The following is a 72,089-nucleotide window of genomic DNA, read 5'->3' on the forward strand; positions in this document are numbered from 1 at the left end:
AGTTAATGGAACAAAGAAATCCATCAAACATAGCAAAACAGGCAATATGAAATAAAAGGCAGAATCTGTCAAAACAGAACAGTCCGTAAAGACGAATTTTTCTAGGGCACTAAACTGGCTCAGATGAAAATGCTCAAATTGAATGAAAGTTTCGTACATATCTGAGGATCACTCACGTAAATTGGCAGATTTTTCTGAGTTACCTACAGAGAATACTACTCAAATTCGTGACAGCAAGAAATCTGTTTCTGCGCAGTAATCCAAATCTAGTATGAACCTTACTATCAAAGACTTTACTTGGCACAACAATGCAATAAAATAAAGATAAGGAGAGGTTGCTACAGTAGTAACAACTTCCAAGACTCAAATATAAAACAAAAGCAAAATAAACACATGGGTTATCTCCCAAGAAGTGCTTTCTTTATAGCCATTAAGATGGGCTTAGTAATTTTAATGATGCTCTCGCAAGAAATAAGAGTTGAAGCAAAAGAGAGCATCAAAAGCAAATAAGAAGCACTTTTAAGTCTAACCCACTTGCTATGAAAAGGAATCTTGTAAATAAACAAGTCATGTAAGCATAATGCAATAAGCATAGTAAAACTAGACAAGCGCAACTTCAAGATTTTCAGCAAAAAGAGAGGTGTTTTAGTAACATGGAAATCCCTACAACCATATTGTCCTCTCTCATAAAGATTTTCAGTAGCATCATGAACAAACTCAACAATATAGCTATCACATAAAACATTCTTATCATGAGCTACATGCATAAAATTATTACTCTCCACATAAGCATAGTCATTACTATTAATTGTACTGGGAGCAAATTCAATAAAATAGCTATCATTATTATTCTCATCACCATAATCATCATATATAGGAGGTAAAGTATCATCAAAATAAATTTTCTCCTCCATGCTTGGGGGACTAGAAATATCATGCTCATCAAAAGCAGCTTCCCCAAGCTTAAAATTTTCCATAGCATTAGCAACAATGGTGTTCAAAGCATTCATACTAATAACATTGCCATTAGCACGCATATAAAGTTCCATAGGTTTTTTAATTTTCTCTTCAAACACCTCATGTCCTAACTCAAGATAAATACTATAAAGATCTCTAATATTTTTGTTGTTTTCCATTAATCCTAACTAGTGAAGTAAAAACATGCATGGAATTAAGTAAAGTAAAACAAGTAACTAATTTTTTTGTGTTTTTGATATAAAGAAAAATCAAAGTAGTAAATAAAATAAAGCAAGACAAAAACAAAGTAAAGAGATTGGAAGTGGAGACTCCCCTTGCAGCGTGTCTTGATCTCCCCGGCAACGGCGCCAGAAAAAGAGCTTGATACGCGTACAACACGCGTCCGTTGGGAACCCCAAGAGGAAGGTGTGATGCGTACAGCAGCAAGTTTTCCCTCAGTAAGAAACCAAGGTTATCGAACCAGTAGGAGTCAAGGAAGCACGTGAAGGTTGATGGTGGCGGAGTGTAGTGCGGCGCAACACCAGGGATTCCGGCGCCAACGTGGAACCTGCACAACACAATCAAGATACTTTGCCCCAACGTAACAGTGAGGTTGTCAATCTCACCGGCTTGTTGTAACAAAGGATTAGATGTATAGTGTGGATGATGATGTTTGCGAAGAACAGTAAGAACAAGTATTGCAGTAGATTGTATTCGACATAAAAGAATTGACCGGGGTCCACAGTTCACTAGTGGTGTCTCTCCAATAAGAAATAGCATGTTGGGTGAACAAATTACAGTTGGGCAATTGACAAATAAAGAGGGCATGACAATGCACGTACATATTATGATGAGTAGTGTGAAATTCAATTGGGCATTACGACAAATTACATAGACCGCTATCCAGCATGCATCTATGCCTAAAAAGTCCACCTTCGGGTTAGCATCCGCACCCCTTCCAGTATTAAGTTGCAAACAACAGACAATTGCATTAAGTATGGTGCGTAATGTAATCAACACAAATATCCTTAGACATAGCATTGATGTTTTATCCCTAGTGGCAACAGCACATCCACAACCTTAGAACTTTCTGTCACTGTCCCAGATTAAATGGAGGCATGAACCCACTATCGAGCATAAATACTCCCTCTTGGAGTTACAAGTATCAACTTGGCCAGAGCCTCTACTAGCAACGGAGAGCATGAAAGATCATAAACAACACATAGATGATAGATTGATAATCAACATAACATAGTATTCCATATTCATCGGATCCCAACAAACGCAACATGTAGCATTACAAATAGATGATCTTGATCATGATAGGCAGCTCACTGATACGTCTCCAACGTATCCATAATTTCTGATGTTCCATGCTTGTTTTATGACAATAGTTACATGTTTTGCTCGCACTTTATAATGTTTTTATGGGTTTTCCGGAACTAACCTATTAACAAGATGCCACAGTGCCAGTTCCTGTTTTCTGCTATTTTTGGTTCCAGAAAGGCTGTTCGGGCAATATTCTCGGAATTCGACGAAACGAAGACCAAACATCATAATTCACCGAGACGGACCAGGACACCGAAGGGGAGTCAGAGGGGAGGCATGGGGCCCCCACACCATAGGGCCGCGTGGGCCAGCCCCTGGCCGCGCCGGCCTATGGGGAGGGCACCCTGTTGCCCCTCCTGCGCCGCCTCTTCGCCTATATAAGCCCTTTCGACCTAAAAACTCGATACGAATTGATGAAACTCCAGAAAGACTCCAGGGGCGCCGCCGCCATCGCGAAACTCCAATTCAGGGGGGAATCTCTGTTCCGGCACCCTGTCGGGACGGGGAAGTGCCCCCGGAAGCCATCTCCATCGACGCCACCGCCTCCATCATGCTCCGTGAGTAGTTCCCCCATGGACTACGGGTTCTAGCAGTAGCTAGTTGGTACTCTCTATCCCATGTACTTCAATACAATGATCTCATGAGCTGCCTTACATGATTGAGATCCATCTGATGTAATCCGTGTTGTGTTTGTTGGGATCCGATGGATGATACATTATGATTAGTCTATCTATAAAGTTTGTGAAGTTATTGTTGCTGCAATCTTGCTATGCTTAATGCTTGTCACTAGGGCCCGAGTGGCATGATCTTAGATTTAAGCTCTATATTATTGCTTAGATTGTATCTACAAGTTGTATGCACATGTCTATGTCTGGAACCAAAGGCCTCAAAGTGACAGAAATTGGGACAACTGGAGGGGAAGGCTTAGATACGAGGATCACATGTTTTCACCAAGTGTTAATGCTTTGCTCCGGTGCTCTATTAAAAGGAGTACCTTAATATCCAGTAGATTCCCTTGAGGCCTGGCTGCCACCGGCTGGTAGGACAAAAGATGTTGTACAAGTTTCTCATTGCGAGCACGTATGACTATATATGGAAAACATGCCTACATGATTAATGAATTGATGTTCTTTCTTAATGCTTTATCAATCCTATCAATTGCCCAACTGTAATTTGTTCACCCAACACTTGTCACTTGTTATTGGAGAGTTACCACTAGTGTAGATCGCTGGGAACCCCGGTCCATCTCTCATCATCATATACTCGTTCTACATGTCATTGGAAGTAGTATCAACTATTTTCTGGTGCCATTGCTCTCATATTGCTATTATTGCTGCTGTGTTACTGTTACTACTACTCTCATATTACTGCTACTTTCACATCACCCCTGTTACTAGTGCTTTTCCAGGTGCAGCTGAATTGACAACTCAGTTGTTAAGGCTTATAAGTATTCTTTACCTTCCCTTGTGTCGAGTCAATAAATTTGGGTTTTACTTCCCTCGAAGACTGCTGCGATCCCCTATACTTGTGGGTTATCAAGACCGTTTTCTGGCGCCGTTGCCGGGGAGGCATAGGTCTACTCATAAGTTCACCTGGGGAGTACACTCTACCTCTCTCTCTGTTTTTATTTTATTTTATTTTGTTTTGCTTAGTTTACTTTTGTTTAGTTTATTTGTGCTTAGTTTATTTCTGTCTAGTATTACTTTGCTTAGTTTCTTTTTGTCTTGTTTTACTTTTCTTATATACCCAAAAATCCATAAAAATTTGAAAAACCGAAAAATTAAAAACTGTTGTTATGGAAGAACGCATAACCATGTTGGAGCTTATAGAATTATATAATAATTATAGAGAATCAAGAACAGGTAAAGTCATGAGTGCTGTGATAGAAAAATTGAATTCAATTGCTAAAATTTTGCTTAAATGCCATGATATAAATTGTTGGTCTAAAGAGGATACTAAACATCTGAAATTTCAATGTGGCTTTAGTGAAGAAGTTTTAATTAAGAACTATAATTGGAATAACTATATTCATATTGGGTTCGAAGAGGTAGAACAATTTGTCATATTTATGGGAGCCTCTTAGATCGAATCCTTCATGGTTAAAAATTATGAAACTTGTGTTGTTTGTAAGGACCTTAAAGATTATGTCTCTTCTATCCTTAATTTTTGCAATGAAAGTTACAGTGATAATCCTTATATCATTGATTATAAAGAGAGACTCATTAATGCACAAGAATGCACTCACAATTTGCAGGAACATGTGGAAGAAGAAATTGATGAACCTGAAAGCTCATTGGATGAAAAAGATGAGGAAATTGATGAACCTGAAAGCTCATTGGATGAAAAAGAAGAGGAGAGTGATGAACAAAAGGAGGAAGAATGGATTAGCTACCCATGCCAACCTTCTAATGAGAGTAACTCTTTATCTCTTACACTATTTGATTGTCCTCCATGCTTACCGAAGGAGGTTGAATGTTATGTTCCTGTGGATTCTCTTGAAATATTACCTATGAGTAAAACTTGTGAGAATAATTATGCTACTGTTATCTATGATAATCCATGCTACTTTGATAAATCTTATGATAATGCTTTGTTTGTGCCTGATATCGAAATGCATGGTACTAAAGATTTTTGCGTCGCAAATGTTTATGATAAAGCTCTAGATGGTCCTATGTTACTTGATAATATTAATTGTACTACTAATGAAAATGGGATTGGAGAAGTCTTGACTTTATCTAGGAGTCCCATATCTCTTGAGATTGATCAATCACCTTGTTATATTATTGATAAAAGTGGATTTGAAGGTTTTAATCCCACTATTTTTGAGCTTGATAAAAATTATATGTTTATGGATCATGAGAAACATACTTTATGTGATAGTTATATTGTTGAGTTTGTTCATGAAGCTACTGAAAATTATTATGAGAGAGGAAAATATGGTTGTAGAAATTTGCATGGTACTAAAACACCTCTCTATACGCTTAAAATTTTGAAGTTACTCTTATTTGATCTTCTTATGCTTGCCACTTTGTTCTTCATGAATTTATTTGTGTACAAGATTCCTATGCATAGGAAGTGGGTTAGACTTAAATGCATTTTGAATTTTCTTTTTGATGCTCTCTTTTGCTTCAACTCTTATTTCTTCCGAGTGCATCATTAAAACTGCTGAGCCCATCTTAATGGCTATAAAGAAAGCACTTCTTGGGAGATAACCCATGTGTTTATTTTGCTACTGTTTTGTTGTGTTTTGGAAGTTGTTACTACTGTAGCAACCTCTCCTTATCTTTATTTTATTGCATTGTTGTGCCAAGTGAAGTCTCTAATAGAAGGTTGATACTAGATTTGGATTTCTGCGTAGAAACAGATTTCTATCTGTCACGAATTTGGGCAGGGTTCTCTGTAGGTAACTCAGAAAAATCTGCCAATTTACGTGCGTGTTCCCCAGATATGTACGCAACTTTCATTAGTTTTGAGTTTTCTGATTTGAGCAACGGAAGTACCTCTTTAAAATTCGTCTTTACTGGCTGTTCTGTTTTGGCAGATTCTGTCTCTATTTTTTTTTTGCATTGTCTCTTGTGGACTTTAAGCAAGGCTTTCTAGACGTGGAGAGCTGTAGCTAATGTTTTATTGAGTTCTTGCAATATGTCACTACAGGACTAAAAGTGGATTCAAGTTTTTTGAGTACTAACCCCTCTAATGAAGTTTATGAGAAGTTTGGTGTGAAGGAAGTTTTCAAGGGTCAAGAGAGGAGGATGATATATGATCAAGAAGAGTGAAAAGTCTAAGCTTGGGGATGCCCCCGTGGTTCATCCCTGCATATTTCAAGAAGACTCAAGCGTCTAAGCTTGGGGATGCCCAAGGCATCCCCTTCTTCATCAACTTATCAGGTCACTTCTATTGAAACTATATTTTTATTCGGTCACATCATATGTGCTTTACTTGGAGCGTCTGTGTGCTTTTATTTTTGTTTTTATTTGAATAAAGATCGGATCCTAGCAATCTTTGTGTGGGAGAGAGACACGCTCCACTTTTTCATATGAACACTTGTTCTTCGTTTTACTTTTAATGTTCAATGATAAAAGTTGGAAGCTACAATACTTATTGTTATTTGGTGGGAAACAGAAAATGCCTCATAATGTCTTGGATAATTTGACACTTGGCAATTGTTTTGAGCTCTCAAGTAGATCATGATTAAGCTCTTGCATCATGTAGTTTAAACCTATTAGTGGAGAACTACTGTAGAGCTTGTTAAAATTGGTTTGCATGATTGGTCTCTCTTAAGGTCTAGATATTTTCTGGTAAAAGTGTTTGAGCAACAAGGAAGACAGTGTAGAGTATTATAATGCTTGCAATATGTTCTTATGTAAGTTTTGTTGTACCGGTTCATACTTGTGTTTGCTTCAAATAACCTTGCTAGCCAAAGCCCTGTACTGAGAGGAAATGCTTCTCGTGCATCCAAAACCTTGAGCCAAAACCTATGCCATGTGTGTCCACCATACCTACCTACTATGTGGTATTTCTCCGCCATTCCAAAGTAAATTGCTTGAGTGCTACCTTTAAACAATTCAAAATTTATCACCTCTGATTTGTGTCAATGTTTTATAGCTCATGAGGAAGTATGTGGTGTTTATCTTTCAATCTTGTTGGGTGATACGTCTCCGACGTATCGATAATTTCTTATGTTCCATGCCACATTATTGATGATATCTACATGTTTTATGCATAATTTATGTCATATTTATGCATTTTCCGGAACTAACCTATTGACGAGATGCCGAAGGGCCAGTTCCTGTTTTCTGCTGTTTTTGGTTTCAGAAATCCTAGTAAGGAAATATTCTCGGAATTGGACGAAATCAATGCCCAGCATCTTAGAATCCCCGGAAGCATCCAGAACACCCGAGAGCCGCCAGAGGGGGGCCACAGGGGCCCCAGATGACAGGGTGGCGCGGCCAGGGCCTGGGCCGCGCCCCCCTATTGTGTCATCGCCTCGTCGCCCTTCCGACTCCGCCTCTTCGCCTATATAAAGGTCCCTGACCTAAAACATCGATACGAAAAAAGCCACGGTACGAGAAACCTTCCAGAGCCGCCGCCATCGCGAAGCCAAGATCTGGGGGACAGGACTCTCTGTTCCGGCACGCCGCCGGGACGGGGAAGTGCCCCCGGAAGGCTTCTCCATTGACACCACCGCCATCTTCATCAACGCTGCTGTCTCCCATGAGGAGGGAGTAGTTCTCCATCGAGGCTCAGGGCTGTACCGGTAGCTATGTGGTTAATCTCTCTCCTATGTACTTCAATACAATAATCTCATGAGCTGCCTTACATGATTGAGATTCATATGATGATGCTTGTAATCTAGATGTCAGTATGCTAGTCAAGTGGGTTTTACTTATGTGATCTCCGGAGACTCCTTGTCCCACGTGTGTAAAGGTGACTGTGTGTGCACCGTGTGGGTCTCTTAGGCTATATTTCACAGAATACTTATTCACTGTTATGAATGGCATAGTGAAGTGCTTATTTATATCTCTTTATGATTGCAATGTGTTTTGTATCACAATTTATCTGTGTGCTACTCTAGTGATGTTATTAAAGTAGTTTATTCCTCCTGCACGGTGTAATGGTGACAGTGTGTGCATCGTGTAGTACTTGGCGTAGGCTATGATTGTGATCTCTTGTAGATTATGAAGTTAACTATTGCTATGATAGTATTGATGTGATCTATTCCTCCTTTCGTAGCGTGAAGGTGACAGTGTGCATGCTATGTTAGTACTTGGTTTGGTTATGTTGATCTGTCATGCACTCTAAGGTTATTTAAACATGAATATCGAATATTGTGGAGCTTGTTAACTTCGGCATTGAGGGTTCGTGTAATCCTACACAATTAGTGGTGTTCATCATCCAACAAGAGGGTGTAGAGTCTAGCATCTATCTATTTATTCTGTTATGTGATCAATGTTGAGAGTGTCCACTAGTGAAAGTATGATCCCTAGGCCTTGTTCCTAAATACTGCTATCGCTGCTTGTTTACTGTTCTACTGTATTTGTACTGTCTGCAATATTACCACCACACGCCAGTCCTGGCCAGCAAAGCACTTTTCTGGTGTCGTTGCTACTGCTCATACTTATTCATACCACCTGTATTTCACTATCTCTTCGCCGAACTAGTGCACCTATTAGGTGTGTTGGGGACACAAGATACTTCTTGCTTTGTGGTTGCAGGGTTGCATGAGAGGGATATCTTTGACCTCTTCCTCCCTGAGATCGATAAACCTTGGGTGATCCACTTAAGGGAAACTTGCTGCTGTTCTACAAACCTCTGCTCTTGGAGGCCCAACACTGTCTACAAGAATAGAAGCCCCCGTAGACATCAAGCACTTTTCTGGCGCCGTTGCCGGGGAGGAAAGGTAAAAGGCACTCATACTCTGGTTCCAGGTAACAGTACTTTTCTGGCGCCATTGTGTGTGTGCTCGAAGCTATTTCCTTTAGATCCTGCAATTGCATCTTTTTGTTTCTTGTTTACACTAGTAAGACATAATGGACAACAATGAGCTTCTTACTCTATTTCCTGATTTAAGACATGGATGGTTTGATCCGAAAATTAAAAAATCCATGGAACATATTAGTATGAACACTTTGAACACCGTTGTTGCTAATAATATGGAAAATTCTAAGCTTGGGGAAGCTGGTTTTGATGAGCATGATCTTTTTAGTCCACCAAGCATTGAGGAGAAAATTTACTTTGATGATACTTTGTCTCCTATTTATGATGATTATAATGATAGTAGTCTTTTGGTTCCACCTGTTATGGAGGATAAATTTGATTATGATTACAATATGCCTCCTATATTTGATGATAGCTACTTTGTTGAATTTGCTCCCACTACAACTAATAAAATTGATTATGCTTATGTGGAGAGTAATAATTTTATGCATGAGACTCATGATAAGAATGCTTTATGTGATAGTTATATTGTTGAGTTTGCTCATGATGCTAAGTTATTATGAGAGAGGAAAATATGGTTGTAGAAATTTTCATGTTATTAAAATGCCTCTCTATGTGCTGAAATTTTTGAAGCTACACTTGTTTTATCTTCCTATGCTTGTCATTTTGCTCTTCATGAACTTGTTTATTTACAAGATTCCTTTTCATAGGAAGCATGTTAGACTTAAATGTGTTTTGAATTTGCTTCTTGATGCTCTCTTTTGCTTCAAATACTATTTCTTGCGAGTGCATCATTGAAACTGCTGAGCCCATCTTAATGGCTATAAAGAAAGAACTTCTTGGAAGATAACCCATGTGTTTATTTTGCTACAGTAATTTTGTTTTATATTTGAGTCTTGGAAGTTGTTACTACTGTAGCAACCTCTTCTTATCTTAGTTTTGTGCATTGTTGTGCCAAGTAAAGTCGTTGATAGTAAGGTTCATACTAGATTTGGATTACTGCGCAGAAACAGATTTCTTTGCTGTCACGAATCTGGTCAAAATTCTCTGTAGGTAACTCAGAAAATTATGCCAATTTACGTGAGTGATCCACAGATATGTACGCAACTTTCATTCAATTTGAGCATTTTCATTTGACCAAGTCTGGTACCTCAATAAAATTCGTCTTTACGGACTGTTCTGTTTTGACAGATTCTGCCTTTTATTTCGCATTGCCTCTTTTGCTATGTGGGATGGATTTCTTTGTTCCATTAACTTCCAGTAGCTTTGGGCAATGTCCAGAAGTGTTAAGAATGATTGTGTCACCTCTGAACATGTGATTTTTTGATTATGCACTAACCCTCTAATGAGTTTGTTTTGAGTTTGGTGTGGAGGAAGTTTTCAAGGGTCAAGAGAGGAGGATGATACAATGTGATCAAGAAGAGTGAAAGCTCTAAGCTTGGGGATGCCCCGGTGGTTCATCCCTGCATATTTCAAGAAGACTCAAGCATCTAAGCTTGGGGATGCCCAAGGCATCCCCTTCTTCATCGACAACATTATCAGGTTCCTCCCCTGAAACTATATTTTTATTCCGTCACATCTTATGTGCTTTGCTTGGAGCGTCGGTGTGCTTTTGTTTTTGTTTTGTTTGAATAAAATGGATCCTAGCATTCTTTGTGTGGGAGAGAGACACGCTCCGCTGTTGCATATGGACAAATATGTCCTTAGACTTTACTCATAATATTCATGGCGAAGTTTCTTCTTCGTTAAATTGTTGTATGGTTGGAAACGGGAAATGTTGCATGTGGTAGTGTATAATAAAATACTTGTAGAACATTGAGCTTTGATAACTTGATTCTTTGAAAATGTTTTGAGGTATTTAGATGGTAAGGCTTGCTGGATAAATAAATTAAAATTAGTAGTGGATTGTTGTCTTTAAGCTTGTGCCGTACTACAAACTCTATTTAACTAGTTGAAGGCGTGGTTGGACTTGATAGCTTTCCATGTCTGAGAGTTCATCGTAATAACTAAGTTGTGCTGAAGGTCGAGGGAGCTAGCGGGGTACTTGTGCCACCGTGAACGGCCCTCCTTGGAGTAAATTTTAATCATGCTCTTAATGATGAACCTGCTAGTTGTTTGCAATAAGCTTGTGAGTTCTTTTTGACTAATGTTAAGCTACGGTTTTTGGCACTTCCACCATCCAAATTTGCTAGCCTCTTCGGTACTGTGCATTGCCTTTTGCTCACATTGAGAATTGTGCATACTTTGCCGGTACATCTAAACCCGTGGGGGAACTTTCTCTTGTTCTCCTACACATAAGCCCATACATCTCCTCAAAACAGCCACCATACCTACCTACCACAGCATTTCCATAGCTGTTCCGAGATATATTACCATGCAACATCCATTTTACATTACATGCCATGTTGTCATTTATTATTTATATATTGCTTTGCATGATCATATACAGCTGATGTGTGGTTTACCCATGTTACGCTAGATCATTGCACATCCTGCTACACTGGCAGAGGCATACAGTTTCATACATCATGTTTCATTCATTATGAGTTATTTGTACCAAAAAGTGTGTTGTCATAATTAGGATGTTGCCCCTAAAAATGAAAAGAGCCGTGGAGGCCATCAAAAAGAAAAAAAAGAAGAAAGAAAAAAAAATGAAAAAAAAGAAAAAAAGAAAAAAAAGAAAAAAGAAAAAAAAAGAATAAAGAAAAAGGGGGCAGCATTACTATCTTTTATCCACACTTTTGCTCATGTTTTAGCACCCGCATTATTCATAGTCATCATTTGTGCTCATGTTTAGCACCTACATTCATATGAGAGAGTTTTCATGTTTTACTAGTATAACTATGTGGGGAATTTACACTATAGAACTTGGGTTGTATATTCCAATGATGAGCCTCCTCAAAAGTGCTCTAGGTCTTCGTGAGCAACCAAGTTGGATGCACCCCCACTAGTTCCATTGGAGAGCTTTCATACACATATAGCTCTATGTGCATTCGTTGCATGGCAATCACTACTCCTTGCATAGCTTCGATCATAAGGCTTCCTCTTGTCTAATGGTCATTTACAGCTTTGCAAGCCTTTCTTCCATTTGGCCTTCCAAACCCCCATTAACGTTCTTTATACCGTAACATCCTGGTGCTAATACCAAATGCTTGCGCTCAACGGTTGAGTAGACTTCGAAACAGTTGATTCATGACGTTCATGTTTATGTTTACTTGACTGAATCCTTCTTATGTTGTGAAAATTTACTTGATGCTTGGAATGAAGGATAGAACTTCTATGCTGAATACTTAATACATCTTTAATGAACTTTGTACGGTTGCATGTCTTTAAAGCAATAGTTCATGAAAACTTCTAGCTTGTCTAACTCTTGCATTATCATCTCTTATATCAATATAGATACTTGCTTTGAATGATTTGATCTCAGCTCATATGCTTTACAATAGTATGATCAAGGTTATGATGGCATGTCACTCCAGAAATTATCTTTTTTATCGTTTACCTGCTCGGGACGAGCAGAAACTAAGCTTGGGGATGCTGATACGTCTCCAACGTATCGATAATTTCTTATGTTCCATGCCACATTATTGATGATATCTACATGTTTTATGCATACTTTATGTCATATTTATGCGTTTTTTGGAACTAACCTATTGACGAGATGCCGAAGGGCCAATTCCTGTTTTCTGCTGTTTTTGGTTTCAGAAATCCTAGTAAGGAAATATTCTTGGAATTGGATGAAATCAACGCCCAGCATCTTAGAATCCCCGGAAGCATCCATAACACCCGAGAGCCGCCAGAGGGGGGCCACAGGGGCCCCAGATGACAGGGTGGCGCGGCCAGGGCCTGGGCCGCGCCCCCCTATTGTGTCATCGCCTCGTCGCTCTTCCGACTCCGCCTCTTCGCCTATATAAAGGTCCCTGACCTAAAACATCGATACGAAAAAAGCCACGGTACGAGAAACCTTCCAGAGCCGCCGCCATCGCGAAGCCAAGATCTGGGGGACAGGACTCTCTGTTCCGGCACGCCGCCGGGACGGGGAAGTGCCCCCGGAAGGCTTCTCCATCGACACCACCGCCATCTTCATCAACGCTGCTGTCTCCCATGAGGAGGGAGTAGTTCTCCATCGAGGCTCAGGGCTGTACCGGTAGCTATGTGGTTAATCTCTCTCCTATGTACTTCAATACAATAATCTCATGAGCTGCCTTACATGATTGAGATTCATATGATGATGCTTGTAATCTAGATGTCATTATGCTAGTCAAGTGGGTTTTACTTATGTGATCTCCGGAGACTCCTTGTCCCACATGTGTAAAGGTGACAGTGTGTGCACCGTGTGGGTCTCTTAGGCTATATTTCACAGAATACTTATTCACTGTTATGAATGGCATAGTGAAGTGCTTATTTATATCTATTTATGATTGCAATGTGTTTTGTATCACAATTTATCTGTGTGCTACTCTAGTGATGTTATTAAAGTAGTTTATTCCTCCTGCACGGTGTAATGGTGACAGTGTGTGCATCGTGTAGTACTTGGCGTAGGCTATGATTGTGATCTCTTGTAGATTATGAAGTTAACTATTGCTATGATAGTATTGATGTGATCTATTCCTCCTTTCGTAGCGTGAAGGTGACAGTGTGCATGCTATGTTAGTACTTGGTTTGGTTATGTTGATCTGTCATGCACTCTAAGGTTATTTAAACATGAATATCGAATATTGTGGAGCTTGTTAACTCCGGCATTGAGGGTTCGTGTAATCCTACACAATTAGTGGTGTTCATCATCCAACAAGAGGGTGTAGAGTCTAGCATCTATCTATTTATTCTGTTATGTGATCAATGTTGAGAGTGTCCACTAGTGAAAGTATGATCCCTAGGCCTTGTTCCTAAATACTGCTATCGCTGCTTGTTTACTGTTCTACTGTATTTGTACTGTCTGCAATATTACCACCACACGCCAGTCCTGGCCAGCAAAGCACTTTTCTGGTGTCGTTGCTACTGCTCATACTTATTCATACCACCTGTATTTCACTATCTCTTCGCCGAACTAGTGCACCTATTAGGTGTGTTGGGGACACAAGAGACTTCTTGCTTTGTGGTTGCAGGGTTGCATGAGAGGGATATCTTTGACCTCTTCCTCCCTGAGATCGATAAACCTTGGGTGATCCACTTAAGGGAAACTTGCTGCTGTTCTACAAACCTCTGCTCTTGGAGGCCCAACACTGTCTACAAGAATAGAAGCTCCCATAGACATCATTGGGCAACTTTTACCAATGGACTAGTGGCTTCATCCGCTTATCCAATAATTTTGCAAAAAGAGCTGGCAATGGGATTCCCAGTCCCAAATTAATTAACCTAAATAGACACTCCTCCATGGTATGTGATTGTTGGACGGCACCCGAGGATTCGGTTAGCCATGGCTTGAGAAAGCAAAGGTGGGGAGGAGTGTCATCATAATAAAACTAAAATAAAAAAGGCATTCCTTCATGGTATGAGATTGTTGGCAGGCACCCGAGGATTCGGTTAGCCATGGTTTGTGAAAGAAAGGTTGGAAGGAGTGCCACCCAAAAATAAAAATAATTCATGGGAGCCGCTCTTTGAAGGTTTTTCTGGCGAGGGGGTTAGAGTGCCCACTACCATTCGTTGACAACAACAAGCACCTCTCAAAATTTTACTTTTTATGCTCTCTTTATGTTTTCAAAACCAAAGCTCTAGCACAAATATAGCAATCAATGCTTCCCTCTGCGAAGGGTCATTCTTTTACTTTATGTTGAGTCAGTTTACCTACTTCCTTCCATCTTAGAAGCAAACACTTGTGTCAACTGTGCATTGATTCTTACATACTTGCATATTTGCATTCATCATATTACTTTGTGTTGACCATTATCCATGAGATATGCATGTTGAAAGTTGAAAGCAACTTCTGAAACTTATATCTTCCTTTGTGTTGCTTCGATGCCTTTACTTTGAATCTATTGCTTTATGAGTTAACTCTTATGCAAGACTTTTGATGCTTGTCTTGAAAGTACCCTTCATGAAAAGTTTTGCTATATGTTATCTATTTGTTAGCAACTATAGATCATTGCCTTGAGTCACTTCATTCATTTCATATGCTTTGTAATAGTATGATCAAGGTTATGTAAGTAGCATGTCACTACAGAAATTATTCTTTTTTATCGTTTACCTACTCGAGGACGAGTAGGAACTAAGCTTGGGGATGCTGATACGTCTCCAACGTATCCATAATTTCTGATGTTCCATGCTTGTTTTATGACAATACATACATGTTTTGCTCGCACTTTATAATGTTTTTATGCGTTTTCCGGAACTAACCTATTAACAAGATGCCACAGTGCCAGTTCCTGTTTTTCTGCTGTTTTTGGTTCCAGAAAGGCTGTTCGGGCAATATTATCGGAATTCGACGAAACGAAGACCAAACATCATAATTCACCGAGACGGACCAGGACACCGAAGGGGAGTCAGAGGGGAGGCCTGGGGCCCCCACACCATAGGGCCGTGCGGGCCAGCCCCTGGCCGCGCCGGCCTATGGGGAGGGCACCCTGTTGCCCCTCCTGCGCCGCCTCTTCGCCTATATAAGCCCTTTCGACCTAAAAACTCGATACGAATTGACGAAACTCCAGAAAGACTCCAGGGGCGCCGCCGCCATCGCGAAACTCCAATTCGGGGGACAGAATCTCTGTTCCGGCACCCTGCCGGGACGGGGAAGTGCCCCCGGAAGCCATCTCCATCGACGCCACCGCCTCCATCATGCTCCGTGAGTAGTTCCCCCATGGACTACGGGTTCTAGCAGTAGCTAGTTGGTACTCTCTATCCCATGTACTTCAATACAATGATCTCATGAGCTGCCTTACATGATTGAGATCCATCTGATGTAATCGGTGTTGTGTTTGTTGGGATCCGATGGATGATACATTATGATTAGTCTATCTATAAAGTTTGTGAAGTTATTGTTGCTGCAATCTTGCTATGCTTAATGCTTGTCACTAGGGCCCGAGTGGCATGATCTTAGATTTAAGCTCTATATTATTGCTTAGATTGTATCTACAAGTTGTATGCACATGTCTATGTCCGGAACCAAAGGCCCCAAAGTGACAGAAATTGGGACAACTGGAGGGGAAGGCTTAGATATGAGGATCACATGTTTTCACCAAGTGTTAATGCTTTGCTCCGGTGCTCTATTAAAAGGAGTACCTTAATATCCAGTAGATTCCCTTGAGGCCCGGCTGCCACCGGCTGGTAGGACAAAAGATGTTGTACAAGTTTCTCATTGCGAGCACGTATGACTATATATGGAAAACATGCCTACATGATTAATGAATTGATGTTCTTTCTTAATGCTTTATCAATCCTATCAATTGCCCAACTGTAATTTGTTCACCCAACACTTGTCACTTGTTATTGGAGAGTTACCACTAGTGTAGATCGCTGGGAACCCCGGTCCATCTCTCATCATCATATACTCGTTCTACATGTCATTGGAAGTAGTATCAACTATTTTCTGGTGCCATTGCTCTCATATTGCTATTACTGCTGCTGTGTTACTGTTACTACTGCTCTCATATTACTGCTACTTTCACATCACTCCTGTTACTAGTGCTTTTCCAGGTGCAGCTGAATTGACAACTCAGTTGTTAAGGCTTATAAGTATTCTTTACCTCCCCTTGTGTCGAATCAATAAATTTGGGTTTTACTTCCCTCGAAGACTGCTGCGATCCCCTATACTTGTGGGTTATCACTCACAAGATCGAACAATGATAGCACATGAGGAGAAGACAACCATCTAGCTACTGCTATCGACTCATAGTCCAGGGGTGAACTACTCACACATCACTCCGGAGGCGATCATGGCGATGAAGAGTCCTCCGGGAGATGATTCCCCTCTCCGGCAGGGTGCCGGAGGCGATCTCCTGAATCCCCCGAGATGGGATTGGCGGCGGCGGCATCTCTGGAAGGTTTTCCGTATCGTGGCTCTCGGTACTGGGGTTTTCTCGACGAAGGCTTTAAGTAGGCGCAAGGGTAGAGTCGGGGGCTGACAGGGGCCCCACACGCTAGGGCGGCGCGGCCCCCCTAGGCCGCGCGGCCCTAGTGTGGCGGCGCCTCGTCGCCCCACTTCGTATCCCCCTCGGTCTTCTGGAAGCTTCGTGGAAAAATAAGACCCTGGGCGTTGATTTCGTCCAATTCCGAGAATATTTCCTTTGTAGGATTTTTGAAACCAAAAATAGCAGAAAACAGCAACTGGCTCTTCGGCATCTTGTTAATAGGTTAGTGCCAGAAAATGCATAAATATGACATAAAGTGTGTATAAAACATGTGAGTATCATCAATAAAGTAGCATGGAACATAAGAAATTATAGATACGTTTGAGACGTATCACTTAGCCTAACCCTTTGGAATACCCAAGAGATGCCTTTATAGTCACCCTTTGATATTGTGATGTTTGATGAAATCAGAGCAACCTCAGGTGATAGCGATTAAATATGGTCTCACGGTCTAAGGATTAGGTCACTACGCTATTTACAAATATTGAAACGGTGAACTTTTATGAATTGATCGCATTACAATACTTTCTCTCGGGAATGTTCATCATATCATTCATCTAATAATATGAATTTATTTTCAATGACGTGTGTGTCCATGATCGGGAAATCTCGACCAACAATTGACCTCAATGAAGTAGCTTGTGAATGCTCGCTAGGGACCCTGGTTTATTTACAATAATACACATATATTAACGTTTTCATTTAATACAATTATAGCATGGCACAAAACTATTATAAACTAATGAGATATAATAATAATAATAATAATAAATAGATATTATTATTTACCTCTAGGGCACTATCTCCAACATTCATAACTATTTACTTAACACTTGGTAACTATATCTGAATGTTCTAGGACGTCGCCTAGAGGGGGGTGAATAGGCGGTGTATAAAAACTTCTACTTGAGAGCTAAACTAGGCGGAATAAAACTGCAAGTGTTTACTAGTTTAGCTCAAAGCCTAACAACAAGGGGTTTGCCTAAGTGCTCCAATAAACTATGCTAGCATGATGAGCAACAAGGTGATAACAAGATAGGTATAGCATCAAGCATGATAGATATCACAATGTAAAGCGCATAGGTAAAGGAGCTCGGGTTGAGAAGTAACCGGTGCACGAGGAGACGACGATGTATCCCGAAGTTCACACCCAAGGGTGCTACGTCTCCGTTGGAGCGGTGTGGAGGCACGAGGCACTCCAATGAGCCACTAGGGCCACCGTATTCTCCTCGAGCCTTTCCTCCAAGGAGAAAAGCCTCGATCCACTAAGGGACCCTTGAGGGTGGTCACCGAACCCGTACAAGCTTGGGCAAACTCCCAAGTATCAAGCTTGAGGCAACTCCACAACGAGGAGGCTCTCAAGTACACGGCCACAAGAGGCTTACAACACACCACCAAGGAAACCAACTTCACCAAGGATGCTACGCGCCACACGAGGCTAACACACTCCACCAAGGAAACCAACTCCACCAAGGATGCGATGCGCCACAAGAGGCTAACACACTCCACCAAGGAAACCAACTCCACCAAGGATGCGATGCGCCACAAGAGGCTAACACACTCCACCAAGGAAACCAACTCCACCAAGGATGCGATGCGCCACAAGAGGCTAACACACTCCACCAAGGAAACCAACTCCACCAAGGATGCAATGCGCCACAAGAGGCAAGATGGCCACTAAGGCAAGAACACCACTAAGGAGGAACACACACTCTACGAGATCGAAACCCCGGAGAGAACTCAAACCGATGCACCTAATGCAATGGCTAAGAACACCACTAGGATGCCCAAGTTCTTCTCTCCCAAATTCCAACAAAGCAAGAAGAAGCTATTGGGGGAATAAGGGAGGAAGAACAAAGAGTGGAGAAACACCAAGAAACTCCAAGATCTAGATCTAGCAAGATCCCTTCACTTAGAGAGGGATTCAATTGGTGAAGCTCTAGATCTAGATCTCCTCTCTCCTTTCCCCCAAAAATATGCAACAAATAGTGGGGGGATCAAGAGGAGGAAGCAAGAACCCAAGGTCAACAATGGAGGAGAGAGAATGGAGGGGAAGGGTTGGTTTGGTCGGAGGTGGAAGAGAGGTATATATAGGGGGCCCAGAAATATAGTTGTTGGGGCTGGAAAATGGCCAGATCTGCGCCCAAAGCGGTACTACCGCTTGTCGAAGCGGTACTACCGCTTGCGCGCGAACTATGCAGAAAATAGATCTGAATCGGGTCAAACCGGTAGTACCGCTTTGTGAAGCGGTACTACCGCTTGTGCAAAATGCAAAGCAAACTGAAATCAGAGAGAGAGAAGAAGCAGAGCAGCAGCATGCGGCGCGGTGTGTCAGCGCATGCAGCAGCGCAGTGAGCCAGCAGGGCCAGGGAGATCAGCGCGCATGCGGGCAGCGTGGCATGGGGATCGAGGTTTGGGCGGGAGCCATCGACGCGCGGGTCAACGCGGCTCCCCGCTCTCCCGATCGATCGGAGCGATGCAAGCGCGAGCGGTGGTAGCGAGCGTGGCGAGCTGGGCGAGCGCAGCGGCTGTGGGCGGGGTGGCCCACTGCGGGCAAGGCCCAGCGCGGCTGGAGGCAGGCGGCCTAGTGCGGTGGGTGCTGGGCCGGGGAGGTGGAGGCGGCCCAAGAGCGAGTGGAGGCTAGAGAAAAAGAAAAAAAGCAGGCCGGTAGTACCGAGCCGGTACCATAACTGGGCTACGGTACTACCGGGCCGGTACCGGCCTGGTACCGCTTCCAGTCCAGTAAGTAAAAACCGCGCGAGCGGTACTTTGGCCGGTACCACCCACGGTAGTACCGCCCGGCCCAAAACTGTTTTTTCTTTTTCTTTTTCAAATATGATGCAATGTAAAAAACCATAACTTGAGCTAGGAAACTCGGAATGACATGAAACCAATTTTGTTGGAAAGAGAGCGACAAGAGCTACATCTTTACAAGGTAAAATCATGCAAATGAGTGAGTGATGATTTTCTCATGGTCATAGAGGTGTAACCTCTCAATACGGTATATCGGGAAAATCATCACTCTCGCCTATGCAATATGTGATGCAACCGAAATCCGTTTCATGCATAAGAACCAAGAAGAACCAAGAACACGATGCAATGCATGCAAGGTTTGAGCTCTCTCCAAAGATATGACCCACTATCCTATCGAGCACAAACCTAGTCCTTGCGCGTTCTTCTCGAGTCGGCAAGCTCCGTCTTCACCCTTTTCATCATTGTACATGCCACCGTCTTCCTTCAACATACACGCCACTGTCTTCTTCCATCTTGTACGCACACCACCGTCTTCTTTCATCTTCAACACCGTCTTCTCTCTTCATCTTCTACGCCATCTTCTCTCTTCATCTTCAACATCATTTTTGTCTCTCTTCGACACCATCTCCATCATGTACTCCGTCTTCTCCATCTTACAACCTTGAGTCCAACATGACTATGGACTTGACCTAAGATTGATTCTCAATGCAACCGTTAGTCCATAGGGATTGTCATCAATTACCAAAACCACACATGGGGTAAAGGACATGTTCTTACAATCTCCCCCATTTTGGTAATTGATGACAATCTCTTTGAGAGGGTTTAGATATGGAATTTAGCGAACAACCCAAGTTGAATATTTAGAACAAACTCCCCCATAATATATGCATGTGTGACTGAACTTGAATTTCATTGCATATACCGGCAATTAAAGCCTAGCGGAGTATCCTCTAAATATTCAACCATGCAAAGCAACGAATGCAAGGCATGAAAGGCAATATGCTTAAGAACCAACAAAAGCAATTCCCTTAAACCCTCCAAACTTCTCCCCCATTGGCATCGGTTGCCAAAATGGATGAAAGGTTTGAAAGGCCAATATAGTGAGCGTTCCTCCATAAGTTGTGCATTTCTCATAATTGTGAGTGAAATCAAATGCACATATTCAATGACGATCAAAGATTGCAAGAGGATATGAAGGTGAGACACTATGAAGCAAGCAATCAATGAACCAACACTATGCTCTAAGTAATATGTGGAAGCTCGCCAAAGTTTGTGCACAAGATAAACAATTTGCATTGAAGAATAAGATGCACAAGCATGGCATCATTACTCCCACAAAACCACTCAAAGCATGTGCCAAAATCAACTATGAGTGCTTGAAGATGCAAATGGTATAAAACGAGCACTCATAGCCAAGTTCTTTATGGAATCATAAAAGAGTGAAATAAGAATGAAGGAATAGACTCCAACAAAGAGGGATATCAAAAGATATGCACCATCTCTTATGTATATAAGTTTCTCTAAGTGGACAATCATCACGAAGACATTTGTCCACAAAGAAACATGCACACACAAGATAGGTACAAGAGAGATAGAGCAAGATATACAAAACAAGCATGCTCAAGGACTCATCTCATTTTAAGAATCTAAACCAAAGATAAGTAATGAGATAACCCACTCCCAAAGAAAGCGAGGTTCTAAGTAAACCAAACCCTCAACACTTTTCATGATGGCACAAAGGTACCGAAAAGAAAAGGTTTGTCTTCCAAGGTCAAATTCTTGAAACAAGGGAATGTTCTAGCAAACATACGAGAGCTCCCCCAAAATTAGTGCACCATTTAGAATTTTGCATTTGAATACAAAATGCACAAATGCGGGATTTGCTCAATCATGTTTGTCAAAACACCAACAAGGTTCAAGTGAAATAAGGAGATCCAAAAGAAGCAAGGAAGACAAATGGGAGTCTAACCCACAAGGACAAGTTCTTGGCAAGAGATGAAGCAATTGAGCACATGAGCCAAGTGTGAAGATGATCCGGAACAATACTACACAATTTATTACCAATTGACAAAGGACAAAAGGTGTATAGGAAATATCCATATGGTAGTTTGTGAGTATGTCCAAAATCATCTTTACAACTAAGAAGCAAATGGCAAAGTGGGATTTGTTTGAGCACACATGTCACATAGGAACAAGATAATCTATAATATCAACTCTATGTGACACAACCTCAAATGTTCATATTTTCTAGGCTTGTAAAATGCATAAAGCACAATACTCCCCCATGATGTGATAAAGACATTTTTCGTGCAAGAGGCAAATAAGAACCAAATGAGACAATTAATGGACATTATAGGATTTTAATTCATCATGTCGCACATTTTAGGATTGTGAAATGCACATAGCATATCACTCCCCCAAAATGGGATAGTCCATTAATTTCTCACATGAGCCAACAACTAAGATATGAACAAGATGCAATAGGCTCAACAAAGAACAATTGTATATGATGTGCCACCCAACATATAAGAAGCAAGATAAGCAAGTAGGAAGCACAACATACACAATCACATGCAAGGTACAAAACCAACACATGTAAAAGGGGAGCGAGTAACATTTCAATGTAAAGGAGTTGAGAACTTGTTACCGCAAGGAGGTGCATGGGTAAAGGATGAAAGGAATACAACTTGACTTGAGGAAGTGAGAATGATGAAGATCTCCTAAGTCTTCATGAGCTAGTCAAGCCTCCATGCCCTTCACTTGTACCTATTGATCAAGTTTTGGCTTGTTGGTCCCCAACTAAGTTGGGCCCTAAGAAGTTAGTCACAATAGGCTTGGCAACCCAAATGGTTCTTCTTGCGAAACCACTTTGAGTGCCAACATATTTGGCAAACACATCGCCAACCTTATCCTTATGTAGAGCGTAAGCACCATGGATCAAGATAGGGTTGGATGAGTTACCACTAGTGCAAAAGGAGGAGATGTGGCCCTTCTCACGGCATATGTAGCATATTCTTCTCTTCTCCTTCTTCTCACTTGATTTCTCCACAACGGGAGCCTTGGCTTGATCCTTCTCGGGTAGCGGCCCTTCTTCACGTTGAGGTAGACCTTGAGCTTGGCCTTGAGGTAGACCATGAGCTCCATCTTGAGGCCGCTTCCCTTGTTTCTTCTCGCCAAGTGGCTTCTTCTTCAAGGGGCACAATCTAACATGATGCCCTTCAATCTTGCACTTGAAGCACACGATCTTGGCGGGGTCCTTCACATGCCCTTGGTCCTTCTTCCGCTTGTGCAAGGTGGACTTGTTCTTGTTGTTGGAGTTGAATCCAAGTCCACTCTTGTCATTGGAGAATTGCTTCCCCTCGTGATCCTTTACCAAGTCCTTCCTTAAAGAAGTAACTTGGGCCTCGAGCTCTTCAATTTCCCCTACATGGTTAGTAACAACACAAGTACTAGAGGAAGTGGAAGCTTTATTGTTAGAGCAACAAGGCAAGGTATGTAATTCACCACAAGATATAGCAATAGCATGTGTGGGTGATTTACTAGTACTAGCACAAGGAATTGTAGAACAAGGCATAGAAGGTAGTTCACCACAAGATAAGTCAATAGCATGAATGGGTGAACTAAAAGCACTAGCACATGGAAAAATAGCATTTTTAGAGGTAGTGCTAGTACTCACATGAGGCACACAAGATTTTACCTTTGACATGATAGCCTCATGAGCTAACTTTAGCAAATCATGAGAGACTAGAAGATCATCATGGGAGCTAGAAAGCTTTCCATGACTTTCTTCCAATTTCTCATAATTGCTTGTTAGCAAAGCAAGTTGAGCCCTTAGCTCAACATTCTCCTTCAAGATGGAAGCTTCACAAGAGGTAGAGTTAGTAGCACAAGCATTATCAATTACTAGATTTAGATGTGCGCCTTGGCGCACGATCCCGTGGAGCTCGTGTCAATGTTTATTTCGCATAACGCTGATAAAAAATAGATGCCAATATGATGGCGTGCGATCCTCGGTTTTCACACCGATGATCATTTTGTAATGCACTTGATAATAAGCCAAGAAAAAAAAATCTATATTCGCATTTAATACAAATCAATGATAAAACGCTATTTAGAAATCCTCCTATTATTCTTTGTCACTTGCTTAATATAACTATTAACTTTGAATAGAAACAATCAACGTGGAGTAAACAAAAGAGCTAAGTAGATATAGCATAAACACGGAAGCAGAGTACACATACAAGTGAACATTTGGCAATTCGTAAACGTGAATCAACACTTAGTTGTAGCCAGGTATAGAATTGTTATCACTTACAGTAAATTTAAAAATAATGTATACCATTCAGGCATTTATACATGCAGTGTTCAAAGGATGCTATAAATAACAGAATATGGGTCCCTTTAAAAAAATAGCAACAAAGCTATCTTCTATATTCAGAACATAATGTCAGAGGGGTATATTTAGCTTCTTTACGTAAAAAACAAAAAAAAAAGTTTAACTTCTTTACAAGCTTACATAAGAAAAAAGAAAAAACTGAGTGGGGGGATAACAAAGTCTATATCTAACCATTTATATGTATAAAACAATTAAATTTTCTGTTCATCTCCAGTGACTGCAATGTACGATCCACCGGCAGCATTGGCTGGTTAATGCAGGGATGGATGATAGGGAGGGCAGTGTGACTCCTTATTGAAACCGTATTGCTAATCTTGCTAACATCAGGATAGTGTGGCCGTGCAGGCACTCTGCTGTCGCGACAGGTAAGTAACATGAATTAGTAAGAGAGCAGCACTTTGCCGATTCTGATTTTTTCTGACCGGCCTTTACACGGTTAATTTTCTAGACAGGAGAGGGGTAGATCCAGCTTGGTGGCTTCGGGGGAAAAAGGTATATATCTCTCTGCATACAACTCGTGGGCAGCTTCTTCTCTGCATACATGAATTCTCCTCTGCTTCGTTACCGTAGCTACTCCCTTCTCGAGATCTGATGAGTCTTCCCTGATCTCATGCATCTCCTTTGGGTTAGTTTCTTGTTTGGTGTCTGATCTTGCAAGATGCATGGTTTCCATGATGTAGTTCTTCTCAGTTTCTCTCAAGCTTGCTTACTGTCTTCAGATCTGACCAACTGCTTATTCGAGATCCATTATCTTGATTTAGTAACTAAGGACCCAGAAATTCCACATCAAGTTAAAATAACATGCACAGTGAATAGGTGAGTAACATGAATCTACGTATGTAAGGACCCAAAAAAATTCAAATCAAACTGAAATAACATGCTCAGCAAATATGATTTTTTTAGATACGCTTACCATGTGTGCACCTAGAGCCTTTGCAATTGAAGCGATGATTTTTTTCAGACTTGCCATGCAAGATGGGCAAGTCGAGCCCCCACATCTGCACATTCCGTGTCACAACCCAGTAAGGATCAAATGCCATTGATCAAAACCCAACAAATCACCTGAATTCCAACTAAAGAAATTTTGAGCATATAAGCTTATAAGGATAAAAAAACGACTGTGCTCCTCTTCAGGCTTCAACTCTGAATGCAACAGGGACCAATTTGAGCTCTTGATCCAAGCCATCAAGATGGATCCGGCCATGTCCATAATTAGCCTTACAAACAACTGCAGTATAGGAATTGGACAAAACTCGTTCTTTGGACTCTGGTTTCTACTCTCTCGTGAGAATGATCCCCACATGTATGTCACCGGTCCAGTAACTTGAGAGTGGGGACTCGAAGCATGCTAAATCTGGAAAGAACAATTAACTCCAGTTGTTATTCCAAACCCTCTTCTACCTATACCGTCTGTGATAAATAAGAGGTAAATACCATAATACTCTCATAGCAAACACATTGCATAATTTATGGATTCCTAAAAATCAGTGAGCATCCAGATTTGTTTCTTACATATTTATAAATGACAATTGGTAATGAAGACAATTGAGACAAGAAATACAAGCTAGTAAAGATAACAATGACTTCCACCTCTGGACCATCTTGTTGAATCAGAAGGAAATATCTAGCATCATGAACAACTATTCCATTTTTCAACCACTCAAGAACTACCCTTGAAGCCCTTCCGCTTTCACATAGAATGTTAACAAAACCACTCTTCCATTTCACATATATATTTAATCCTAGTTTCATCACAAAGAATATAATCATAATTATGCAAAGGTTGTCAACAATGTAAGATAAATCTCAACCATTTTGCTAGCATCGACAGTCTATCACATTATATATACTCCACATAGTGATGAATATAGTTAGTAATGATTTGTACACAAGATTTGCAGTTGCTACTACAGATGGGCAAGAAATACTCATTGTGCAATCTGAAAATGATATTTCAGAAAAGAAAGTTATAACCGATCAAAATTGAGATGCAAGATGTAGTGGAATGATATAATTGCCATCTCAGCCTGAATCAACACTGCCAGTTTAGCACTGATTTGAGAACACCAACATGTGGAGTTAAAGAGAGCTGACATGCATGTATGACCTTTGGTGCTTCTCACTGATGAGCCAAAGAGCGCATCCAATTGCTGGTCTGCATGGGCAAATGAAATATTGTGCCCTTATCAATTTGTGAGGTGAGGAGAAAAGATGTTATACTTGAACACAACCAATTAACATTCTGGAACTAAATATGTACCAAAAAAAGGCATAATATCAAGTGTACATTCTCCTATTAGTACTTGTATCCATAGAAAACAGTAATCTGCCATATGTATTTGTAAATTACACACATTTTTCTTTTAATGATCACACCACCTCGTGAAAAGTGAACACTTGTGTATGTTAAATCAGTACACGAATGGACATTTTGTTCTGCCTTAGATGCTGCTGATTCTTAAAACTTATCTCACTTCATTGTATGCAACCCATTTCAATATACACAACATTGGGCACTATGAAATGTTCAGTTCTGCTATCATTCTCTCCCATTCTTTATCTCTTACAAGTTGGTTTTATTTCATTTAGTCATTGCCCCGTTAACACCGCTAATATTTGTAGTGGATTTTGCTTCAATTTTCCTTTGCAGGAGAGAATGATTCCAAAACCAGAAACTTTGCTCACTTTCTCTTCACTGGAGTTCTCTCTCATGATTATCGGAGCAACATTAGATCAACTATTATAATTTTATTGGAACTGCTTGCAGCTGTTATAATATGTGAGGTCATATATCAGAGAATTAATTATGAGTAGCCTGAAATTACTTAGTTGTATATGCCTATATTGATAGACAATTCATCTGCTGACTGACACAGTTTGCTTCTAACAAATGGAATCAGGTACTATGTTGTATATTTTGCGCACATTTATAACTTTAAGTGGGAGAGGTAGGATTAGAATAAAAACTAAGCTTACCTAGAAACAGGTGAATTTAGAACATCAAAGAAGACAGCTAACGGCTGGATGCAGTAAGAAAAGGATACACGATTCTCCCATCTGATGTCATATTCAACTAAAATATAGAACCTCCTATATTAGATTATATATGATATCTGAGAAACAATTCTCCAATGTATATTTAATTTTATTTAACAAGTCACTGATAAAATTAGATCCCATATCGTAACTGATTGGCCAGATCAGATATCACTATCCAAAATTACCTTAGTTTCCTAATCATCAGCTTTTATTAGTAACAGAGGGAGAATTAGAAACATCTTGATCATCTTATTCCTTTAAAAAAATATAGGACCCATCTGCAGAAAGAAAAATCATATGAGAATACTAACCGTAAAATATAAAATTATCAACAATAGAACTATGACAAAGTGAGGTTTCACTCCAAAGTTAAGATAAGTTAGACATCAGATCCAGGTTCAGCAGACATGATTAAAAAAGAACAATGCAAACGGGATTTGCTCTAGGCATAGTTAACAAATCAACAATGACAACCCAATGACGACATACCAGATGAGAAACATCAAACTATAGCAAAATTATGAACTCGCTTCTAGTGAAAGATAACATTAAGTAGATGCCGCTAAAAACTGGCAAGAAAGAACATATATCATTTTTCCTTGGTGTCTCCCTACATTTGAATAGAGAACATACGATTTTTTTAATAAAGTGTACTTAATATGTAAGAGTAACATTAACTCCAAACCCACCCCCTTAATCCAATATTTGACGCAAGCTTTCATCATAAGCCATGGAAACAAATTAGCGAAATTCAAATTAGTAAATGTAGGGATCACATCAGCATGGGGGCAGGGTGGCATGGTTTACCTAAGGATGGTGCAAAGACAGCGATATATATCGCTAATGCCGATGCCCAGGTCTAGCCAAGGATATCCATCCCAATGCACTACCAGGATCTGACCAATCACAACGAATCCCACCAACATTAATCTCTTGGTGTAGCTCAGCATCGCCAAAAAACGAACTTGGAGCAGAGCACGAGCAAGGAGAACATCCTGAACGACACATCCACGGCTTCTAGTGTGTAGCAAATTGGCAAGGTACTGTAAGAGAAATGTGCTAGATAGGTGCAAAATAAGAAGCGAACAACCATTTAGTTAAAATACAATGCAAGAAATACATGATTATTCTTCCACTCAAACATTTGTATGATAGGCATCTTTTGTTCTTTGCCTACCTTGTACATATATCATTGTTGGCCATAATCCTAGAGCAGCATAAAGGTAAGGTAAATTAGAAATATGAGGTGCTAATGAATGAAGATCCCAAAAGAAAGGAATCCTAATGAAAAGTTTGAGCAGCACCAACAAGTAGGAAATTTAAAGTAACCATATGAAAATATACCCAGCTGTAAACCTCATATGGGTGAGAGCAACTATTGAACGTCTGTAACCCATCTGTCATGTGTCAACACTAAGTGCAACCAATATTGTATACTAATAAAATGATAGATCAAATGCACAGCTGGAGCAAAATTTATAGGCTGCCACCACAATACACAGCTGGAGCAAAATTTATAGCAAAACTGATGAAAAGATGATACATGTTGCACCAAGATTATCTCGAACAGATTTAGGCCATGCATATATAAACACCTTCATACTAAGTAATCAACTTCTCGCTTTCATGACACACCAAAATATAAATGCTCCTGGCCATACTATTTAAATGCATGAACTAACAAAAAGTATATAAGCGAAAGATAAACAAATGGTGGAAGACAGGGAATTACCTGCCAGAGGAACAGTTGCAGCAATAGCCTACATCAAACCTAAAACAAATAGAAACAAAGGTTACTTTTCTGTAGAGGTACATATCAACATATATTCCAAATAGATGTAGAGGTATAGCAAGAAAAGGACCCCTGGACAAAAACAGAATCAAGTGTAACGGGCCAATTGCAGAGACAACAAACATCAGAAAATCATTACTGCATAAGTGATAATAAAAGAAATACACAGAAGTTGGCTAAACATGTGGAGGAGAACACGAACAACACGGCTCCCCTGCAAACAACCAGATGTGTCAGGAATATTGGTTAGTTTTCTGAAAATGCAAAGTGAAACTGGTTTACATCTGTAGATCTTGGTTCATACACAACGAAATTTGATCAAAACTTTCTAAAGCATGGACATCTTCATTCAAACATTTGCTGAACAATAATCGAAGGGAGATAAAAAAATTCATCAAACCATGTACGCAACTTCAGGAATACTAAGGCAGAATGTTAACAATTTTAGAAAGCCTTTCTTTAGATAAAAGGTAAGACCAACATATTTTTTGGCTGAACAAATGACCTAGAATAAAAATGAAAAGCAGCAAGACAAAATATAATGGCAAAATCATTGCAGATCTGTAAATATGGCTCATAAGCAGCTATGAGAAGTAGAACATCTGAACTCACCAGGGCATGAAAGAAGGCATTAGGGACAGACCACCATCGTCTTATTTGCTTCATAATTGAATAATTTCCGCAATAGGAGCATATAAGCTTCAGTATAAGAAGAAAAATATGTGCAACCGATGTTATATATTATAGAGCTATAAACATTTTTTTATAGAAAGCAACAATGTAAAGTGTCATATTAATTTAGTTTGGTAATCTGAAGAAAATGCTGTACGGAAATAACCTCCATACATATGGTAGGTACACCTATGTCCGATGCTCGTACATACATATACAATAGCATTCCGAGAGAATACAATGAACCAATATAACATCCTCCATGAATACCATTAGCATATTTAGGTGGGTGCTGAATTCTGCGGAAACAATAGGACCATGCAAGTAAGATACATACCTAATCTGTCGAGTACACTAGAGCCACAACCTAAAACTGGGGGAGTCTCTCTCTTCCCCTCACACTGACCTCCTCTCAACCCCTTCCTCGGGAGCATGCCCTATGTCAAAGGCAGCTGCCAGTACCTACAAAATAATGTGGAGGAGAAACAAAATGAAATACCACAAATGAAGAAGGATAGCACAATATGAATTTTAACAGAAGTAGTGTGGCCAATTACCAATGCAACAACAACACAACATTCAAATTAGAGTATGGGTATTGAGCACCATTTGCAATCACTGATTTATGGCAAGTTGTACAAGACAACAACCACCAGTCCACCACCATTGTGAAGGGTTAAGCATCTCACTCTGATGGTAAGAAACATAACCAGCTTGACCATCATAGGTAAGAAAAGATGACAAAATAGCCCTAAAAAGGTAGTTATCTTGTACCTGCAGCCTGCTTAGACATTTCCTCAAACAATTTATATGCAACCTACTCAGACATTTCCTCAAACAGTTCATATGCATAAATACAAAATACATCTGCAGAAAATAAAGAACATAAATTATGGGAGTGGAAGAGAGAGGGGATGAGGCAAATCAAGAGGAACAGAGGAGTGAGTACCTCGAATCAGCAAAGTCATGGAGGTGGAGAGATGGGATGGGCCAGAGGAAGCTCAACCTGGCTGGCCGCCGCTCCATGTAGAGGGGCCAGGGATGGAGGTTGCAAAGCATGACCTCCTCCCCCCTCTCTTCTCATGGTGGGGAAGGCGTCAGCAGATGTAGAGGAGGCAGGGCTGGCCAGCCAAGAGGAGCAGGAAACAGGTGACCTTACCCTGAGGTAGAGGAGTTGGCGGACGGCATGGCGCCGATGTTGCGCACGATGTAGATGGTGTGGTTCATCATCTTCCCTGCGGGCTCCTTCAGGTCCAGCTCCACCTCCTCATCCATGGCGCTCTGCTCCACTTCGAGATCAACCTCCACATCCAAGACACCCTCCCTTATCCTCTCCCTGTTCCATCCATGGAGAAGACCAGCAATTGGGATGGCAGAAGAGAAGGGGACGGGATTTGATGGGATTGGGGAGAGGGGGGCTTGAGGATTGGCTGTGATACGAGAACGAGACCCTAAAGCTCGGGACGGGATTGGGGAGGAGACGCTCGGGACGGGATTGGCGGCTGGTGGCTGGCGGTTAGGGTTTCCTCACTGGATCCTCCTTTTATACCGGGTTAGCTAGTGAGAGGAGTGCCCAAAACGAACGGATGAGATGCACCGATGAAAAGATCCGATGGTCCACGTGCTCAAATCGTTGTGAGACCCCCTATGGGGGGCATCGTTTATACCTTTAGATAGCACAAAAAGAAGGCAACTTAGCAAGCTCTATTTGGTTGAGAGCCTTAAATTGCTCAAGTGACTCGGTGAGTTTGATGAGCTCACTCTCCATGGTCCTAGAACCATTTTTGAGAAGCTCAAAATCCTCAAGGAGTTTACCATGAACAATTACTAGCTCATCATTTTTAATTTGAAAATCATGTGCCACCTCTAAAGCTCTATCACGAGATTCCTTTACCCTACGTATCTTTAGAGCAAAGTTCTCTTCAAGAGTTTCATTGGTAGTTTGTTGTTCTTTAAGAGCTTCTTTAAGAGTTGCAATCTCAATTGCATCCTCGCGCTCATACTCTTCCTTTTTCTCAATAAGTTTTGTGCTCTTAATGGCAAAATTGAAGATTTTCATGAAGCTAGAGCGAGCAAGTTTCTTCTTAGGAAGAGCATGATAAACCGACTCTCCCAACTTGTTTAAGGAAGCAACATTAAGTCTTTCCATATCATCATCCTCATCATCACTAGATAGATAGGGTTCCAAGGAAGGAGATACCTTAGAAGCCTTAGCCATAAGGCAAGTGTAGGAACCGTGCGATGATGAAGAAGATGAACTCCTTGAAGCTCCATCCAAGATCTTGTCTTGGCCCATAGTATCTTCGGTTTCCTCTACATTGTTAGTCACACAAGTACTAGAGGAAAGCAAAGTATCTTCATTATGGCAACAAGACAAGAGAAGCATATCATCATGGGATGAAGATATGCAAGGACTATCAACACTAGCATGTAAAACATTTATCGTGCTACAAGTGTTAAAGTCCAAAGATGAGACATTGCAATGGGATAGAGATGAAGAATCATCAAGAGAGCACTCACCATCAACAATGCAATGTTCATCACCACTCACCATACCATTACCTTGTGTCTTACCACACGTTGGTGAAGTGGAAGGAGCGTGATCATCCTCAATGGTCTTGGATCCACCATATGTATCTCGAAGCTTTGTCCAAACCTCATGAGCACTCTGGAAAGGCGCAATGGAGGAAATCACTACATGACTCACAACACGGCAAAGGACTTTAGTAGCTTGAGCATCTAGATAAGAGTTTTTCTTCTCCTCAAAAGTTGGATTTTGTGGATCCTTAGGAGGAGAAAAACCCATATCAAGAATTCGCTCCACATGTGGGTGCATGTCCCTAAAATAATCAAGCATGTAGAATTTCCAAGCATCATAATTAGTGCCATCAAATGTATAGGAAGAAGTGTGCACTAATCCTCTAGCCGACGTCATACTCTCTAGGCGGTGAAGCCCAACAAGATAAGAGAGCCCTAGATCTGATACCAATTGAATGTTCTAGGACGTCGCCTAGAGGGGGGGGGGGGTGAATAGGCGGTGTATAAAAACTTCTACTTGAGAGCTAAACTAGGTGGAATAAAACTGCAAGTGTTTACTAGTTTAGCTCAAAGCCTAACAACAAGGGGTTTGCCTAAGTGCTCCAATAAACTATGCTAGCATGATGAGCAACAAGGTGATAACAAGATAGGTATAGCATCAAGCATGATAGATATCACAATGTAAAGCGCATCGGTAAATGAGCTCGGGTTGAGAAGTAACCGGTGCACGAGGAGACGACGATGTATCCCGAAGTTCACACCCAAGGGTGCTACGTCTCCGTTGGAGCAGTGTGGAGGCACGAGGCACTCCGATGAGCCACTAGGGCCACCTGATAACCCACAAGTATAGGGGATCGCAATAGTCTTCGAGGGAAGTAAAACCCAAATTTATTGATTCGACATAAGGGGAGGTAAAGAATACTTATAAGCCTTAACAACTGAGTTGTCAATTCAGCTGCACCTGGAAAAGCACTAGTAACAGGGGTGATGTGAAAGCAACAGTAATATGAGAGCAATAGTAACAGTAACACAGCAGCAATAATAGTAACACAGGAGCAATGGCACCAGAAAATAGTTGATACTACTTCCAATGTCATATAGAACGAGTATATGATGATGAGAGATGGACCGGGGTTCCCAGCGATCTACACTAGTGGTAACTCTCCAATAACAAGTGACAAGTGTTGGGTGAACAAATTACAGTTGGGCAATTGATAGGATTGAAATAGCATTAAGATAGAACATCAAGATTATTAATCATGTAGGTATGTTTTCCATATATAGTCATACGTGCTCGCAATGAGAAACTTGTACAACATCTTTTGTCCTACCAGCTGGTGGCAGCCGGGCCTCAAGGGAATCTACTGGATATTAAGGTACTCCTTTTAATAGAGCACCGGAGCAAAGCATTAACACTTGGTGAAAACATGTGATCCTCACATCACCGCCATCCCCTCCGGTTGTCCCGATTTCTGTCACTTCGGGGCCTTTGGTTCCGGACAGCGACATGTGCATACAACTTGTAGATACAATCTAAGCAATAAGTATAGAGCTTAAATCTAAGATCATGCCACTCGGGCCCTAGTGACAAGCATTAAACACAACAAGATTGCAGCAACAATAACTTCACAAACTTTATAGATAGACTAATCACAATGTATCAACCATCGGATCCCAACAAACACAACACCGATTACATCAGATGGATCTCAATCATGTAAGGCAGCTCATGAGATCATTGTATTGAAGTACATGGGATAGAGAGTACCAACTAGATACTGCTAGAACCCGTAGTCCATGGGGGAACTACTCACGGAGCATGATGGAGGCGATGGCGTTGATGGAGATGGCTTCCGGGGGCACTTCCCCGTCCCGGCAGGGTGCCGGAACAGAGATTCTGTCCCCCGAATTGGAGTTTCGCGATGGCGGCGGCGCCCCTGGAGTCTTTCTGGAGTTTCGTCAATTGGTATCGCGTTTTTAGGTCGAAAGGGCTTATATAGGCGAAGAGGCGGCGCAGGAGGAGCAACAGGGTGCCCTCCCCATAGGCCGGCGCGGCCAGGGGCTGGCCCGCGCGGCCCTATGGTGTGGGGCCCCAGGCCTCCCCTCTGTCTCCCCTTCGGTCTCCTGGTCCATCTCGGTGAATTATGATGTTTGGTCTTCGTTTCGTCGAATTCCGAGAATATTGCCCGAACAGCCTTTCTGGAACCAAAAACAACAGAAAACAGGAACTGGCACTGTGGCATCTTGTTAATAGGTTAGTTCCGGAAAACGCATAAAAACATTATAAAGTGCAAGCAAAACATGTAAGTATTGTCATAAAACAAGCATGGAACATCAGAAATTATGGATACGTTGGAGACGTATCAGCATCCCCAGGCTTAGTTCCTACTCGTCCTCGAGTAGGTAAACGATAAAAAGAATAATTTCTGTAGTGACATGCTATTTACATAACCTTGATCATACTATTACAAAGCATATGAAATGAATGAAGTGACTCAAGGCAATGATCTATAGTTGCTAACAAATAGATAACATATAGCAAAACTTTTCATGAAGGGTACTTTCAAGACAAGCATCAAAAGTCTTGCATAAGAGTTAACTCATAAAGCAATAGATTCAAAATAAAGGCATCGAAGCAACACAAAGGAAGATATAAGTTTCAGCAGTTGCTTTCAACTTTCAACATGCATATCTCATGGATAATGGTCAACACAAAGTAATATGATGAATGCAAATATGCAAGTATGTAAGAATCAATGCACAGTTGACACAAGTGTTTGCTTCTAAGATGGAAGGAAGTAGGTAAACTGACTCAACATAAAGTAAAAGAATGACCCTTCGCAGAGGGAAGCATTGATTGCTATATTTGTGCTAGAGCTTTGGTTTTGAAAACATAAAGAGAGCATAAAAAGTAAAATTTTGAGAGGTGCTTGTTGTTGTCAACGAATGGTAGTGGGCACTCTAACCCCCTCGCCTGACAAACCTTCAAAGAGCGGCTCCCATGAATTATTTTTATTTTTGGGTGGCACTCCTTCCAACCTTTCTTTCACAAACCATGGCTAACCGAATCCTCGAGTGCCTGCCAACAATCTCATACCATGAAGGAGTGCCTTTTTATTTTAGTTTTATTATGGTGACACTCCTCCCCACCTTTGCTTTCTCAAGCCATGGCTAACCGAATCCTCGGGTGCCGTCCAACAATCACATACCATGGAGGAGTGTCTATTTAGGTTAATTAATTTGGGACTGGGATTCCCATTGCCGGCTCTTTTTGCAAAATTATTGGATAAGCGGATGAAGCCACTAGTCCATTGGTGAAAGTTGCCCAACAAGATTGATAGATAAACACCACATACTTCCTCATTAGCTATAAAACATTGATACAAATCAGAGGTGATAAATTTTGAATTGTTTAAAGGTAGCACTCAAGCAATTTACTTTGGAATGGCGGAGAAATACCATGTAGTAGGTAGGTATGGTGGACACAAATGGCATAGTTTTTGGCTCAAGGTTTTGGATGCACGAGAAGCATTCCCTCTCAGTACAAGGCTTAGGCTAGCAAGGTTGTTTGAAGCAAACACAAGTATGAACCGGTACAGCAAAACTTACATAAGAACATATTGCAAGCATTATAATACTTTACACTGTCTTCCTTGTTGCTCAAACACTTTTACCCGAAAATATCTAGACCTTAAGAGAGACCAATCATGCAAACCAATTTTAACAAGCTCTACAGTAGTTCTCCACTAATAGGTTTAAACTACATGAAAAAAACTTAATCATGATCCACTTGAGAGCTCAAAACAATTGCCAAGTGTCAAATTATCCAAGACATTATGAGGCATTTTCTGTTTCCCACCAAATAACAATAAGTATTGTAGCTTCCAACTTTTATCATTGAACATTAAAAGTAAAACAAAGAACAAGTGTTCATATGAAAAAGCGGAGCGTGTCTCTCTCCCACACAAGGATTGCTAGGATCCAATCTTTATTCAAATAAAAACAAAAATAAAAGCACACAGACGCTCCAAGTAAAGCACATATGATGTGACCGAATAAAAATATAGTTTCAATAGAAGAAACCTGATAAGTTGATGAAGAAGGGGATGCCTTGGGCATCCCCAAGCTTAGAAACTTGAGTCTTCTTGAAATATGCAGGGATGAACCACGGGGGCATCCCCAAGCTTAGACTTTTCACTCTTCTTGATCATATATCATCCTCCTCTCTCGACCCTTGAAAACTTCATTCACACCAAACTTCTCATAAACTTCATTAGAGGGGTTAGTACTCAAAAAAACTTGAACCCACCTTAGTCCTGTAGTGACACATTGCAAGAACTCAATAAAACATTAGCTACAGCTCTCCACGTCTAGAAAGCCTTGCTTAAAGTCCACAGGAGACAATGCAAAAAACAGAGACAGAATCTGTCAAAACAGAACAGCCAGTAAAGACGAATTTTAAAGAGGTACTTCCGTTGCTCAAATCAGAAAACTCAAAACTAATGAAAGTTGCGTACGTATCTGAGGAACATGCACGTAAATTGGCAGATTTTTCTGAGTTACCTACAGAGAATCCTACCCAGATTCGTGACAGATAGAAATCTGTTTCTGCGCAGAAATCCAAATCTAGTATCAACCTTCGATTAGAGACTTCACTTGGCACAACATTGCAATAAAATAAAGATAAGGAGAGGTTTCTACAGTAGTAACAACTTCCAAAAAACAACAAAACAGTAGCAAAATAAACACATGGGTTATCTCCCAAGAAGTGCTTTCTTTATAGCCATTAAGATGGGCTCAGCAGTTTTAATGATGCACTCGGAAGAAATAAGAGTTGAAGCAAAAGAGAGCATCAAAAAGCAAATTCAAAACACATTTAAGTCTAACCCACTTCCTATGCATAGGAATCTTGTACACAAATAAATTCTTGAAGAACAAAGTGACAAGCATAGGAAGATAAAACAAGAGTAACTTCAAAATTTTAAGCATATAGAGAGGTGTTTTAGTACTATGAAAATTTATGCAACCATATTTTTCTCTCTCATAATAATTTTCAGTAGCTTCATGAACAAACTCAACAATATAACTATCACATAAAGCATGTTTTTCATGATCCATAAACACATAATTTTTATCAAGCTCAAAAATAGTAGGATCAAAACTTTCAAATCCACTTTTATCAATAATATAACATGATGATTGATCAATCTCAAAAGATATGGGACTCATACATGAAGTCAAGAACTCTCCAATCCCATTTTCATTAGTAGTACAATTAATATTATCAAGTAACATAGGACCATCATCTAGAGCTTTATCATAAACATTTGCTACGGAAAATTCTTTAGTACCATGCATTTCGACATCAGGCACAAACAAAGCATTATCATAAGATTTATCAAAGTAGCATGGATTATCATAGATAACAGTAGCATAATTATTCTCACAAGTTTTACTCATAGCAAATATTTCAAGAGAATCCACAAGAACATAACATTCAACCTCTTTCGGTAAGCATGGAGGACAATCGAATAGTGTAAGAGATAAAGAGTTACTCTCATTAGAAGGTTGCATGGGTAGCTAATCCATTCTTCCTCCTTTTGTTCATCACTCTCCTCTTCTTTTTCATCCAATGAGCTTTCAGGTTCATCAATTTCCTCCTCTTTTTCATCCAATGAGCTTTCAGGTTCATCAATTTCTTCTTCCACAGGTTCCTGCAAATTGTGAGTGCATTCTTGTGCATTAATGAGTCTCTCTTTATAGTCAATGATATAAGGATTATCACTGTAACTTTCATTGCAAAAATTAATGATAGAAGAGACATAATCTTTAAGGTCCTTACAAACAACACAAGTTTCATAATTCTTAACCATGAAGGATTCGATCTCAGAAGCTCCCATAAATAAAACAAATTGTTCTACCTCTTCGAACCCAAGATGAATATAGTTATTCCAATTATAGTTCTTAATTAAAACTTCTTCACTAAAGCCACATTGAAATTTCAGATGTTTAGTATCCTCTTCAGAGCAACAATTTATATCATGGCGTTTAAGCAAAATTTTAGCAATTGTATTCAATTTTTCTATCATAGCACTCATTACTTTACCAGTTCTTGATTCTCTATAATTATTATAATATTCTATAAGCTCCAAGTAGGTTGTTGGTTCTCCCATAATAGCAGTTTTTATTTTTAGGTTTTTCAAATTTTTATGGATTTTTGGGTATAAAATAAAACAAGACAAAAAGAAACTAAGCAAAAGTAAACTAAGCAAAATAACACTAGATAGAAATGAACTAAGCACAAATAAACTAGATAAAAGTAAACTAAGCAAAACAAAATAAAATAAAATAAAAACAGAGAGAGAGATAGAGTGTACTCCCCAGGTGAACTTATGAGTAGAGCTATGCCTCCCCGGCAACGGCGCCAGAAAACAGTCTTGATAACTCACAAGTATAGGGGATCGCAATAGTCTTCGAGGGAAGTAAAACCCAAATTTATTGATTCGACACAAGGGGAGGTAAAGAATACTTATAAGCCTTAACAACTGAGTTGTCAATTCAGCTGCACCTGGAAAAACACTAGTAACAGGGGTGATGTGAAAGCAACAGTAATATGAGAGCAATAGTAACAGTAACACAGCAGCAATAATAGTAACACAGGAGCAATGGCACCAGAAAATAGTTGATACTACTTCCAATGTCATATAGAACGAGTATATGATGATGAGAGATGGACCGGGGTTCCCAGCGATCTACACTAGTGGTAACTCTCCAATAACAAGTGACAAGTGTTGGGTGAACAAATTACAGTTAGGCAATTGATAGGATTGAAATAGCATTAAGATAGAACATCAAGATTATTAATCATGTAGGCATGTTTTCCATATATAGTCATATGTGCTCGCAATGAGAAACTTGTACAACATCTTTTGTCCTACCAGCCGGTGGCAGCCGGGCCTTAAGGGAATCTACTGGATATTAAGGTACTCCTTTTAATAGAGCACCGGAGCAAAGCATTAACACTTGGTGAAAACATGTGATCCTCACATCACCGCCATCCCTTCCGGTTGTCCCGATTTCTGTCACTTCGGGGCCTTTGGTTCCAGACAGCAACATGTGCATACAACTTGTAGATACAATCTAGCTAAGCAATAAGTATAGAGCTTAAATCTAAGATCATGCCACTCGGGCCCTAGTGACAAGCATTAAACACAACAAGATTGCAGCAATAATAACTTCACAAACTTTATAGATAGACTAATCATAATGTATCATCCATCGGATCCCAACAAACACAACACCGATTACATCAGATGGATCTCAATCATGTAAGGCAGCTCATGAGATCATTGTATTGAAGTACATGGGATAGAGAGTACCAACTAGCTACTGCTAGAACCCGTAGTCCATGGGGGAACTACTCGCGGAGCATGATGGAGGCGATGGCGTTGATGGAGATGGCTTCCGGGGGAACTTCCCCGTCCCGGCAGGGTGCCGGAACAGAGATTATGTCCCCCGGATTGGAGTTTCGCGATGGCGGCGGCGCCCCTGGAGTCTTTCTGGAGTTTCGTCAATTGGTATCGCGTTTTTAGGTCGAAAGGGCTTATATAGGCGAAGAGGCGGCGCAGGAGGAGCAACAGGGTGCCCTCCCCATAGGCCGGCACGGCCAGGGGCTGGCCCGCGCGGCCCTATGGTGTGGGGGCCCCATGCCTCCCCTCTGTCTCCCCTTCGGTGTCCTGGTCCGTCTCGGTGAATTATGATGTTTGGTCTTCGTTTCGTCGAATTCCGAAAATATTGCCCGAACAGCCTTTCTGGAACCAAAAACAGCAGAAAACAGGAACTGGCACTGTGGCATCTTGTTAATAGGTTAGTTCCGGAAAACGCATAAAAACATTATAAAGTGCAAGCAAAACATGTAGGTATTGTCATAAAACAAGCATGGAACATCAGAAATTATGGATACGTTGGAGACGTATCACCACCGTATTCTCCTCGAGCCTTTCCTCCAAGGAGAAAAGCCTTGATCCACTAAGGGACCCTTGAGGGTGGTCACCGAACCCGTACAAGCTTGGGCAAACTCCCAAGTATCAAGCTTGAGGCAACTCCACAACGAGGATGCTCTCAAGTACACGGCCACAAGAGGCTTACAACACACCACCAAGGAAACCAACTCCACCAAGGATGCTACGCGCCACACGAGGCTAACACACTCCACCAAGGAAACCAACTCCACCAAGGATGCGATGCGCCACAAGAGGCTAACACACTCCACCAAGGAAACCAACTCCACCAAGGATGCGATGCGCCACAAGAGGCTAACACACTCCACCAAGGAAACCAACTCCACCAAGGATGCAATGCACCACAAGAGGCAAGATGGCCACTAAGGCAAGAACACCACTAAGGAGGAACACACACTCTACGAGATCGAAACCCCGGAGAGAACTCAAACCGATGCACCTAATGCAATGGCTAAGAACACCACTAGGATGCCCAAGTTCTTCTCTCCCAAATTCCAACAAAGCTAGAAGAAGCTATTGGGGGAATAAGGGAGGAAGAACAAAGAGTGGAGAAACACCAAGAAACTCCAAGATCTAGATCTAGCAAGATCCCTTCACTTAGAGAGGGATTCAATTGGTGAAGCTCTAGATCTAGATCTCCTCTCTCCTTTCCCCCAAAAATATGCAACAAATAGTGGGGGGATCAAGAGGAGGAAGCAAGAACCCAAGGTCAACAATGGAGGAGAGAGAATGGAGGGGAAGGGTTGGTTTGGTCGGAGGTGGAAGAGAGGTATATATAGGGGGCCCAGAAATATAGCTGTTGGGGCTGGAAAACGGTCAGATCCGCGCCCAAAGCGGTACTACCGCTTGCGCGCGAACTGTGTAGAAAATAGATCTGAATCGGGTCAAACCGGTAGTACCGCTTTGTGAAGCGGTACTACCGCTTGTGCAAAATACAAAACAAACTGAAATCAGAGAGAGAGAGAAGAAGCAGAGCAGCAGCATGCGGCGCGGTGTGTCAGCGCATGCAGCAGCGCAGCGAGCCAGCAGGGCCAGGGAGATCAGCGCGCATGCGGGCAGCGTGGCGTGGGGATCGAGGTTTGGGCGGGGGCCATCGACGCGCGGGTCAACGCGGCTCCCCGCTCTCCTGATCGATCGGAGCGATGCAAGCGCGCGCGGTGGTAGCGAGCGTGGCGAGCTGGGCGAGCGCAGCGGCTGTGGGTGGGGCGGCCCACTGCGGGCAAGGCCCAGCGCGGCTGGAGGCAGGCGGCCTAGTGCGGTGGGTGCTGGGCTGGGGAGGTGGAGGCGGCCCAAGAGCAAGTGGAGGCTGGAGAAAAAGAAAAAAAAGCAGGCCGGTAGTAGTACCGGGCAGTGCCGGGCATCAGAATCGGGCTACGGTACTACCGGGCCGGTACCGGCCTGGTACCGCTTCCAGTCCAGTAAGTAAAAATCGCGCGAGCGGTACTTTGGCCGGTACCGCCCACGGTAGTACCGCCCGGCCCAAAACTGTTTTTTCTTTTTCTTTTTCAAACATGATGCAATGTAAAAACCATAACTTGAGCTAGGAAACTCGGAATGACATGAAACCAATTTTGTTGGAAAGAGGGAGACAATAGCTACATATTTACAAGGTAAAATCATGCAAATGAGTGAGTGATGATTTTCTCATGGTCATAGAGGTGTAACCTCTCAATACGGTATATCGGGAAAATCATCACTCTCGCCTATGCAATATGTGATGCAACCGAAATCCGTTTCATGCATAAGAACCAAGAAGAACCAAGAACACGATGCAATGCATGCAAGGTTTGAGCTCTCTCCAAAGATACGACCCACTATCCCATCGAGCACAAACCTAGTCCTTGCGCGTTCTTCTCGAGTCGGCAAGCTCCGTCTTCACCCTTTTCTTCATTGTACATGCCACCGTCTTCCTTCAACATACACGCCACCGTCTTCTTCCATCTTGTACGCACACCACCGTCTTCTTTCATCTTCAACGCCGTCTTCTCTCTTCATCTTCTACGCCATCTTCTCTCTTCATCTTCAACATCATCTTTGTCTCTCTTCGACACCATCTCCATCATGTACTCCGTCTTCTCCATCTTACAACCTTGAGTCCAACATGACTATGGACTTGACCTAAGATTGATTCTCAATGCAACCGTTAGTTCATAGGGATTGTCATCAATTACCAAAACCACACATGGGGTAAAGGACATGTTCTTACAATATCATCACCACTTGACACCTTGGTAACGACATGATCACCATAGTGGTAACTTTTTTTTTGAGGTAAACCATAGTGGTAACTTTGAACCTGAAATCTTGGTAATTACATCAACACACGTTGATAGCTACTTACTCAACACCATGGTAACTAGATCAAGATTGTGATGGTTACTAATCGTTGAACCTCTTGGTAACTTCATGATAACCATGTTGTTAAATAGTTACCGTACACCCTCATAACCAGTAGCAGAGCTTGATAAAAAATCTTGGGCGGGCAAGGCTGTATAAACACAAAAATTGAAGAAGTGAGAGGTTGGGAATGATGCGATAGAAAAGATGTGAGTGATGGCATGAACCGACTGTAGCTACAGCCGGTTGCGTTGAAGACTTTTCCATTTAGTTATGTACCTCGGCAGGAAAATTGGAGAAAAAGAAAGACTCGATTTAGATGGAGCACCGCTTGCCGGCCGTAAGATCTCCAGTGCCCGTTCCTGTAGACTGCAGCGCGGTGGTCTCCTGCCCGCCCCAGGTTGCGGGCGGCGGCGCGGCCCTGCTGTCTCATGTGCCCTACACCGATTCCCCATGTTTCTTCTGTCAAATCGCTACATCTAGTTGTAGCGAGCGGCCCCATTATCATGGTAGTGGTTTCTCTCCAGTCGAGCAAACCAGAACTGGCAAGCGTGCTGATGGGTTGGGCCTCCGATGCATATGAGTCGAACAAAATTTTGCAAAAACCAGGTCATCCCCAACAGAGCTCCGCCAGTCATGGGCGGCAACAGGGGTATGCCCCTGTATGCTCACGCATACCAATAGAATTCGGCCCGAAATTTCTTTTTATTAGGCCCAATCGGCCAAGGCACGAGCTGATCAACCCATAGAGGCATAGACTCCTCCCAGCGAGCGACCCAGCCTCTGTTCATAACTTCGTATCGTTTCGCCAAGCAACGAGGGCACGAGGCGAGGCACGACCGTGAGACAGAGAGGCACAGAGCCAACCCTAGCCTAGCGATTGGCGGCTGGCGGGGCTGGACAGGGCGACCGGCGGCGACCGCCTCACCGGCGACCTGCGGGCTGCGGCCACGCCGGCGACTCGCAGCCTCGCGCCCTCGCAGGTACGAATCTATCCTCTCTTGCCTCTTCCCCATTTCAAATTAGGATTTAGATGTTCATAGTTGTCTATTAAATTTGAAATTACTTGGACCAAATTGATATTTTAGGCATTTAGAAGAGCAGTAGATTACTAAACTAGCACTAAAATTAGTAGATAGAAAATCAGAGTAGCCCATTTGTTCATATCTCAAATTTTACATTGTTTTGGTTCATGGTTGCTATGTAGATGAAGAAAAAGAATAGTGATGGGCTTGCTGGAAGCAGCATATATGCAATGTGGAATAAAGCTTCAAAAGCAAAGAAGATAGATGAAACATCCACACCAAATCAGGTTGTTTTTGAATCAAGTGCTTCTCATGATGAGGTTGAGAACAATCTTCAGTTGGCGCTTGTGCAAACACTAGATGAAGAACGTGAACCGGACAATAGCGTCGGAAACGCAGCCCCAATCGTGGAAGATGATTTGTCAACTGATGAAGATGATGAAGCAACACATGAAGATTTGCAGGCCCTCAAACATGACCCTGGCAAGCGGATTCTCATATCAAGATATGTTGTCAATGATCAAGATAGAGTAAGAAGGAGATACATATAGATGGGGCCATGCCAACCAAAGAATCACAATTTTTTGTCACAGTAAAGAGTGGAAAAGATCGCCACTTTTGCCATGGTTGGTTTGCAGAATTTCCATGGATTGAGTATAGTGTGGAAAAGGATGCTGCCTTCTGCATTGTTTGCTATTTGTTCAGGGATAAAACAAAATGTCCCGATGGAGATTCATTTGTGAAGGATGGTTTTAGGAACTGGAACATGAAAATTAGATTGGTGAGACATGAAGGTGGTGTTGGTAGTGCTCATGCTGAAGCTCAGGAGAAATTTGATATGTTCTGTACACCAAGAGCAGCAATCCGAGCATCTCTTTGTTGAAGCAACTCACAATACAAGGCTTTGTATTTGCAGCGTTTGACATGGACACTCAAGTGTTTGAGGTTTCTATTGCATCAAGGCTTGGCATTTAGAGGACACGATGAAAGTGAAGATTCACTAAATAAAGGAAATTTCCTTGAGCTCTTAAATTAGCTTGCAGGAAATTTTGAAGAGGTTAATAAGGTGGTTCTCAACAATGCTCCACAGAATTGCAGGATGACTCACCATGACATACAACATGAGCTGATCAGATGTTGTACGCGGGAGACTACTAAACTACTCATTGAAGAACTTGATGGTGGTCAGTTTGCAATACTTGCAGATGAATCTAGTGATGTGTATCAGAATGAGAAGTTGGTTGTTTGCTTGTGCTATGTTGATAAGAAAGGAAGGGCAGTTGTAAGATTACTTGGTCTTGCTCATGTTGAGGACACTACCTCTTTGACACTTAAAGTTGCAATTCAAGAAATGCTTATGGAGTACAACTTGACATTTGCCATGTCCCGTGGGCAACGATATGACAGAGCTAGCAACATGAAAGGTAATTCCAATGGTCTCAAAAAACTAATTATGGATGAGTCTCCTTCAGCCTATTATGTGCACTATTTTTCCCATCAACTACAGCTAACTCTTGTAGCCGTTGCTAAGGAGAGTGGAGATTGTACTTGGTTCTTTCAGCAGCTTGCACACTTGTTAACTGCTCTTGGCATGTCTTGCAAAAAGATGAGGATGCTTTAGATTGCTCAAGCCGAGGAACTAATTGATGCATTGGATTTGGAAGAAGTACAAACAGGGACTGGGCAAAATCAGGAAATGGGTTTGGGAAGGCCATGTGATACACGTTGGGGCTCTCACTTCATGACACTGAACCATGTCCTCTATCTATATGCTGCAATAAAGAGAGTCCTAAAGAAGATTGGAAAAGAGTACCATGGTGCGGAGGCTCAAGCTGCTCTATCAGTGGAGACATCAATTTTGTCATTTGAGATTGTTTTCATGGCACACTTGTTGCAAGAAATATTTGGATACACAGATGACTTGAGCAGAGCTTTGCAAACAAAAGACCAAGATATTGTTCATGCTATTCAGCTACTTGACAATACAAAGTATCACTTGGCGGGATTGAGGTCTGATCCCGGATGGGACGATTTCCTCATTAAGGTAACATCTTTCTGTACAAAGCACAACATCAAAGTTGTTGATATGAAGGCGCGTTACTATCCTGTTGGTCGACCTAGAAGAGGTGATCTCTTTAATGGTGCAGATAATTACCATCGCTTCCATGTTGATATGTTTGTGAGTGTGATTGATAGGCAAATTTCAGAATTAAATGGAAGATTTGATAAGGTAAACACGGAACTACTTAATTGCATGGCAGCATTCTCTCCTGTTCACTCATTTGCTGCTTATGATCGAAATAAGTTGTTCAAGCTTGCTTCACAGTTTTATGCTAGTGATTTCACAATTGATGAATTGGCAAGACTTCCATGGCAACTAGACATGTATATTACTCATGTGCGCAAAGATGAAAGGTTTAAAAACTTGAAGAATATAGTTGAGCTTTCAGTTATGCTTGCGGAGACAAATATGCATGCACATTACTTTATTGTTTACAAGCTTCTCAAGTTGGTACTGATTTTGCCAGTAGCTACTGCTAGTGTTGAAAGGGTATTCTCCTCCATGAATTATGTGAAGAATAAGCTAAGAAACTAGATGAGTGATGATTACTTGAACAATTGCATGGTTACATTTATTGAGAGAGAATTATTCAATCAAGTGAAGGATGAGGATGTCATCAATCTCTTCCAAAAGGGTGCCCGCAAAGTTATATTGTAAGATGTATTGCCTCTTTCCACTGAAATTTGTTGTTGTACTTCGATTTGTATGGATTTAAGCACTTCAATATTATGTATTGTAGTGAAATAATTGTTATAGTTGTACTGAAATTATTGTCCAACTGAAAATATAGCCTATATAGGCTTTTGTTTGTGCTTTTCTAAGCTTTGTGAAAATTATAGGCGTTTGCTCGTGTTTTTGTTTGGTTTGAGAACATTTTTTTGGCTGGTGGGAATACCCACCAGCATTTTCCTGGAGCTGACGTTGCCGCCAGTGCTCGTAACTACATCCTAATCATGCATGCATGTATCTTTTTACACGACACACTAGTAATTATATCATTGTTTGCCTTGATAACTACATCATAACTATGTTGGTAACTTTTCACTCGACACCATGTTAACCTCATCAACAAAATATTTGGGATCAACATTATTAAAGGCTTGATAACTACATTATCAACACCATGGTAATTAAATACATTTTTTTATAATTACTTTCTTACAACATGGTTCATGTGTGATCGGTCACAAATTTATTTAAACATAGACAAAATTTCAAGCCACGTGAAAAAAAGTACTCTGAAAATAGTGGCAATAGCCCTATTGCATGTACAACCCACGCAACATCACCAAAATGAGGAGTTCCAGATTTCTCATCCTCACGAGCACATTAAAAATGTTTCCACTCTCCCTCTCAACATGAATGATGATCAGTGAAACTTTTTGAAACAAATACATGTTCCTATGTCACATATATTTAGAAATCACATTAATTTACAAGCAAAATAAACTTTCAAATTTTAAAATTGTTAGCTCATTTGAGTTGAAAGTGTTTTTTCCCACCCACTATTTTTACCCTGATAACCACCGCTTAAAAAGGTATTTAGAGAAAAGGTGGCCAAAATAAACATGTAGCTTCATACAAAACAACATGTTTTCAAGAAGGAGAAAAGTAAAAATAAAATAAAGCAAAATAAATAGTCAAGTACAATAACTTTTGTCGATACATCACCAACGTAGATAAGCACGATTAGTCTATATAGATAAACCCATGACATGATAAAATACGAAAGAGGAGAGTCTCGCCGAGCTATTACTTCTTCATTTGTTGTAGAAACATATTTTCTTCATTTGCCTTATTCTTTTTTCAGACAAATCAACATTGTACCGCCACATCAGACGGGTTACAGAATTAAAGTACCTCATCATTTATAGAATATGGTCTTCGTGAGCTATACCTACACCAAATGCCCCTAATTCGTGATCATCCTTACTGCGTAGAACAAAGATAACACTAGCCTCCATAAAGTCCATACGTATTATAAACTTCAAAATAACGCCTAAATGAGCTCTTCTTTTTTTAGACATCTTAGATTAGATGATCTCTGAACGGAAATAGCTAGTGAACACGGGTGTAGACGCAACCGTCTATTCAAAACTTCAAAAAAAATACCATTTAAAACTTTCGAAAAAGATGATTATATGTGACCTAAATAAAAAAAATGTGCAAATGACACCATAGTGTTTAGATTGCACTGTCCAAGAAAATATAAATTTATATTTTCTCTTTTTCGTGTAGGCCACATATAGTCTTATTTTCACTTGAGAATTGGCACAACTAAGTATCAACATAATATGCACTTGCAAAAATTTATTGTAAAATTTTCGAAAAAAAATTAAATAGTATTTTTTGAAGCAGGTCCACCAAATCCGTGCCCAGCTTTGCTCTCACGCTTATTCTTAGCATCCTGCCAGGGTCGGCCTGCTCAGTAGTTCGCCCGGGCTTGGGCCTCCGTGTCACTTCCGGCCTGTCCGGCCTCTCCCACGCGGACCGCCGGCCTCGCCGCATGTAGCTGACCCTGCCCCGGCGGCGGCCCCGGTGACAACTCGATCACCGGTGGACGGGCTGCGCGTGAGAAAGGCAGATCGAGCGTACTGCGTACATAGTGGCCTGGGGCAGATACTAGCCGACCAAAGCCACCAGCGTACGTCGTCCCAGCCCAACCCTTGGCCGGCGGCTTGGACACCGAGTTCTGACTCCGGCGGCGGCAGACCATGGCGATGTACGTAGGCTGTACTGTACCAGGTTCGCTCCCCTCCTCCTTGCGCAGCACCGCAGCCTAATTCAGCAAGTACGAGTAACAAGTAATATACATAATACATACTGCTAGTTCTGTTTATTAGTACCAATACCGGAAGTTCAATTAGAATTTGACCAGCTTATTAGATTGAGGTGCACAGTCGTAACAAAAAGAGAAATTGTATCCCCCGTGGTCCTAGGGCCTCAGTGCAGCCGGTGGCGGTGCGACCAGGGCTGATCGCGGCTGTGTAGCCTGCTGGTTCCCGCACCCAGGGTCATTCGTCTTGCCCGATCTTCGGTGTGACAGGCGGCGAGGATGGCCGTTTGCGGGGGGCTCGGCCTGTGTAATGGCGGTGGTCCTAGGGTTCCTCACGCGCCAAGACGAAGACCTTCTAGAGGTTGATCTTCTTCATCGAGCCGGAGTAATGAGTTCCGGAAGGCTCCGCCGGCGAATGGAACAGTGCATCTTATGTCTGGAGTTCGCTGGATCGGGTGGTATTCGGTCGCACGCACCCATGCTTTTATTCCGACCGTTTGGTTCTGGAGGGAGCGGCGTGAAGCTCTTTTTCTGTGTTGACATCAAGTGACTATGGATCCATGATGAAAGTCGGAAGAAGAGAATTTCATGAAGGCCGGAGGGGAGGACTAGCTAAGGGAGGTTCAAGTCTCCGCGCTGTTGAGGGGCTTGCTTGGTGTCTGGGCTTCACATCAGCGGTAAGAAAGTGGGGGCGACAACACATGTGAAGCGCAGAGTCCTACCTTTCAGGGTGAAAACCCAAGGTCTGACCTTGGTTGTGCCTGGCAGCGACCTTGGTGGAGACATTGTTTTGAGAGTGGGGACTATCTTCAGGGTGAAAACCTAAGATCTTTCATCGGGCGACGACGGTGTTGGAGCACTGTTCCCTTCTTGGAGGCGTCGTTTTTTGGAAAGTCTGCAATTCAGGGTGGTGGATGTATTGCTGTTGTTAGGCCCGAGACACTGTAGCGGGACTTTTGTTTCTTAGTTTTCTTTTCCTTTTTTTGGCTGTGTGCATCCGTAGTGCCATTAGGGTGGTACGTTGTTGCAGAGGCTGGGTGTAATTCGTATCTCTCGATATTAATATATTCCCTTTATCGAAAAAAAAAGTATCCCCCATGGTGTTTCAAGTGCTATTTTGGGCAGAAGTTTCGGTTAATTAGAACAACAAAATTGCTCTTTTTGCAAAATTTTCTCATAACTACAACAAATGAAATTCAAATTTGAGAGTCTATTGTACTCCCTCCGACCCATATTAGTTGCCACTAATATATATAGATGTATCTAGAAAAAAATTAGTACTAGGTACATCCATACTAGTGACAAGTAATATGAATCGGGGGGAGTACCTATAATCATACCCTCTAGACCAATATATAGCGACCTCTAAACGAGACCGGCTTTTGTGAACCTGGGTGTATGTGAACCCACTTTTTCAAAAGTGGGTTTGTGATGTCAAAACATGTTTCAAAAATCGAAACACAAAATGATTGCAAAGATGATCTCAAACATGTGCCCTGGACATGAGTTTCGTTCTGAAAAAACATTTTATTTTACCTCAGCAAAAAAGTGAAATTTTACAGGGCTATATAGCAGTATATATGTGACGTATTTTGCCTTTTTCAGATTCTGAAATAAAAAAGTGGTTTCTCCGCGAAAACTTTTTACGCACACATGGAACATGCATACGTACCCCGATATTTTTATTTCAGAATTTTTTCACATTTCGAAAATGCATTTCCAACCTGGGTTCACGTGCACCCAGGTTCAACTGGGGCTTTTCCCCTCTAAACCTTCTATATGAGGACAAGCAGTAACAGCCTACCAGGTAATCTGGTGGACCTCTGAACATGATTGGTCGGTGACCTGCAAGCAAGAGGTGCCATACTATGTTCTTTCAAAATGCACCATGAGATACTGTTGATTTATGCGATGATCGCCATGCCCTTTCTGTACGATGCAGTACGTAGGACCTTTGATCCAACAATAACACAGTAAAAGGATCCAATAATTGGACCTGTGTTCTAGTTAGGTTATGTTCTTGCACTGAGACTTTTTGAAGGTCCTTTGCAATTTGGAGTGTTGGTTTCTCATCATTAGTACTCATTACTTGTGTATAGACATGTTAACTGTTTCCTTGAAGTCGGCAGTTCTTCATTGGATGGAATTTGATCATCAAATAGTTCTGCTGGGCACAACATTTCCATGCTCATTTTTTTATTTTCACTCTGATGTGAATATTAATGCAGACTGATATATGTTCCCTCTCTTATTCAAGCAGGAATACTGAAACAAGAGAACCAGTGACGAGTCAGATGTTAGTCGTTTTCCAGCTTTCCACTCGCACTAACCCATGTCGATGTAATTCGAGAAGATTTCATTTATGAAGTCTTGATTACTAATAGTTGCGCTGGCAGCAAGACAAAAGGGCGCCAATTTTCCAAAAGAGGTCAGAATTCTCAGCAAGTATTGAACTCATCTTTTTAAGAACTAAAGAAAGCAAATCTATGTGCATGGAAATATAATGTGAAACTCTCATAAATCAATTTGGAATTAGGATTTGTATGAAGTGAGAGCAACACTAAATTGTAGGGTATGTTCGCTTTGTGCCAAAATATTCCATACCGGTTTTTTTGGATGATTGTCAAGTTTGATTGAAGGGACCTTTGCTCACTGCAGTACATTTTCTTCCTCTGATGGTTACCATTTTTTTTACATGTCCATGCACCTTTGCTCACTGCAGTACATTTTCTTGCCAACATTAGCCGAATCATGGACAAGCAAAACCTGAACAAACTTTTGGAATGTAGAGTTAGACTCAAAGCAAACAACCCATAATACCTAGCCCGTAGAAGTTTTGGCCCAAATGGAGCTGGCAGGTTAAGAGGTTAGTGTGAGCTGTGCTAGCATGTAACGGCTGTCGTGTCTAAACATAATGCCACAGATTAACGTTCTGCACAAACAGATAAAAGTGCAAGCGGGCTGCTATGCATGTGAGGGCGCTCTCCATTGTGGTTGCGCATTGAGCTAGTGTTCAGCACAGGGTGTTACATAAATTCTGTACAATCTGGTCCTTAAATTTTTGCATAATTTATCTTCGTTAAATTGCTTCCATGATTTGGCAGGACGGACAAGTTACTCCCCTTATTGCATTTTCTGTTTTTTTTATCCAATAGATTTATTTTTGGATTGCTTGAACTCTTATGTTGCTCAGTGAAGATCATAGATCAGAGGCTCCCTGAGCAACGCCCCTACAATTTAGCTGGTGCATTTTCCTGTAAAGTATTGCATATCCTTAAGTATTTATTTACGTACTACAGGGAAGAAACTGTACAAGGATAATAAGGCTATTAAATTAAAAAAAACCTTTGCTACATTGAGCATAACTGTTGTTCCATTAAAAAAACTACGATTCACCGTTGTTGTTTAACTATTGCCATGAGTATGTCTATCATATATACTGTTCAAGAAATGGTCAAGCATCACTCAGGCCTGCCTCTGCATTCGCACATGTTGCAGCTCTGCAGGAAGTACAGTTAAGTTGGGTAAGCTACACTTCCTTCTGCCCTAGATCCACCAATAAGCCCATTCTGACTGTTTTGTTTCAAATTTCGTGCTCACAGTTAAGCAGTACTGCTATTCAAGCCAAATAGTATCGCTGTCTCCGGGTGCGAACTGTAGGAATACAATTTTGATTAACGATGAAATGGACCTCACCTAGCTGCCCTGTTCACATCTGACGGCTGCCACCCAAAATTGCTTGCCGGCCTCTGATCTGAGTCTTGAGGGAAAAAATAATAAGTTGCGGTTAGCAGTTCAAGATCCAAGTATATATTGATCAGTACACTTAGTATTGTGTGTGCTAATTTACATTTTACAACTATGAGTAAAGCCCCTTCTACAGCAAAGGCATATGTGCTGACTAATTCTTTTTTTTTTTTGTTGGAGTAACGCTAGATATTTTTGTTCCCAAAAGATGTGTAGTGGGCTAATGATTGCAGTACCTGGTGCCTAGCAATAGAATAACAAAATAACTTTTAGACCTAACCATGAGAGTTAGTTTGACCACTCTGGCTAATCATATCTCCCATTCAAGGTTTCAACAGAGCCATGCAAGATGTAGTTGGCAAAGACGCTTGCCTCAGCATCAGGCTATTTGTAATCGGTCTGAGCGCCGATTGAACAAGTTTTTTTGTTTTTGTTTAGGATAACCCATTAAACAAGTGATTGGTGTGTGATGGCTCACTTTAATGGCATGGGCTTTTGGTTTTGGTCCGTGGCTACATCATTGCTTGGATCCACCAGTGCGGATAAACTACTATCAAGAGCACATTCTACTCCTAAGCAACGTAGGGTCAGGTCATTATGCCATCATGAAGCTGCATACTGATGTGTTTATCCATACAGTGACGTATCACGGCGGAGAAACTATACATTGTTCTTGTTCATAGTTTGACATGTCTTTGTATAAATAGTATAATAAATAGTGTTAGTGACAAATGATGTCTCGGCTTATTCCTTGTGGTGTGGCCAGCCATGTTGGCATCTTTGTTGTTTGTTTTTGGTGCTGTTAGTGCTGCTATTATTCCAATGCAAACGTCCCATTCAATATGTTTATTGGAGGTGAGTTTGGGTTCTGTGCAAGACTGACCTTCAAAATTTTGGCCATGGAGTTTCACTATCTTTTCCTTCTGCCATTTTAGCTAAAAAAAACCAATCTGTTTAGAGAACTGTTCTCACGGAGTAATGATCACTTATGAATAAGGTGTGAGGTGGGTTTCCGCCTAAGTCCCACGTATAGTTCATTTTTTCATTTCTAGTGCAAATTTTGAGACAAAATATTGCACTACAAATGACAAAATGAACTATATGTGGGATTTAGGCAGGATCTCGCTTACATATCTACCTATGAACGAAAAAGATATGCATCCACTCTTGTCTACATTTTTGGCACCTATTTTAACCTGTTTCCTGTTTTTCTATAATTTTGTGGCACGAACTCTTCATGTTTATGGATAATGCAACTACAAAATCAGGTTGGCTGGATGAAATAATTTCTGAACTAGTATTACTTTAATGTATTTCATCGCTGAAAGTGACATAGGTGTACTTATTTGCAAGCATGTAGCCTGAACTGCTACAGTTCAGAAGAGAGGATCTGAATATATCCAAACAACTGAACCCCTGAATTGCCTAGTTCCATGCCTTGCTCCATCTAATCTGTACTCCAAGCTCCCACCATCATCATGGAACGTTGCATTTAGTATTTTTCTACATTCTCGGCCAACATGTGGTGCCGATTAGATGACCCCGATCACCACACTGATATCACCTCTAAATGTTGGTCGCATCTATGCCAAAGCCCATGGTTTTTATAGGAGTTTCAGTGTACTGAACCCACAGGTTTTGGGTTGCGGACTATGTCGGTGCAGCTGCCACCTCGATCTCCATTTGTAGATTAGAGTAGACATGAAAATACCGAGCGTGCCCTCCAGCTCCAACGTGCGAGTGCTTTCTCACGTGCTTGCAGTTGGAACAGATACATCTCCTTGACTCCGCCGCGCATGCACCAAAGTTTGACACTTAAGAATATTTTTGTTTCCGGCTAAAGTCCATGCAAATTTCGCTTTCTACTCAAGTGAGTGAGGTCCATATTAATCTCTGTGTGGCCGGCGCTAATCAATAGGCCAGACCATCACGCGTGCCTAACATAATTAGCCAGTTGAGATGATGCTACTCCTTCTCTGCGCTTTCCCAATGGTAGTATATCCTGTTGCCACTGTGTGTGTAGAATAATAAGTTTCAGCAAACAAATTCAGACCTAATAGGTCTATTGAAATGCATAATTGGCCAGAAACTTAATAAACTATCCTGAAAAAGGTAGAACACGCGCTACGATGAGGGCCTTTTCAATTAGCAGGAAACTTAATTTCCTTCTGTGAAATTTACGTAAGATGCACATAGATTGAGGCTCGAGCATCTTATGGTTCTGAGAGTTTTGGTAGCACATATAAGGCTTTCTATATGCGTGTATCTTATCATAGGTAAAATGCTAATGTGGCATCATACTGAATGGCGAAAGGTATTGGTGTAGCTAACATACAACCTTTGCACGCGGGCAGAAGAATTGGCTAGCCCCACATACATGTATGACCACAGCATCATTAAATACAATCTTATTTAGACATAACCCTTAAACCACAACATCAGTAAATAGAGTCTTATTTAGACATAAACCTTAAAAACAATGCACCAGGATGATATTTCTTAAAACACGTCGTTGCCTAAAATAGAGCCTTAAGACACAATGCATCGGAGAAGGCCTCCAAATACACATCTCATTCGTACCACTAAATACAGAAGCCTCGTGCAGATCATGCACAATTCATCAAAGCATGAGCCATGGAAACCATGTGATGATGTGGGTATAATTTCCTCTCACTCATTCCGCCCTAGGCTACCTAGGACCCCAAAACAACTGTACTAGGTTTTTCTTTTCTTCCCGGGGAACAATTGTACTAGCTAACAACCCAATCATCCGAGGATCGTCGATCATTACACGGGAATAAATTATAGTTAAGTGTGCTAGCATTAAAACTTAAAAGTACTCCCTCCGTTTCAAAGTAAGTGACTTGAATTTGTGAATATGTATCTAGATAAATTCAGGTCACTTAGAAGTTAGGTTTAAATAAAGTCTGTATGCATATCTTTGATGCAAAGGCCGGCTGTCTCATTGGAGTCTCGTACCTCCATTTCGGAAAAAGATAAATTCAAGTCACTTAGGCTAGTCATAGTGCTAGTATCATAGCTAGTGGAGAGAGGAGATTAGAGTAACATAGGTAGATACCGTATCATAGCGCAAACAACGAGAAAAATTAATGCTAAACAAATCTTGTACACAAATTTGCATTGAGATTCTAAAGATTCTAAAAAAACAATAAATATAACATGATTATGATACTACTCCATAATATTACCCACTATAGAGATATTATCATATAGTAGTATCATATGCATGATACTACTACATAATACTTACCACTATAACCAGTCTTGGGGAGGAAGTACAAAAATATTAGTGTAGTAAAAGGAAACATTAATTTTTTAATAGAGTGAGAGTATAGAACATTGGACCCCACACGGGCATTAACTCACCGCGCACTTGCTATATCAGCTGCTAGATCACACACCACTCTCACAGTCTGGTGAGACGCCTCGCTCCTCCTCAAACTGCAGGTCACTCGTCGTCATCGTCCGTCTTCTTCTCTCGCGACGCACGTACGTCATGGAAGTTCTCTCCAGGGGCTGCGCCAATTCCTGGCCGGCATCCGTTGCCGCGGCGTTGCTCGTCGCTGCCGTCATCGCCGGCGCCCTGCGGTGGGCCAAGAAGCGGCGGTCGGCAAACGGCACGGCGAGAGCGCGGCTCCCCGGCGGCTCGCTAGGGTGGCCGATCATCGGCGAGACGCTGGCCTTCATCTCCGCCGCCTACTCCCCCCGCCCCGAGTCTTTCGTCGAGAAGCGCCGCCTCCTGTGAGTACAGCAGTCGGCAGCTAGCGTCCCTCGCGCTCCGCATGTATGTAATTCCCGAGACAAATAATTATGCTGCAGGTACGGGAAGGTGTTCAAGTCGCACCTGTGGGGGTCGCCGGCGGTGGTGAGCAGCGACGCGGAGGTGAGCCGCGCGGTGCTGCAGGCAGACGCGTCGTCGTTCGTGCCGTGGTACCCGCGGTCACTGATGGAGCTGATGGGGGAGTCCTCCATCCTCGTGCTCGGCGGCGGCCTGCAGCGACGGGTGCACGGCCTCTCCGGCGCCTTCTTCAAGTCGCCGCAGCTCAAGGCGCGGCTCACGGCCGGCATGCAGCGCCGCGTCGCCGAGGCTATGGACGGGTGGCGTCGCCGTTGCGGCGACGATGGCGGCGGCGCCGTCGTGGTGCGCGTCCAGGACGAGGCCAAGTCGGTACGTTACTTACGTCATGCACTCACTCACGTCGTCGCGTCCGCCAAAGTAGCTTCGACCATTGATACACTGCGCGCGTGTAGATCGATCGCCTCTTTCGGCCGCAGTGACGACGTTCAAGTGCAGCCAATGCGTGCGCACGTGCGTCGAGGGTTGGGGCTTCGGACGTGTGTGATCAAGGTCGGTCGTAATCCATCGGTTGTTGGCCGTACGTGTGCTGTGGTTGTGATGCTTTCATCCTCTGCACACGTGTGCACTCTGACCACGAGTTCTTCGTGTGTCCGATCTTAGCAAGTTCGGACTATTTTCTTTCTTTTTGTTGTTCTGTCAAGCATTCCAAAAACTTTAAAAATGTGCCGGTGTTGATTCTTTTATTTTTATTGAAATATTGTATTTCACCGGAATCAAATGTTACTTCAGTATTGATGCACTAACCAACAAAATCAAAAGTTTAAACTCATGAAAAGGGTTATGGAAGGTCCCCCTCACACATCAAGGCTGAACATATAGAAAGATCTTAAGACCTGAGATCGATGAAAGGCCACAACTACTTCAGATTTAATAGTGTGTTGGCTTTACTCCATTTCATTTCAAAATACATGACATCGTAAGATAGTCAATCATTGGTAGAGCCGCGGAGGCGGGGGACTAGCTACATTCAGGCCGGGCTCCCATGGTCTCAAGAGAAAATATCAGGTGGAAACCAAGTTAAAATGAAAACACTATGGAATTCACGTTTAGACATTTTAAGTAATTTTCTAAAAAAAAGTGTGTTATGTTAAAAGGTGATGTTCGGCGTTCATTAAAAATTTGTAGTTCAAAATAATATTCATTTAGGAGGTAAGGAAAAAAAGCATGGATTTTCTTTCACGCCTCGTAAATGAATATTTTTAATGTGAACTTAAAAATTCACATGCTAGCACTATGATGCTATCTTTTTGCAATTTTTATATACCTTAGGACGCAATTTTCGCTTAATTTTCACCCTTTTCTACATTTTTTTTGCTAGATATTTCTTCCTGCTCTCACAAGCCCATGCACATAATCCTTCTAAAATTTCAAATGTCAAGAAGATTGTCAGTAATACCGTGGTTTGGCCCTCTCTTATTTTATTTTGTAGCATATTGTTTAATTTATTTGGACCCCTTCTTCCAATACTAGCTCTACCGTTAAATACATTTTGTTGGTGTATCCATATATTACTAACGGTCTAAGATGCAACTTTGATTGTTAGTTGGATAGGATATATGTACGCTAATATTTTTTTAAAAGGAAAACAGAGCAGTCTCGTATGAAAGGTCTAGAGATATTGTTTTTTAACAAAATAAATATTGTTTTCATTTGAACCACACTAACAATCCACATTGATAGTCAAATTTTGATAATATTTAATAGTAGGCTTTCTAGATGTTTTTGGAAGTGACTTAATTAGTTTTTGTTGTGCTACATGCTTCTCAGATTGTGTTTGAAACCCTAGTAAGGGCTCTCATAGGATTAGAGCCAGGTCAGGAGATGCAATTCCTCAAGCAACAATTCCATGAATTCATTGCCGGCTTGATATCCATTCCCATTAAGCTCCCAGGGTCTCAGCTCTACAGATCCATCAAGGTAATACACTCACTCTCAATTCATATCTGTACTTGCACCTCATGTTGTAGAGGCCGGTGTGAGTCAGGTCATCTTTATATTTAAAAACATCCAATTATATAGATGAACGGTGGCCCTTTGCGAAATACAGTAAAATCATAGACTCTCACACATACAGTAAAATCACACATATGAACACATGCACACTTTTTTTTTGTTAAGAAGGATGAAAATTAAACACATGTCATGCATAGGTGATTAATAAAGCTCATTAAATAGGTAATGGATAAAGAGAGGAAATATTGTGTGATAGATGAAGATCATTTAGTGTGTAGCTAAACAACTAAACATAAAACTATATAAATATAGGCAAAATGATCAAACAAGATTAACTATAGAGGTTAAAAAACGATCTAGACTGGAAAGCAAAAATACCTTCTAAAGGAATAAAATATTAATTGTGTCTATAATTTTTGCTTCACCCCCTAACGTCATGATTACTCTATCACCATGCATGATTTTTTTGGTAGTAGTGGCATGTTTGTACTTTGTGCATATATGTGGGATTATATATGTATATATATCCAGGCTAAGAAAAGGATGGCGAAGTTGATCCAAAAGATCATCCAAGAGAAGAGGGAGAACGGGGTCTATCAGGCTCCACATGACATGATTGACGTGTTGATGAACAATGGAAGTGATCAGCTCACCAATGAGCTGATATCCGACAATATGATCGACTTCATGATACCTGCAGAGGACTCCGTGCCGGTGCTCATAACACTTGCTGTCAAGTACCTCAGCAAGTGCCCCTTAGCTCTAGAACAACTAGAGGTATGTGTTCCATATAAGAGTATCTCTTGATGTTATGTGGAAACAAGTGAAAAAAAAAAAAAAAACACTACACCCAAGTTGGCATTCACCTAATAATTTATTGTAAACACGCATGGCAGCACACATGTAAGCAATGGTTGATTCACCTAGACATCGACACAAAAACATTATCAGAGAAATGCCATTGTTAAGATATGTTACCAATGTATAGTATAGTGGATCATGACCTCAGCGGTTTGTATTGTTTTGTTTGATAAATATGGGGTCATTATAAACTGACAATCTATAATATGGATGATGTCGTCCATGGAGTAGGTTGTTTGTTGCCTTGTCTGTGCATGCCAGCGAACAATATTGATCATATAACTAGAAAGAAAAAACCCAGATCATTTGATGGAGACATCCACCTAACAGAGTTAATAGTACACGGCTAAATTGACCCAATATTGTTTAGTAAAGATGCATTTGAACTCAAGTGTTGTATGCATGGAGCTTAGTCTTTAAAGATGGGCTCAGTTAAATTATAAAAATGTTCTCCGGTTCTAGTTACTATGCGTTTGAACTATCTGTAAATGATGTACTAAATTGTACCTACGCGTGTATTTGGTGTCCCCATGCACGCAGGAGGAAAACATGGAGCTCAAGAGGAGGAAATCGGACGTGGGCGAGACCCTGCAGTGGACAGACTACATGTCACTCACGTTCACGCAGCATGTAAGCACATCTCTCTCAGTGTTCTGATAGTACGAACAATACATGAAAGCTTAGGTCCGTGGGCGTACTAATTCATACATGTGCCCAGGTGATCACGGAGACGCTACGGATTGGCAACATCATAAACGGGATCATGCGCAAGGCAGTGAAGGACGTCGAGGTGAAGGGGCAGCTCCTCATTCCCAAGGGGTGGTGTGTCTTCCTCTACTTCCGATCTGTCCACCTCGACGGCCACATCTACGACGACCCCTACGCCTTCAATCCATGGAGGTGGAAGGTAATCCATTTACATTACATGCATACACAAACTGAATCAGACAGACTTGCATGTCTGTGTGTTAATTAAGGTGGCATACCCAAATATATATGTATGACCAAGTGGAACCTTGAATTTTCTAGTGGCTGTGATGTGCTCATCTATTAATGCACGATTGGTGAAGATCTATTATGTGCATCCCTGATTTGCTCATCTATTAATGCACGATTGGTGAAGATCTAATATGTGCATCAACTGTACGTCCGTACGTATAGGAAAGGGACATCATGGCCGGCAGCAGCTACTTCACTCCCTTCGGTGGAGGGCAGAGGCTATGCCCAGGGGTCGACCTGGCCAGGCTTGAAGCTTCCATCTTCCTGCATCACCTCGTAACCAGCTTCAGGTATGCAAATGTGCTCTTAATTAATAGCCTAAAAATATGCTGCCTTCGTTACTTACTTGCACCAATGCAGCTGGGTGGCAGAGGAGGACACCGTTGTCAACTTCCCCACGGTGCGGCTCAAGCGAGGAATGCCCATCAAAGTCACGCCCAAGACATAGGAACTGCTACTCCAGACACCAGCATCAGGATTCGTTTGGCCTAGAACTAGGAAGACCTATCTGTTATGCCCACATGTATATTTCCACCAAAGGTGAGGTGGAACATGTAGAGATAGCAAAGTCTCCAATAGCTTCAGCGCTCTTGTTAAAGATCAAAGGTTTGACGTTCGTGTTCGCAGTCTTATTTGCTGCTTGTTCGGTCAGTCTTTCCTTGCAGTCTAGCTCATTTGCTCCTTGGAGTAGAACTGTGGTTCTACGGTGAAACCATGCACTGAGCCCCATCAGAAGAACACCACCACAAGTAAAAGATTACAAAGGTTCTAGCTCATGTCAAATGAGCACAAGAGAGAAACACCAGGTCCTAGGTTTAGATTTTTACAGATGGAGTTATACGAGGGTATCGGCACACGCACAGACTGAAAATAACCAACTAAGATTTACAATGGTTGCTGAAGTGAAGGAAGGTACAAGTGAAGAAATTAGGATAGCATACATCAGCATACACCTTTGAAGAAAATCATAGTTACCAGGTCCATCCAGGAAAGCTTGCAGTCGAACACACCCTAAGGCCTAAACAGCTGTGCATCAAGAAAATGTTTCGCGAGTCAGCTCTGTAGCCAGGGCGCCAGGCTCCAGCGACGCTATGGGCGACTTTGCCCCGCCGCCGCCAGGCTACGAGAGCCCGTCGGATCGCCGGAGGGCGCTGAGAGAATCCGCGCGCGTCATGCACCGTGGAGGAAAGGAAGGAGTACCAGGAGTTCAACCCGAGTACGTCGCAATCCTGCCGCCATCGAGGCCTATTAAGCCTCAAACGCAGGTAACCCCAGATCGCAATCCCCCAATTCTTACGGTTCCACCTGTAGCCACGAGTCAGGAAATCGAATCTGTGCGCGCGGGTTCGGTGGTGATGGCATCACAGGGAGGTAGCAAGGAGGTGGTAGATCAATCCGCAGGGAAGGACAGCAATAGGGCGGCGCCGCGGACGCGTCTCCGTGGAGGTGGGCCGGCTGCCGGGGGGGAAAGCGCGCGATGATGAATCCAGTAGGGCTGCTGATGGCGCCGCCGGCAGGTTGGGGCGATCAAGGGGGACTCGTTGAGAGACCTTCCCGCCCGAAGCTTGTCGGCGACCCGGAGGTAGCCAGACTGCTTCGCCAGCGAGCTCTCCTTACGGCAGACAGAGAGGTTGCAATCAATGGAAATTGGGATGATAGTGAATCGGAGAAGAAGGCATGATTCAAGCAAGGCCAGGAGACAAAAATTGGAGGGTATGTGGACATGGAAGATGATGTCTATCTGGAGTTCGAGGAAGAGGAGGAAGTGAAGAAGGACCCCAATGAAGCACCAACCTGGCAACTCATGGCGAGGTACATGGCTAATTTCAAACCCAATACTAAATCAATGTTCACTAACGAGAGTAGATTGCACACCGTTGGGGAACCCCAAGAGGAAGGTATAATGAGTACAGCAGCAAGTTTTCCTTAGTAAGAAACCAAGGTTTAATCGACCAGTAGGACAAAGGCGTGACTTCTGAAGGTGTTGCTAGCTGACTATTGGCAGGGCGCACTACCGACGTCAGCAATAACGTGAAACCTGCACACAACACAACCAAAATACTTTGCCCCAACTTACAGTGAGGTTATCAATCTCACAGGCTTTGCTGAACACAAAGGATTAAATGTATAATGTGGAAAGAGATGTTTGCAGTGGAATTAAAGAGAACGGTGCTTGCAGTAAGTAAACAGAACAATATAATTGTATCAGTGTAAAACAAAGGACCGAGGTCCACAGTTCACTAGAGGTGTCTCTTCATAAAGATAAATAACATGGTGGGTGAAAAATTACAGCTGGGCAATTGACAGAATAAAGACCATACAGGACAATGATTACTATGAGATTCGTTTGGCATTACAACATATATAATACATAGACCGTAATACAACTGCCTCCAACATTTGAACTAAATAAGTTGTAGCAGTTTCATAATTAGGAGCAAGTTCTACCAAGGATTTATCCTCAATATCTTTATGCTTACTAACATGATTAAAGAATTCTTCAACGTTATCTCTCCCAATTATAGAACCACTACCTATTGATAGGTCTTTCAGAACGTACTTAGAGATGAACATAATGAACTAAAAACAAAATAACAACTATAAAAGAAACTACTTTTTTGTGTTTTTGATATAATGAAGCAAACAAGACAAAGTAAAATAAACTAAACAAAACTATAATAAAGTAAAGAGATTGGAGATGAGAGACTCCCCTTACAAAAATCCTCTTTCTCCCTGGCAATGGCGCCAGAAAAGTAGCTTGATGAGCGCAGATTGCACACCGTTGGGGAACCCCAGGAGGAAGGTATGATGAGCATAGCAGCAAGTTTCCCTTAGTAAGAAACCAACGTTTAATCGACCAGTAGGAGAAAGAGGTGACTTCTGAAGGTGTTGCTAGCTGACTATTGGTAGGGCGTACTACCGGCATCAGCAACAACGTGGAACCTACACACAACGCAACCAAAATAATTTGCCCCAACTTACAGTGAGGTTATCAATCTCACCGGTTTTGTTGAACACAAAGGATTAAATGTATAGTGTGGAAAGAGATGTTTGCAGTGAAATTAAAGAGAACAGTGCTTGCAGTAAGTAAACATAACATGATGATTGTATCAGTGTAAAATAAAGGACTGGGATCCACAGTTCACTAGAGATGTCTTTGCATAAAGATAAATAACATGTTGTGTGAGCAAATTACAGATGGACAATTAACAGAATAAAGACCATACATGACAAGATGATTACTACGAGATTCGTTTGGGCATTACAACATAATACATGGACCGTAATCCAACTGCGTCTATGACTAATAATCCACCTTTTATCCTCCGAACCCCTTCCAGTATTAAGTTGCAAGCAACGGATTATCGCATTAAGCAATGTGTGTAAAGTAAACAATAGAATTACCCTTGGATAAAACATTGTTGTTTTCTCCCTAGTAGAAACAACACATCTACAATCTTAGAAGTTATTGTCACTCTTCCAGAAAACTAGAGGCATGAACCTACTATCGAGCATAAATACTGCATCTTGGAGTCACAAGCATTTACTTGGCCAGAACAACTACTAGCAACGGAGAGCATGCAAGATCATAGATAACATATGACAAATATATAATCGATCTCAACATAGTATTCAATATTCATCGGAGCCCAGCAAACACAACATGTAGCATTACATAAAGATGATCTTGATCATGATAGGGAGCTCACAAGATCTAAACATGAGGCACAAATTGGAGAAGACAACCACATATGACAAGTATATAATCGATCTCAACATAGTATTCAATATTCATCGGAGCCCAGCAAACACAACATGTAGCATTACATAAAGATGATCTTGATCATGATAGGGAGCTCACAAGATCTAAACATGAGGCACAAATTGGAGAAGACAACCATCTAGCTACTGCTATGGACCCGTAGTCCAGAGATTAACTACTCACGCATCACTTCGTAAGCGGGCATGGCGATGTAGAGGCCTCCGGTGATGATCTCCCCCTCCGTCAGGGTGCCGGGAAGAGCTTCAGAACCCTCCCGAGCTAGGGTTTACGATGATGGCCGCGACGGAACTTTTCGTGGATGGAGGCTCGGGTCTTTAGGTTTTTGCTGAGATCGTGAATAAATACTCGGAAGGGCGAGGTCGGTGTCCGCCTAGGGGGACCACACCACCCCTTGGCGTGGGCCCACCCTTGGCCTCTCCATGGGGTAGTCTGGCCGCCCTGTGGCGCCTCTTTGACCCCCCTCTGGACTCTATCTTCGTTATGGTAAAATATTGATTTTGGCTTTTGTTTCGTCCAATTCCGAGAATATTTCCTATACAAATTTTCTGAAATACAAAACAGCAGAAAACAGGGAACTGGCACTGTGGCATCTTGTTAATAGGTTAGTGCCGGAAAATGTATAAAAGTGCAACAAAGTGTAAGCAAATCATATATAAATTGGTGTAAAACAAGCATGGAGCATCAAAAATTATAGATACGTTTGCAACGTATCATTCACTCGATTTGTTGAGGAAGTGTGGTTCTTGCGTACTGGGATTGATTATGCTAAGAAAGGTAAAAAATACAATATGATCACCTTATATTCTAAAGGTGATTCTGAGTTTGTTAAAAGAGGATGACCATGGATATATAAGCAAAACGCTCTGATCGTGAAGGATTTTGACAACGCTGCCCAGCCCTCTGAGATCAAGCTGGATGTTGTTCCTGTTTGGGTGAAAATATATGATGTGCCATTCTAGAAGCAGGATAAGACATGGGGTATGAGATATGGCAATGGTCTGGGTGAGGCCTTAGAGGTGGATGTGCCAGAATCTGAAATTAAAAAGCAGGAGTTCCTCCGAGTGAGGGTAAATCTTCCTTACGGTAGGAGACTGCAGACAGTTAACAACTGGGGTCAAAGGGAAACCACAAGAAACTAAGGTGTTCAAACTCATGTACGAGCGTGTGCCCTATTATTGCTCACATTGCGGATTCATGGGGCATAAAAAGGATTGTGAGAAGAAGTGTCTGGGGATACCATCTTTGGAGTATGATGCCATAAAGCTAAGATGCAACCCATATAAAAAAATTCGAACATCGGAGTCACTCTATTCCTCCAGATGGGCACCCCAATGCAAAACGCATGCTGAGCTTCTCAAGATTTGGGAGTGCTGAATCCCGGAAACAGTTTGACCGAGGTAGTAACTATGGAACACAGCGTATGAGTAGTAATAGTGTTGGAAGCCAGCCTCGCTCTAACTCCAGTGACCCAGAGATGCCCCCACTTGCGGATGACATTGTGCCTGGAGTGATAGATGCTGATGGCCAGATCATTGGGCAAGTTGTTTTGTCTGAAGAGGAGAGAACGCTCGCTGAACAGGTTGCGACATTGAATATGGCTCCGAACCAGTATGAGAGGAGTGGTGAGGAGTCCAGAGGCCGGGACACTACTGAGCCCATCATCCAATTCCCTGACGAGGAGGGCCAGAACATGGGAGTGGAGGAGGCTAGAGTTTCAATGTCTAAAGATAAGATGGCACATGTGTGCAGCGCCTTCAGCACACAATGGGATAGTTGCCTTGTACTATGTCCAGAATGTCGGCACCCCATGCAAGCGATATGATACCTGCGTTACAAGGCCTGTCTAGCCTGCAGGTTTCTTTCGGGTCCGTTAACAACATCTCTATGCCAGCGGCTGATTCCATGCTCGGCAAACGTTGGGCTAATCAAGAAGCTCAGGGAGAACATTGTGACCAGCAAGCAAATGGGCACACAGACAAGAATCTTGGAGGGACCCCAAAGAAGGGGAAAATACAAGATGCATGGATGGGAAAACCAGTCAGCGTCAGGTGGAGGTGGTGTACAAGAGAAACAAGAAGGGGATTCAAGTTGGAGCAAATCCGGAGGGTAAACTGGCGAGGCCAAACGTACGTCTGGTCTCGCCAGGCACAATGAATTGCCTAAGTTTCAACTGTCGGGGAGCCGGAAACGCCCCGATAGTTCATGATTTGGAGAATGTTTCCAAGTTGCATAATATTAGTCTTATGTTTTTGTGTGAAACTAGGCAAAATAAAGATAGGATTAGTCGTCTTCGTTTTCGTTTAGGGCTTAAGGGGTTCAAAGGTTTTCAGTAGTGACGGCCTCAGTGGGGGCTTAGCGCTGTTTTGGCATGAGAGCCTTTGTGTAGAGATACAAGCTATTAATGAACACTATATTGATGCGTATGTCCGAGCCTCCCCGTCATCACCGCAATGGCGTCTTACTTGTGTGTATGGAGAGCCAAGGGTTGAAAACCGCCAAGGTATGTGTAATAATTTGAAACTTCTTAAAACTGTGTCTGACCTACCCTGGATGGTGATGGGTGACTTTAATGAAGCGATGTGGCAGCAAGAGCACTTCTCTTGCACATCACGGGCGGAGAACCAGATGGTAGCGTTTAGAGAGGCTCTTGCTGTTTGTAAACTCATATATCTTGGGTTTAAGGGCTTACTGTTCACCAATGATAATAAGAGAAAGGGTCGTGTGATGCGTGCAATTAACACACGTCCGTTAGGAACCCCAAGAGGAAGGTGTGATGCGTACAGTAGCAGGTTTTCCCTCAGAAAGAAACCAAGGTTTATCGAACCAGGAGGAGCCAAGAAGCACGTTGAAGGTTGATGGCGGCGAAGTGTAGTGCGACGCAACACCAGGGATTCCGGCGCCAACGTGGAACCTGCACAACACAATCAAAGTACTTTGCCCCAACGTAACAGTGAGGTTCTCAATCTCACCGGCTTGCTGAAAACAAAGGACTAAGCGTATCGAGTGGAAGATGATGTTTGTTTGCGAAGAACAGTAAAGAACAATTGCAGTAGATTGTATTTCAGATGTAAAGAATAGGACCGGGGTCCACAGTTCACTAGAGGTGTCTCTCCCATAAGATAAATAGCATGTTGGGTGAACAAATTACAGTTGGGCAATTGACAAATAAAGAAGGCACAACAATGCACATACATATATCATGATGAGTACTATGAGATTTAATCAGGGCATTACGACAAAGTACATAGACCGCCATCCAGCATGCATCTATGCCTAAAAAGTCCACTTTCAGGTTATCATCCGAACCCCTTCCGGTATTAAGTTGCAAGCAACAGACAATTGCATTAAGTATGGTGCGTAATGTAATCAACACAAATATCCTTAGACATAGCATCGATGTTTTATCCCTAGTGGCAACAGCACATCCACAACCTTAGAACTTTCTGTCACACTGTCCTGCATTTAATGGAGGCATGAACCCACTATCGAGCATAAATACTCCCTCTTGGAGTTACAAGTATCAACTTGGCCAGAGCCTCTACTAGCAACGGAGAGCATGCAAGAACATAAACAACTCATATATGATAGATTGATAATCAACTTGACATAGTATTCAATATCCATCGGATCCCAACAAACACAACATGTAGGATTACAAATAGACGATCTTGATCATGATAGGCAGCTCACAAGATCTCACATGATAGCACAATTAGGAGAAGACGACCATCTAGCTACTTCTATGGACCCATAGTCCAGGGGTGAACTACTCACACATCAATCCGGAGGCGATCATGGCGATGAAGAGTCCTCCGGGAGATGATTCCCCTCTCCGGCAGGGTGCCGGAGGCGATCTCCTGAATCCCCCGAGATGGGATTGGCGGCGGCGGCGTCTCTGGAAGGTTTTCCGTATCGTGGCTCTCGGTACTGGGGGTTTCACGATGAAGACTTTAAGTAGGCGGATGGGCAGGTCAGGAGGCGTCACGAGGGGCCCACACAACAGGCCGGCGTGGCCAGGGCTTGGGCCGCGCCGCCCTAGTGTGGCGCCACCTCGTGGCCCCACTTCGTTTCCTCTTCGGACTTCTGGAAGCTTCGTGGAAAAATAGGCCCCTGGGCGTTGATTTCATCCAATTCCGAGAATATTTCCTTACTAGGATTTCTGAAACCAAAAACAGCAGAAAACAGCAACTGGCTCTTCGGCATCTCGTCAATAGGTTAGTGCCGGAAAATGCATAATAATGACATATAATGTGTATAAAACATGTGAGTATCATCATAAAAGTAGCATGGAACATAAGAAATTATAGATACGTTTGAGACGTATCAAGCATCCCCAAGCTTAGTTCCTACTCGCCCTCGAGTAGGTAAACGATAACAATGATAATTTCTGAAGTGACATGCTATCATAATCTTGATCAATACTATTGTAAAGCATATGAGGTGAATGAAGTGATGATGCGTGCAATTAACACACGTCCGTTGGGAACCCCAAGAGGAAGGTGTGATGCAGACAGTAGCAAGTCTTCCCTCAGAAAGAAACCAAGGTTTATCGAACCAGGAGGAGCCAAGAAGCACGTTGAAGGTTGTTGGTGGGGAAATGTAATGCGGCGCAATACCAGGGATTCCGGCGCCAACGTGGAACCTGCACAACACAACCAAAGTACTTTGCCCCAACGTAAAAGTGAGGTTGTCAATCTCACCGGCTTGCTGTGAACAAAGGATTAACCGTATTGTGTGGAAGATGATTGTTTGCGAAGAACAGTAAAGAACAAGTATTGCAGTAGATTGTATTTCAGATGTAAAGATGGACCGGGGTCCACAGTTCACTAGAGGTGTCTCTCCCATAAGATAAATAGCATGTTGGGTGAACAAATTACAGTTGGGCAATTGACAAATAAAGAAGGCATAACAATGCACATACAAATATCATGATGAGTACTATGAGATTTAATCAGGGCATTACGACAAAGTACATAGACCGCCATCCAGCATGCATCTATGCCTAAAAAGTCCACTTTCAGGTTATCATCCGAACCCCTTCCGGTATTAAGTTGCAAGCAACAGACAATTGCATTAAGTATGGTGCGTAATGTAATCAACAACTACATCCTTGGACATAGCATCAATGTTTTATCCCTAGTGGCAACAGCACATCGACAACCTTAGAACTTTCTGTCACTGTCCCAGATTTAATGGAGGCATGAACCCACTATCGAGCATAAATACTCCCTCTTGGAGTCACAAGTATCAACTTGGCCAGAGCCTCTACTAGCAACAGAGAGCATGCAAGAACATAAACAACTCATATATGATAGATTGATAATCAACTTGACATAGTATTCAATATCCATCGGATCCCAACAAACACAACATGTAGGATTACAAAGAAACGATCTTGATCATGATAGGCAGCTCACAAGATCGAGCATGATAGCACAATTAGGAGAAGACGACCATCTAGCTACTGCTATGGACCCATGGTCCAGGGGTGAACTACTCACACATCAATCCGGAGGCGATCATGGCGATGAAGAGTCCTCCGGGAGATGATTCCCCTCTCCGGCAGGGTGCCGGAGGCGATCTCCTGAATCCCCCGAGATGGGATTGGCGGCGGCAGCGTCTCTGGAAGGTTTTCCGTATCGTCGCTCTCGGTACTGGGGGTTTCGCGACGAAGGCTTTATGTAGGCGGAAGGGTAGGTCAGGGGGCCACACGAGGGCCCCACACGCTGGCCGGGCTGCGCCGCCCTATTGTGTCGGTGCCTCGTGGCCCCACTTCGTCTCCTCTTCGGACTTCTGGAAGCTTCGTGGAAAAATAGGCCCCTGGGCGTTGATTTCGTCCAATTCCGAGAATATTTCCTTACTAGGATTTCTGAAACCAAAAACAGCAGAAACAAAGAATCGGCTCTTCGGCATCTTGTCAATAGGTTAGTGCCGGAAAATGCATAATAACGACATATAATGTGTATAAAACATGTGAGTATCATCATAAAAGTAGCATGGAACATAAGAAATTATAGATACGTTTGGGACGTATCAAGCATCCCCAAGCTTAGTTCCTACTCGCCCTCGAGTAGGTAAACGATAACAAAGATAATTTCTGAAGTGACATGCTATCATAATCTTGATCACACTATTGTAAAGCACATGAGATGAATGCAGCGATTCGAAGCAATGGTAAGACAATGAGTAAACAAATGAATCATATAACAAAGACTTTTCATGAATAGTACTTTCAAGACAAGCATCAATAAGTCTTGCATAGGAGTTAACTCATAAGGCAATAAATTCTTAGTAGAAAGCTTTGAAACAACACAAAGGAAGATATAAGTTTCAGCGGTTGCTTTCAACTTTAACATGTATATCTCATGGATAATCGTCAACACAAAATAATATAACAAGTGCAATAAGTAAACATGTAAGAATCAATGCACACAATTTACACAATTGTTTGCTTCTAAGGTGGAAGGAAATAGGTAGACTCACTCAACAATAAAGTAAAAGAATGGCCCTTCGTAGAGGGAAGCAGGGATTAAATCATGTGCTAGAGCTTTTCAAGTTTTGAAATCATATAGAGAGCATAAAAGTAAAGTATTGAGAGGTGTTTGTTGTTGTCAACGAATGGTAATGGGTACTCTAACTACCTTATCAACCAGACTTTCAAGAGCGTCTCCCATGAAGGACGTTATTTCTACCACCGTGGTAGATCATCCCTCTTCTCTTTTGTTTACACATGCACTTTAGTGTGGTTTATTTTTATTTTTGGGTGGCACTCCTTCCAACCTTGCTTTCACAAACCATGGCTAACCGAATCCTCGGGTGCCTGCCAACAATCTCATACCATGAAGGAGTGCCTTTTTATTTTAGTTTTATTCAGATGACACTCCTCCAAACCTTTGCTTTCTCAAGCCATGGCTAACCGAATCCTCGGGTGCCTTCCAACATTTCACATACCATGGAGGAGTGTCTATTTGCAAAATTAAGTTGCTTACTGATTGATCAGGGCAAAGCATGTAAAGAGAATTATTAATGAAGTTAATTAATCGGGGCTGGGAACCCCATTGCCAGCTCTTTTTGCAAAAAAATTGGATAAGCGGATGAGCCACTAGTCCATTGGTGAAAGTCTGTCCGAAGTAAATGACAAGATCGAGAGATAAACCACCACATACTTCCTCATGAGCTATAAAACATTGACACAAATAAGAGGTAATAACTTTTGAATTGTTTAAAGGTAGCACACGAAGTATTTACTTGGAATGGCAGAAAATACCATGTAGTAGGTAGGTATGGTGGACACAAATGGCATAGGTGTTGGCTCAAGGGTTTGGACGCACGAGAAGTATTCCCTCTCAGTACAAGGCTTTGGCTAGCAAGGTTGTTTGAAGCAAACACAAGTATGAACCGGTACAACAAAACTTACATAAGAACATATTGCAAGCATTATAAGACTCTACACTGTCTTCCTTGTTGTTCAAACACCTTAACCAGAAAATATCTAGACCTCAGAGAGACCAATCATGCAAACCAAATTTCAACAAGCTCTATGTAGTTCTTCATTAATAGGTGCAAAGTACATGATGCAAGAGCTTAAACATGATCTATATGAGCATAACAATTGCCAAGTATCACTTTATTCAAGACATTATACCAATTACCACATGCGGCATTTTCCGTTTCCAACCATATATCAATGAATGAGGTAGTTCAACTTTCGCAATGAACATTAAAGATAAAGCTAAGAACACATGTGTTCATACGAAACAGCGGAGCGTAATATCTCCAATATAAAGGATTGTGGGATCCGACTTTATTCAAACAAAACAAAAACTAAAGCGAATAGACGCTCCAAGCAAAGCACATAAGATGTGACTGAATAAAAATATAGTTTCATTAGAAGAACCTGATAATGTTGTCGATGAAGAAGGGGATGCCTTGGGCATCCCCAAGCTTAGACGCTTGAGTCTTCTTAAAATATGCAGGGATGAACCACGGGGGCATCCCCAAGCTTAGACTTTTCACTCTTCTTGATCATAGTATATCATCCTCCTCTCTTGACCCTTGAAAACTTCCTTCACACCAAACTTCAAGCAAACTCATTAGAGGGTTAGTGCATAATAAAAATCCACATGTTCAGAGGTGACACAATCATTCTTAACACTTCTGGACATTGCACAAAGCTACTGGACATTAATGGAACAAAGAAATTCATCCAACATAGCAAAAGAGGCAATGCGAAATAAAAGGCAGAATCTGTCAAAAACAGAACAGTCCGTAAAGACGAATTTTACAGGGGCACTAGACTTGCTCTGATGGAAAAACTCAAAACTAATGAAAGTTGCGTACATATCTGAGGATCACGCACGTAAATTTTCAGATTTTTCTGAGTTACCTACAGAAACTTCTGCGCGAATTCGTGACATACAACAATGATGTTTCTGCGCAGCAATCCAAATCTAGCATCAACTTTACCATAGAGACTTTACTTGGCACAAAAACATGATAAGGAGAGGTTGCTACAGTAGTAAACAACTTCCAAGACTCAAATATAAAACAAAGTACTGTAGTAAAAACATGGGTTGTCTCCCATAAGCGCTTTTCTTTAACGCCTTTCAGCTAGGCGCAGAAAGTGTGAATCAAGTATTATCAAGAGATGAAGCATCAACATCATTACT

The 72,089-nt window shown here is 41.9% G+C and overlaps 2 protein-coding genes, 1 long non-coding RNA gene and 1 pseudogene across 3 annotated transcripts in view; all 4 read left to right on the plus strand.

The window, feature by feature from the left end:
* The first annotated feature begins 24,222 nt into the window (after positions 1–24,222).
* On the plus strand, positions 24,223–26,794 carry LOC127342975 (uncharacterized). Its single transcript, XR_007877008.2, has 3 exons — positions 24,223–24,299; positions 24,383–24,426; positions 26,585–26,794. It is a non-coding gene; the product is annotated as an uncharacterized lncRNA (long non-coding RNA).
* Positions 26,795–42,969: 16,175 nt separating this feature from the next.
* Positions 42,970–46,100, plus strand: LOC127331963 (uncharacterized; annotated as a pseudogene).
* A 9,104-nt stretch (positions 46,101–55,204) lies between these two features.
* Positions 55,205–60,268, plus strand: LOC127295793 (cytochrome P450 90D2). Its single transcript, XM_051325797.2, has 8 exons — positions 55,205–55,705; positions 55,784–56,132; positions 57,591–57,740; positions 58,308–58,553; positions 59,178–59,267; positions 59,356–59,544; positions 59,799–59,926; positions 59,997–60,268. Exons 1-8 carry the CDS (start codon positions 55,461–55,463, stop codon positions 60,082–60,084), a joined length of 1,485 nt encoding a protein of 494 aa, XP_051181757.1. The 5' UTR covers positions 55,205–55,460; the 3' UTR covers positions 60,085–60,268.
* Positions 60,269–64,894: 4,626 nt separating this feature from the next.
* The window catches only part of LOC139832372 (uncharacterized), a 16,287-nt gene continuing 9,092 nt past the window's right edge, over positions 64,895–72,089 (plus strand). Inside the window, exon 1 of the mRNA XM_071822112.1 lies at positions 64,895–65,200. Coding sequence (XP_071678213.1) covers positions 64,895–65,200 — 306 coding nt within the window. The remainder of the gene's footprint in view (positions 65,201–72,089) is intronic.

This window comes from Lolium perenne, chromosome 1 (assembly GCF_019359855.2).
Source record: "Lolium perenne isolate Kyuss_39 chromosome 1, Kyuss_2.0, whole genome shotgun sequence".
Taxonomy (NCBI): domain Eukaryota; kingdom Viridiplantae; phylum Streptophyta; class Magnoliopsida; order Poales; family Poaceae; genus Lolium; species Lolium perenne.

Coding starts and splice junctions, on each gene's coding strand:
- LOC127295793 (XM_051325797.2), top strand. CDS start 55,461: ATGGAAGTTCTCTCCAGGGGCTGCGCCAATTCCTGGCCGGCATCCGTT. Junction 59,545..59,798: donor TCAATCCATGGAGGTGGAAG/GTAATCCATTTA, acceptor CCGTACGTATAG/GAAAGGGACATCATGGCCGG. Junction 59,927..59,996: donor CACCTCGTAACCAGCTTCAG/GTATGCAAATGT, acceptor GCACCAATGCAG/CTGGGTGGCAGAGGAGGACA.